Genomic DNA, 72,089 nt, shown 5'->3' with positions numbered 1-72,089 from the left:
CGGTATAACCCAGGTTTTGATAGAATGACAAATAGGTTAAGTTAGTTGTGTTGTTGTCTGACACTTTGATCAAGTGTGCAGGAAAAGTCCAGACAGGTCGACGGGCTGACCGGATGTCTGGCACGAAATCCAGCTAGGTCGACGGGCTGACCGGATAGCTGGCAAGAAGTCCAAGCGGGTCGACGGGCTGACCGGACGCTTGGCGAGAAGTCCAGCTAGGTCGACGGGCTGACCGGATAGCTGGCGAGAAGTCCAAGCGGGTCGACGGGCTGACCGGACGCTTGGCGAGAAGTCCAGCTAGGTCGACGGGCTGACCGGATAGCTGGCGAGAAATCCAGACGGGTCGAAGGGCTGACCGGACGTCTGGCAGGTAAGTAAGGTAAGTCACTGGAGGGGAGTGACTGTGAGGACGCGCTCCCGGGAAGGGGACATTAGGCGTCGATCCGGCTTAGATCCATTTCGGATATCTAAGTCGAGATCGTGACTAGATTCCGGTCTCGGAAAGACGGAATCTAAGTCATACTCTTTCTTATCCATCTATTGAACTTTAACTGTGCTAACAATCTGTTTTACAGGATACATATTTACCTCGGACTAACCCTGTTTTGCAGGAAAAAGGAGCTTTCTGAAACAAGGTGGTCCGGGCGGCCGGAGGGGATCCGGGCTCCCGGAGGTCCGGGCGCCCGGAAGGCATCCGGGCGCCCGGAAGGCAAATTTCATCCAGCCGAGTCGTCGCCACGTGGAGCATCATGGTTCGTGCAGCTACGTCACGTTCCAGGCGCCCGGAAGGGATCCAGGCGCCCGGGACAGCATATAAAAGAAGCCCCAGGTAGGAGCTTCAAAGAAATCAAGTCTGCACTGAAAACTTACTGCTTGCTCTGCTGCTCTACGCTCCTGCGACGCCACGAGGCTATTCCGACAAAGCGCTTTCTTAAAGTCTAACTCTTCTTCTCTTGTCGGTATTTTATTTCTGTCAATTCTTGTACTTATTTGTAATCTTCATTCGAATTGATAGTGATTGCCCAACGAAAGTACTCACGGAGTACGGGCCTTCGAGTAGGAGTCGTCACAGGCTCCGAACGAAGTAAAAAACACCTGTGTCTATTTTAGTTTTCCGCTGCGTTTATACTCATCTTTATCAAATCGATATTCACCCCCCCCTCTATCGAATCCAACGGTCTTACACTTTTCTCAGAGAGTACTCCTCAATTACTACATGGCACCACAGACTTGGACATCTATTTTCAGTAGTAGTTTCTTTTGTTATCTCTACTTTCCAGTTATCTATCTAAGGAAATAAGATAGTTGCTTTTTATTATGCTTTTCAATTTGGGAAAGCTCACAAACAACCACTTCCAAATTCACAATCTCAAACTATAAGTCCTTTAGAATTAATATATTTAGATGTTTGGGCCCATCACCAATTTTCTCCTCTAATGGATGTCGTTATTTTGTGCATTTTGTGGATGATTATAGCCGCTATACTTGGATTTATCCTCTCAAGCAAAAATCCGATGTCTTATCAGCATTTATAAAATTGAAAACATTGTTGAGAACCAATTTTTGACAAGAAAATTAAAGTCATTCAAACTGTCTGGGGTGGCGAATATCACAATCTTCTTACTGTCATCTACTTACACAGAATTCATCATCGTCTCTCATGCCCTTACACGAGTGAACAAAATGGAGTTGTTGAACGCAAGATCATACACATTACAGAGATGGGTCTCAGCTTACTTGCTCAAGCGATGATGCTACTCTACTACTGGGATGAGGCATTTCTCACTGCAGCGTATCTAATCAATAGACTCCCAACTCATAGGTTGCATCGTCGGCCGCCTTTTGAGGTCTTATTCCATCGAGCTCCTAACTATGGCTTTCTTCGCACCTTTGGTTGTGCTAGTTATCCTTTGACTCAGCCTTACAATCATCATAAACTGGATTTCCGATCTATTAAGTGTGCATTCCTTGGATACAGTGATACTCACAAAGGATATCGATGTCTTTATCCACCTACAGGTCGAATTTTTATCTCTCGCTATATTCACTTTGATGAGACCTCGTTTCCATTTGTTGCATCACAATCCTTGATGCCCTCTAACTCTATGCCATTAGCATATGCATTGCTTCCTGCAGAAGTCTCTATTTGGTCTTCTACTACTCTAGAGGACTCTTCACCTCCACTTTCTGATCTTTTGGCTTCTTCACCTCACTCTAGTTCAGATACTACTGACTCTTCATCCCCTACACCTCCATCTGCTACATCTACCAGTGGACCTCTCAAGGCACTAGCTTGCTCCTTGTGTCCTATGGTTACTTGTGCAAAATCAAAAGTTGCTGCACATATTGTCACTATGGAGTATTATGAACTAGCGTACTTTACCATTGCCAACAGAGATCCTGCTTGGCGGATGCTATGACTTTTGAATTCAATGCTCTCATTCAGAATGACACTTGGTCACTTGTTCCCTGTACAGCTACTTAGAATATTGTTGGTTGTAAGTGGATTTTCAAACTCAAGCGTCAATTTGATGGCACCATCGAGCATAACAAAGCTCATCTTGTCGCCAAAGGTTTTCACCAACAGCCTGGTATTGACTATGTTAATACTTTTAGTCCTATCATTAAACCCACCATACTACGTACAGTTCTGGTTCTTGTTGTCACTCAAGGTTGGTCTATCCATCAACTTGATGTTAGTAATGCATTTCTCCATGGGACTCTTCGTGAGGAGGTTTATATGTCTCAACCATGTGGTTTCACACATCTCGACTTTCCTAATCATGTATGTGAACTTCGCAAGGCTATCTATGGTCTCAAACAGGCTCCTCGGGAATGGCATGCCACACTACGAGAATCTCTCCTCTCCTTGGGTTTTAAGGAATCTAGATCTGACTCCTCACTATTCCTCTATCACTCAACTCAGATAACTTCCTATTTGTTGGTTTATGTTGATGATATTATATTCACTAGCAATTCCTCCTCTCATATCTCTGCTATGCTTGCTCAACTGTATGAGAGGTTTCCTCTAAAAAACCTAGGTCAACTTCACTATTTCCTCGGCATTGAAGATACTCGCACCCCTCAACGACTTTTTCTTTGTCAATCCAAGTTTATAGCAGATCTTTTATCTTAGGCTCATATGGACCATGCCAAGCCCTTACATACCCCAATTGCCCCTGGCTCCTCTCTCTCTTGATATGATGGTGATCCTTTGCTTGAGCCTCACATGTATCGGAGCATTGTTGGTGCCCTGCAGTACCTCAGCCTCACTCTCCCTGAGATTGCCTTTGTGGTTAATCGAGCATGTCAGTTTATGCAGTCTCATACTTCTTCTTATTAGGTGGCGGTCAAAGGCATTTCCTGTATCTTTGGCACACTCCATACCATGGCCTTCTCATTTATCCATCTACATCTCTTGGTCTAATAGTGTTCTCCGATGTTGATTGGGTCGGTTGTACTGATGATCGTCGCTCGACTATCGGCTATTGCATCTTTCTTGGTGACAATCTTATTTCATGGAATTCCAAGAAACAACATGTTGTCGCTCAGTCCAGTAGTAAGTCTGAATACAGGGCCTTAGCTCATGCTACTCTGTTGGATACAATCACTTTTAATAGAACTGTGAGTTCCTTTACCGGACCCACCAATCCTTTAGTGTGACAATATTGGAGTGCCTTCACTTTGTTTGGGTTTGCTTTGATCCCCCGCTCGGTCATGATGTAACCAAGGAAGCGTCCGCTCCTTGCTCCGAACAGGCACTGGCTAGGATTGAGCTTGATTCTGTATTCCCTCAGCATTCGACAAGTCTCCTCTATATTTGCACAGAGATTAGCGGTTCAGAGGGATTTTATCAAATGTTGTCGGTGTATACCTCCATGTTTCGACCGATCTACCTCCAAAACACCTTGTTGATCAACCGGTGGTAAGTAACTCTAGCGTTCTTCAGTCCGAACGACATTGCATTGTAGTAGAAGGTCCCGTCGACCATGGTAAAACTAATCTTCTCTTGATCCTCTTTGGCTAGCGACACCTGGTAGTAGCCCTAGTACGTGTTCAACATGTAGATCTGTTGGTCCCTTGGCGACCGGCTAGAGGGGGTGAATGGCTTGCATAATAAAAATACAAAACCTTTCTCAAATTTTACAGCTTAATAAGAAACACTTGCATAAAAAGAGACTTGAGTAAAGAAAGAAAGAGGCAAATTGTTTACTTGGTTACAACCTAAGTGGTTGTTAATCCAAGACAAGTAAGGCTAACTAAAAGTCTCCTTCAGGCGGAGAAGTCTCTTACATTTGTTAAGCACTCAAAATACAAAGCTAAACAGAAAGAGAATTGATTACAAGTGTTGTGTTTAGCTTTTTGGATCAGGGCTGTATTTATAGCCCTAATCGGGGCGCCTAGAAGGGTTCCAAGGGCTTGGACACGGATAAAATTTTATCCGCGTCGCAATGACTTGTGCCACTTAACGTTTCAATAAAGTTTTCGGTCCGGGCGCCTGGACTTGCTTCAGGAGCATGGACCGGGTGCAACATCGCCGAGGTGAGGCGCCCCCGGGCTGTCCTGGGGATCCGAGCGCTCGAATCAAGTCCTGGCGCTTGGACCGATCCGAGCGCCCAGACTTAGGTTCGGGTGCCTAGACCAAAAAAGTCAACCTCCTATTGACTTTTTGGTCTTGATCTTCTGCTCCGGTTCCACTCGTATTGGTCCGGGTCTTCCGCTCTAGTTCCACTCACTTGGGTGATTTCGGCCGTCCAGAATAGGGCTCACCCAAACCTAACTTCTGGCCTTCTCCAGCAATCTTCTGCTCCGGCTTCTCGTCCCTCAAAAACGCCACGCACCTCATTCTCGTCCACCCGCGTACTCTTCCGTAACGCCTCATCCCTCGTATGCACCAAACCCGTCGGCTCTCTCCCGTGTCGTCCTTCTCGCTAGCTGCGTCTTTCACTCGACTTCCTGTGCTCCTGAGTTCCTGTACACTTAGACACAGGGTTAAACACCAACAGAACCTAACCTGACTTGTTTGATCACATAGAAATTACCTTGGGGTATTTACCATCTCTCCCTTTTTGATGTGAGTAACCCAAGTTAAGTTAGGGTAAAAAAAATGATAACAAGGTAATAATTTTGCAAATAATCATGTGCAAAAATAATGTTACGCTCCCACTAGACTTAATCTTCACTTATCTCCCTTTGATCACATAAAAAATGGGATACTAAAATGACTTGTAAATGAATCTAAAACAAAGTCTAAAGGATAATACTATTTTCCAAAAAATAAAAATATAGATTTACAAAAATATGAATTTTGAAAAGATACTTTTAAAAAAATATTTTTAATTATTGAAAAGTGTGAATAGGACACACATAAGACAGATATAAAATTTTTAAAAAAGTTTGAAATTATTTTAAGCAGAAATAAAATCTTTTCTTCATAATGACATAATTTAAAAAAAAATACTTAAAAATAGTTCTTAATCTTAAAAAATATGGAAATATTTTTTGATAATGAATTATAGCAAATAACTTCACAAAAAAAATATATTTTAAAAAATTGAATTTTTAAAATGTTTTAATATTAAAATACTCATTTGGATAAATAATTAATAAAAAATTCACAAATAGTCAAAATTTTTTGAAAAAATTTCATTTAATAGAGAAAGTGATATTCTCTTAGAGAAAAATAAAATTTGAAAACAATAACTCTGAAAAATAATTTTAAATGGATAAATATAATTTTTGTTAAATAATTCATAAAAATAATTTTAATAATTAGAAAATTTTGAAATATTTCCTACTGATAAGTGATGAAATTATATTTTTCAGGAAAATTAACTTTTGATTAATTTCTAACATAATTTATTTGAAAGTATTAGATAATTTTTTATAACAATTAAATGCTTAGCAGTTAATCAAACATTCATTTCAATAATTGACGTCTAGGCTGTAGCGAGGCACTAGGCCTTTTTGGTTATTGAAACAACAACAACTTCTAGACAAAACTTTTTAAAGAAAATAAATATTTAATTTTCTTTCTGAAAGCCCTAGGTCTAACTTTAAAAAAAAAATAATCTAAGTATGATTTTGGAACCCAAAATAGATATCTTCCTATCGAATTAATAAAAAATTTCTTAAAAATATATTTCTATGATATTTTTCTAATTTTACCTTTATGGAATTTAAAATACCAATTTAATCTATTATATCTTCTAACTTGTTGAATATGTGAGCATGTATGATTTTTTAAATCTTCTAATTTTATTTTTAATTTTTCATTTTCTATTTTTATTTTGTCAAAATCTTATAATCGACAAGATGTAGCTAAGGTTGATTTTAACTCTTTATTTTTTTTCCAAATTTACAATAATTTTTTGATAATATTTTTATAAACTGAAATAGTTTATCAGGAGGAAGAGACTGTACCTGACTTACCTTGTCGATCCCATAATCTAAAGCTCCTCCTGATGTGTTACTTTCTTTGGATGTCACTCCCCCTTCATTGATTCTTTTGATACTCATTTCGAACAAGCTTACTTCATCTTCAACTTCTTGGTGACTACTAGTGCAAGTCCGGCAATGACTTTAATCTCCAATTCGGACAACGTTTCATCCCATATCACCTTTAGATTTCTATACTTGTTCTGGGATGACTTCTTGTTCTTTTCCTTGTCCTTGTCCTTGTCTTTGCCCTTCAATTTTGGGTAGTTATCTTTCACATGCCCTTCTTCATTGTGGTGGTAATATTTTACTTTTTTTTTCCTTCTTTTACCCTGCACTTGACTAAATTTATTAATTAGTTTTAAAATACATTTTAATTTTTTTTACCATAAACGTTGTTTCATCGTCATCGAGAGAATATTCAAAATCTAGTTCATCCATTTTTGCCTTTAAGGCAGGGTTGTGCTTTGGCTCCTTCTTTAAATCTGCACATCTCATTTCATGAACTTCAAATGTTGAAAATAATTCTTTTAAAACACTTACTATTGGATCAGGTCGCACGTGAGAGGGGGAGGGGGGAGGGGGGGGGTGAATCACGTGGTTTTTAAAACTCAATCTTTTTCTTTTTAAAATCATGAGTATGAACGCAGTGGAAAACTAAAAAAAACAAGAACACAAGAAAACACGAGCATTTTTACTTGGTTCAAAGCCTTCGACGACTCCTACTCCAAGACCCAGGTCTCATGGATCTATTGATGGGTAATCCACTAAAATACTTCTTTTGGTACCTTCATAAGAGGGAATTGAGTACAAAGAAAGTTAGAACAAGTGCAATACACTGCACTTGTCCATTTGCAGTAATTAAGTACACAAACAAAAAGGTTACCAAACAATATCTGAAGTCGGTCGGCTCGCGCTCAGTGTTTAGTTGGCTTCTCAGTGACAGTCGGGCGTAGAAGAGTCATAGAAAGGCAGTAGCAAGAGCCCGGAGCAGTCGGAAAGTTGTTTGGATGCGTAAAAGTTCATATGAGTGTTGTATTTAGAGCTTTGGATGAGCATCCTTATAAAGAGCTTGGAAGGCGCCTTCCATAGCCATTGAAGGCACCTTCAATGAGCGAAATCTGATCCTAACTTCACTGCACCTTATCTGCGATAGGGTTCAAAGATTATCCCTAGCAAGGTGCCTTCCATAGCCTTGGAAGGTGTCTTCCATGAACAGTATGAAGGCGCCTTCGGAAACTATTCATCCAAAAGCTTTTGTGCTCCTTTTGTCCTGCAAAATGTGTTAGTCCAATAATGTGTAAGACAAGTGTTAGCACAATAATAATAAAGAATATTAATTAATTCCTGTCCTCCCGGGACCATGAACTAGTCAAGGTCTCAGTTTAGGGATCCAAAATGGACCTAAATTGGATCGACACCTAGTGTCCTCTCAATCAGGATGTGTCCTCACTAAGTTACTCTCCTCCAGTGACTAATTACCTTTACTTACCAATTTACTAGTTGTCGGGTCCACATACCCAACTAGACTTCCTGTCAGATATCCGGTCGATCGATTGACCTATTTGGACTTCGTACCAGCTATCCGGTCGGCGCGTTGACCTAGCTGGACTTTCTGCCAGATATTTGGTCATCCCATTGACCTATTTGGACTTCTCACCAGCTATCTGATCGACCCGTTGACCTAGCTGGACTTCCTCAGACATGTCAACTCCCGTACACTTGGTAAAGTGGTTAGATCACAACAACACCTAACTTAACTTAACTCACTTGTTATTTATCAAAATCTGAGTTAGATCGTTAGTGGAAACTGTACCAATAATCTCTCCCTTTTTGATACAATGACAACCTGTGTTAAGTTATAAAAAAAATATGCAAAATAAGCACAAACAATGATTTTTAAGAGAAGCAAAAAATTTTGAGGTTCTTTGAATCTTTTTTAGGGTGAAATTATTTTGATTTTCTTTTGTTTGCTAACTTAAACCCTAACTCTCCCCCTTTAACATTCATAAAAAAAAATGAGTAAATAAGTAAAAAAAATGCTAAGTAAAGCAATGATGGAAAGTAATGAAATTTTGGCAACACAAAAAATTGCAAGATTATCGGGGGAGTTTAAAGAATTTTAAATTTTTTCAAACTATTTGAAAAACTAAGTTTGCAAAACACTTGTATTTTTCAAACAAATAATTATCCGAATTTTTAGGGTTTGTATGTTATGTTTCAAACTAAAAATTATCAAAAAAAATTTTCAAAGAAAAATTTTGAAGGTTTATACAAGGTTTTGAAAGCTGACTTTTACAAAGCTAACAATAAAGTTTAGATAGCTATTAAGATACTTTCAAAATAATTTTCAAGATCTACTAGCTTTTCAAAATACTTTAGACAAGAAATTTGAACATAGAAAATATTTTTAAGATGGTTTAAAATATGAAAAGTTTTAAGGAAATTTTAAAATAAATTTTGCAAGAATGAAACTTTTCAAAACTTTTCCAAGGATGAAACTTTTTCAAGAATGAAACTTTTAAAATACTAGGTTTTACAAGAATAAAACTTTTTCAAAATTTTCAAAAGTTTTCAAAAATTGTAACAGTTTTTAAATTAATTTTTCAAAACATATGATTTTTAAAAATATCCTCCCTTTGAACCTGATATAAAAATAATCTGATCATCTAGAAATTGTCCTTAAGTGTCTAACTGTTAGTTACTAACTAACTATCAGAGGATAGCAGTGTTCACTTAGTTAGTTAGGTTAAGTGATTGTATCCAGTTAGTGTTTGACTACAAATGGATTACTTAACCTGATCACTTTGGTGTTTGGTATTTTACGCCCAGATTTATGTTGATACACTGATATTAGCATCTTAAGTCTAGGCAATCTACCTATGCTTCTCACCCCTTTATAAGTTTATCAATATATAAACAAGGTAGCCCTAATGTGTTGATAAGATGCTCAAGTCGTAGATCTATAGGAACATGATTTCTATGGATTTGATCTAAACTAAGGCTAAAATTAGTTTTGAAATGCTAAAAACAAGGGAATTTTGAGAAAAATATAAGTAAAGAATTTACCCTAGAATTTACAAACAATTTGATAATAATTTTGAAAATAGTGGTCCTAGTCTATCGTACACAATCCTAGTCGCCTTCTTAGATTACTGAATTCAAACTTTGGTACTGGTTTGGTGAAAATGTCAATTAAATTTGACTTGGACTCAACATAGTTGAGTTCAATATCTCCTTTGGCTACATGATCTCTGATAAAGTGATGTTTTATTTCAATATGTTTGGTTCTTGAATGATGCACCAGATTTTTGGTTAAGTTAATTAAATTGATATTATCGATATGGATTTTTACATTTTTATATTCTAAGTTAAAGTCTTTTAATGTGTGCTTCATCCATAATAGTTATGCTACACACTCACCCATTGTTATGTATTCAGCTTCAGTAGTAGACAAAGAAACACAATATTATTTTCTACTAAGCCAACTGACAAGTGATGGTTCAAGTAACTGACATTCATCACTTGTACTTTTATGATCTAGTTTATAGCCAATAGAGTCAGAGTAACCTATTAGTTCAAAATTAGGTGTTTTTGAATACCAAATTTCTACATTTGATGTTCCTTTTAGATATCTAAAAATTCTTTTTATATTAGTTAAGTGGGATTCTTTAGCACAGGCTTGGTATCTAGTACACATACTAACTACAAATAAAATATCAGGTCAACTTGCAGTTAAGTATAAAAGGCTGCCTATGACACTCTTATAGTATTATAGGTCTATGGGTTTTCCATTTGAGTCATTATCTAAGATTGTGTTAGTTGCCATTGGTATTTTTATTTCTTTCCTATTTTTCATTTCAAATTTTTAAAGTAATTCTTTGATATGTTTTTGTTGGTAAACATAATTTCCTTCATTAGTTTGTTTAATCTGTAACCCTAAAAAGTAAGTTAGTTTACCTACTAAGCTCATTTCAAATTCTTGTTCTATTAAGGTTATAAATTCTTGTAAAAATTTTGAATTGGTTGAACCAAAAATTATGTCGTATATATATACTTGGACTATAAAGATATCTTGTTTGATTGATTTTACAAATAAGGTTGGATCAATTTATCCTTGGTTGAATCCTTTGGAAATTAGGTAGGAGGTCAACCTTTCATACTAGGCCCTAGGTGCTTGTTTAAGACCATACAAGGCTTTCTTAAGTTTACAGATATGGTCAAGATAATCTAAACTCTCAAACACAGGTGGTTGACTTACATAAACTTCTTCTTTTATCAGCCCATTTAAGAAGGTGGATTTAACATCCATTTGATAAAGATTAAATCATTTATGGACTGCATAGTTATGTAGCATTCTAATAGACTCAAGTCTGGCTACTGGGGCATATGTTTCATCATAGTCAAGTCTCTCTACTTGACTAAACCCTTTAGCTACTAGTCTAGCCTTGTTTCTAATAATTTTCCTATTTTCACTTAGTTTATTTCTGAATATCAATTTTGTTTCTATTACCTTTTTATTGTCAAGTAGTAGTACTAAGTTCTAGACTTCATTTCTTTCAAATTGGGCTAATTCTTCTTGCATGACTATGATCTAGTTTGGGTCAAGTAGGGATTCTTCTATCATTTTGGGTTCAATTTTAGATATCAAGGATATTTGACTTAAGTTTCTGAAGGATGATCTAGTTTAAACTCTTAGGTTTGGGTCACTAATTATTTGGTCAATTGGATGGTTTGGGTTAGCTCTTATGGTTCTAGTACGTTTATTCTCTTGAGGTTGATATTCTTCTTCATATTCGTGACTTAGATTTTCACTTGCTCCCACTTGACTAGTGTTACCTCCAACAAAGTCAATTGTTTGAATCTGGATTTGTTCTAAGTTTTGGTTGGATTATTCAAATTTTACTTTTGTGGTTTCTTCGATTCTTAGAGTGTTTTTGTTATATACTCTATAACCTCTACTGTTTAAGGAGTAACATACAAAAGTTCCATTTTCTACTTTTGAGGTAAATTTTCCTAAATGTTCTCTTGTATTTAATATATAAACTGGGTATTCGAATACTTTAAAGAATTTGATATTAGGTATTTTATTATAATAGAGTTCAAATGAAGTTTTGTTATGATTTTTATTTATCATGGTTTGATTTTGTATATAGCAGACTGTACTAACAGCTTCTGCCCAAAAATATTTTGAAAGTTGATATTCTTTTAGCATTGTCCTAGAGGCTTTAAGTAAGGTTCCATTTTTTCTTTCCACTATTCCATTTTGTTGGGGTGATTTAAGACATGAAAATTTGTGATGATAACCATTTTCAAGGCAAAATAGATTAAAGTTATTATTCTTAAATTCACCTCCATTATCACTTCTTATTCATTCATTTTTTTTTGATTTTTTTGATTTTTAGTTTATTTACAGAAATTACTAAAGACTTCAAAAGTTTCATCTTTATTTTTAAAGAATTTTACCCAGGTGAATCTAGAATAATCTATTATTACTAAGCAATAGAGACTCATTTATTAATTTGGTTCCATGGGAGTCAAATAGGTCCAAGTGCAACAATTCTAGTATGGAATTTGTTTGAATTTGATTAGTTGATTTTGTTTATTTTCGTTATTGACAGACATTATAGATGTTGAGTCAAAGTTAAGTAATTTTGATAAGTCTGTAACTAACCCATTTAATTTGGTTAGGTTTCTTAAGTTTGTGTGTGACATTCTTCTATGTCATTATCAGGTTTCCTCTTTTTGTGTCGGTGACACTTAAGTGAGAAAATGGTTAGGTTAATTTCATAGATGTTGTCCTTTATAAACCCTTTTAGATTTATGTTAGGGTTATCTGTGTACTTAATTAAGCATTTAGAAGATAGGAACCTAACCTTATATCCAGAATCACATAACTGTATAATGCTAAGTAGATTGTATTTGAAAGTATCAACAAGTAACACCTTTTTAACAATAAAGTCAGTTTTGAGTTCGATATTACTATCTCATTACCTTGAGTTTGTTGTTGTTTCCAAATGCAACTGTTCCTAAACTTTTGTATGTTAATTGAGTGAACTTCGTGTGATCCCCAGTCATGTATCTAGAACAACCACTATCCACTTGGTTTCCTACAACATGTAGGAGTTATTAACAAAACCAATTTATATTAAGGTTGATTTGAAATTTGAGTTGAATTTTAAATTAAGGTTGATACGAGTTATGATAAGTCGGCCTATCAAACAGAGAAGAAGTAAGGATCAAAAAAGATAGGAAAGATATATTGCCAATGTGCCTTCATGCGCTCGATTAGGCAAAGCCCAACCGAGCATGAAGGCACTTAGACTTATAGACAGCTCTGAGCATGTTAGCAGTCGACCGAAGGTCGAGCGAGAGCTAGCATGCGTATATACCCTCAGTCGAACAAAGCCCAACCGAGCATAAGGGCGCTCAACCTTATAGACAACTCTGAGCATGTTACCAGCCGACCGAAGGTCGAGTGAGAGCCAGCGTGCATATATACACTCGGTCGGGCAAAGTCCGACCGAGCATAAGGGCACTTAGCCTTATAGATAGCTCTTAGAATGTTATCGGCCGACTGAAGGCCGAGTGAGTGATAGTATGCGTATATGCGCTCGATCAGGCAAAGCCCGACTGAGCGTAAAGGCATTTAGTCTTATAGAAGCTCCTAATATATTACCGGTCGAATGAAGGTCGAGTGAGCACCAATGTGTGCTTGCACGTGTTCGATTAAGCAAAGCCCGACTGAGTGTAAAGACATTTAGCCTTATGGAAACTCTTAGTATATTACCGGTCAAGTGAAGGCCGAGTGAGCACCGATGTGCCTTCGCACGCTCGGTCAGGTAATGCCTGACCGAACATAAAGACACTCATCCTTTTAAGAAGCTCTTAATATATTATCGGTCGAGTGAAGACCGAGTGAGCACCGATGTGCATTCACACGCTCTATCAAGCAACGCCTGACCAACATAAAGGCACTCAGCCTTATAATAAGCTCTTAATATATTACTAGTTGACTGAAAGCCGAGTGAGCACTTGTCTTCGCACGCTCGGTCAGGCAACGCCCGACCGAACAAAAAGGCACTCAGCCTTATAAGAAGCTCTTAATATATTACCGGCCTAGTGAAGGTCGAGCGGGCACCAATGAGTGCATGCACTGTTCGGTCAGGCAAAGCCCAACTGAGCGTAAAGACATTTAGCCTTATAGAAGCTCTTGGTATATTAATGGTCGAGGGAAGGTCAAGCAGGCACCAATGTGTGCCTGCACACGCTCGGTCAGGCAAAGCCCGACTGAGAGTAAAGGTATTTAACTTTATAGAAACTTACGGTATATTACTAGTCAACAGCTTATAGTTAGTATGCGCTTGTCCGAATAAAGTCTGACCAAGTGTAAGGGCACTCAGCCTTATAAAGTTCATAAACATTCTCGATCGAAACATGCTTATCAGGAGGTATTCTCAATATATATATATATATATATATATATATATATATATATATATATATATATATATATATATATATATATATATACGACCAATTTGAACGATCGGTCGAAACATTCTTAATAGAAGTATATGAGTATGACAGCCTGACAAACTTGGTGGGAAATATCTTCTAGAAACTTCTTCAGTTATAATGGCGTGTTCATATGCATATCTCATCATAAATATGAGTCACAAATGACAAAAGAAGTACATATGGGGTACAAAAAATATTCCTTAAAAAGATTATTACACAAAGTTCAGGAGATGACTTCATCTTCTAACAAACCTTAACGAATTGGGGACTACTCCACGACTACAGAGGTCACATGATGTAGTATAAAAAGGAGATCCTCTCCGTTGGCAAGATACGGAAGTTTTAGCATCTAAACTCTGTTTCAAAGTACTTCTGTTACTGTTCTTCTTCCTCTTCTTCTTCTTCCACCATTGAGAGAGAAACTAACTCGAGTATCGAAGGGCTTAGCCAGGGATCCACATCCCGATCTTAGGTCACTAACGCTTTATTGGTTTGTTTCGCTATGCGCAGGATTGTGGAGAGGTTCTTTTAGGTCTTCAGGAGTCTATCTTCATTAAGGATTGTCATTCATCAGAGCCAACGCACCACTTTGCATATTTCAGACAAGATCAAAGGTGAATTTGAATTATAGGTTTAATTAAGTTTTAAGTTTGAGTGTTAAATTTTAATTTTAAATTAATTTAATTTTAATTTTAAATTTAAATTTAAATTTAAATTTAATTTTAATGTAATGTAATGTAATGTAATTTTAATTTAATTTAATTTTGCCTTAGTCATCTCACCTGATTTATATTTTCAATGATGATCCTATGATTTGTGAAATGAGTTAGATGGAATTTTTAGGGTTGGGTTTAACATTGTGTTAGATTCGAGTTTAACTTTGGATTCAACAAATAGGGGTATTCTTTAGATAAACTTCTGGGTTATGGTGAGTCACTTAAACATCATTAGAGTAATCATGCCTTCGAGGTTTTCCAAATAGTCATATTAACTGAACTTAGTACAAAACTTTGGTCTAACTAGTTAGAATTCGTAAGGGGTAGCTTCAGTTAGTTCCACTAAGCTATAAATAAAGCTGGAACTAGTCCGGGCGCTCGGAACCATTCCGGGCGCCCGGAGTTGGAATTTATCCAGATTGCGGTCAAACCACGATCCGTGCATAGGGGATAAAATAATTTTATCCCCCGGCACCCGGAACCCCTTCAGGGTGTCCCGACCAAGGTTATAAATAAAGCCTTGGTCCAGAAGCTTTTCAACAATCACAAGTAATTCAATTCCAGTACTTGTACGCTTTAGTTTAGAGTTAAGCTTTTATTTCTTGTGCATCAACGTTGTAAGAGGCTTTTCTGCCCAGAGGAGATTTTTTAGTATGCTTTTCATCTGCATTGGATTAACAACCTCCCCGGTTGTAACCAAGTAAATTGTGAGCCTTATTTTTCTGTTCTATTTTGTTTACTCTGTTTATGCAAGTGTTTTAGTTGAAAATCCGAGAAATGGATTATTTTATTTTACAGGGCAATTCACCCCTCCCCTCTTGCTGGACTCCAAAGGGACCAACAAGTGGTATCAGAGTAAGGACGCTTCAGAAGGACTAATCGCCGACTGAAGCAAGCAACCAATGGTCGGACCAAGCATCGTTCCACCAAAATTCGAGGGGGACTTCACACACTGGAAGCGTCGTATGGAGGTATTTCTGAAAACCGATTTAGAAATTCGTTTAATAATAAAGTATGATTTTGTAGCTCCGACGAATCAAAATAGAGAGGAAAAAGAAGAGAGTCTTTGAACGAAGAAGGAGCAGAATGATTCTGTAGCGAATAACCAAGCGGAGTATCACTTGTTGAGTGTGCTGCCGCCTCAAGAAGTCAACCGCATCGGAAGCTACTCGTCAGCCAAAAAACTCTGGGAAAAATTCTTGGAACTCCACAAAGGGACATCCGAAGCTAAACTCGCAAGGAGAGATATACTTCGGAACAAACTGACAAACATCCTTCTAGAAAGAGGTGAGAAAGTAGTCGGATCTACACGCAAAGGTAAAAGAGTTAATTACCGGACTTGAGAATCTTGGTGAAACGGTAACCAACCAGAACACCATACGCTATGCACTCAACGCTTTTCCCAGAACTCCAGAATGGACGTCAATCATCGATGTCTACTACATTTCAAAGGACCTGGAGGTAAGTACCCTAGAGGAGTTATTTTCTACTCTTGAATTACATGAAACCAGATGTGCAAGGACAACAAAGGAATCAAGTCAGATAAAGGGGCTAAACGCAACTAAGAAGGATGAACCCGAGTCAGACTTAGAAGAAGATCAAGAAACGTATATGGTAAGGAATTTTAAAAAATTCTTTCGATTTAATAAATTTAAAGAAATGCAGAATAAGAAGAATCCAAGAAATAGAAGAAGGGTTCGTTGCTATCAGTGTCAAAAATAAAGACACTTAAAAGAGGATTGCCTAGAACTTAAGAAGGACAAAGTGAAGATGGCCAAGAAGCACAAGAATCTAAAAGCTACTTGAGACGATAGTTCATCATCTGAATCCGAGTACAAGAATATGCCGGGTTAGCATTGATGGCAAGCTAAGAAGGGCAAAGTACATCAGAACCCAGCATCGATGAAGGGGGAGCGACCTCAGATGAATGCAGCGAAGCAGGGGGAGAGTCAGGCTTCAAGTCTGATATGGTAAGTGAGGTATGTCTCTTACCTCCTGATCAGCTTTATTTCGGTATTAAGGTTATGACAAAGTCTATGTATAAATTAAAAAATAAAAATACTAAATTAAAAAAATAAAAACTTAGAAATAAAAAGAACTTTAGTAAAATCTTGCCTGATAAAGGATTTTGATAAAATAAAACTTGAAAGTGAAAAATTAAAAGAAGAAATAGAAAAATTGAAAAACTCTAACGGTTCAAATATTCCTATTTTTAAAAATTATAAATGATTAAACTGGTACTATAGGTTTCATAAAAATTATATTAGAAAAATATCAAAAGCTTATGTACCTAGAAAATACCTGATTAACCCTGTAGGATGGAATTTATCCTGGATTCCAAAGTCGTGTTTAGCTTGAACTGTTAATTAAATCTAGCGTTTTTAGCGAGAAAATTAAACAGTGAATTTCTTTATAAGACTTTGTCTAAGAAAGTGATTATTCCTCCAATAACCAAGAAGGCCTAGTGCCTCGCCACTGCCTGAAAGCCAAGTATTGAAATAAACAATTTAATTGACTAATTGAAAAAACATTAAAATTAAAATTACTTAATACTTTAAAGGGTTACTCAATTTGTTTTAGAAAATATTTTTCAAAAATATTCATGTTTACGAAAACTTAGAAATTTTTTTCCTTTCCGTTACAAATTTAAAAATAAAAATATATTTTTACCTTAGAATTTTTTTCCCCATTTAGAAATTTTTACTTCAACACTTATGAAATTTTTTTCTGTTGAAAATTTTAAAATATGTTTCAAACTTTGAAAAATACTTTTAAGTTACTTATTCCATTGCACAAAATTACCTTAGACATGTTAAAGGAATCCCAATTTTTTATGTGATCAAAGGGGGAGAAAAATGTTAAGTCTAGGGGGAGGTGTATTTAAAATTTCTTTCATTAAAAAAATCTTACTTACACTTATTTGAAACATTATTTGTTTTAATATTATGTCTGTTTTACCCTTGCTTAACCTGTGTTGCTCACATCAAAAAGGAGGAGATAAGGTGTTTTGATGTGATCAAAGAAGTTAAGTTAGGTCCTGTATGGTTTAACCCTTGTGTTTAAGTGTGCAGGAACTTAGGAACACAGGAAGTCGAGCGGAAGACGCGGCTAGCGAGAAGGATGACACGGGAGAGAGCCAACGGGATCGGTGCGTCCGAGGGATGAGGTGACCGCGGAAGAGTACACCGGTGGACGAGAAAAATATGCACGACGTTCAAGGGATGAGAAACCGGGAAGGAAGGCTGCTCGAGAAGAAGGTCGGAACTTAGGTTCGGGTGAGCCCTATTCTGGATGGTCGAGATCACCCAAGCAAGCGGAGCCGAAGCGAAAGACCCGGACCGAGGCGAGCAGCACCGGAGCAAAACGACCGGATCCATTCCGGGCGCCCGGAGTTGGAATTTTATCCTCCCAGGACACCTGGAACCCCTTCGGGGTGCCCCGACCAAGGCTATAAATAAAGCCTTGGTCTAGAAACTTTTCCACAATCACAAGTAATTCAATTCTAGCACTTGTACGCTTTAGTTTAAAGTTAAGCTTCTATTTTTTGTGCGTCAACGTTGTAAAAGGCTTCTCTGCCCAGAAGAGATTTTTTAGTACGCTTTTCATCTGCCTTAGTATACAATCTCCCTGATTGTAACCAAGTAAATTGTGAGCCTCGTTTTTTCTGTTCTATTTTGTTTACTCTGTTTATGCAAGTGTTTTAGTTGAAAATCCGATAAAAGAATTATTTTATTTTGTAGGACAATTCATCCCTCCCCTCTTGCCGGACTCCAAAGGGACCAACACATCCTATTACTCCATACCATTCTCATTTAAAAAAAAATCAATGTATTTGTCAGCTCTTCCTCGTCCCGTGCTCCATCAATCGGGTGAATATTTCCTGTGGAAAAGAAGATGAGATACGTGTTGATGACCGGATAAAGAGATAAACTAAATCTTTTTTCTAAGACGGAAAATGAACTAAAGTTTTTTCTATATATATATATATATATATATATATATATATATATATATATATATATATATATATATATAAGATTTTATCACATCCGCCTCCATACACATGTCCGAAATACCCATACCCGAATACCTATTTACTATAATCAAGTATAAAAATTTCTTCCATATCCTCCTCCATTCAAGTCGGATGTCAGATTACTCATCGAATTCAGATGAAATTATCATCCCTACATCGCATTTTGACAAAAACCTTCTCCCAATACAATTAAAGTATCAACAATGAAAACTTCTTGACATAAATGAGGGAGCTTCCCATCGAAAGTATCAACAATGAAACTTCTTGACATAAATGAGGGAGCTCCCCATTTTCGATGGGAAGCTCCCTCTTTTTCAGTAGAAAGTGGTTTCTTCTCCTTTCTTCCGTTTTTTTTATTAAAATAAAAATTTTTATCTTAAATTTTAAAAATCAATAATTTTGTTATTTAGATCTTTGATGTAATGTAATTTATTTTTTAATTATTAATCTTATTCTATATTAGTAATAATGAAAAAGTGTATGATTTATAAAAAAAATTGTTAAGAGTTAAAATATTTATTTTTTTAAACCAAAACAAATGAGTAGAAATTTGACAAAAGGCAACTAATGACGAAATTACACGTGAAATTTAATTAAAGAAAGAAAATGAATGATTCGATGGCAACAACTTTAATTAATTAATTAATACTAAACACCTAGTTGAGCTCGCTAATTGCTGTTGGATTTATCCTTGACTTAAAGTCGTGATAAAAACTCGTTTAGCATCATTAATTATAATATATATATATATCCTAATAATTCGCCGCTTCGCAGGAACTAACTCTGTTTAGTGTGTTTGCGATTTTCTCGCTTTGACTTCCTTTTAAACTCCTCCGATCCTTCCCTACAATTTCCACTCCAACTCGATCGATCGAAATCTAACATCTCCTCGATCTCCAGCTTCGCCTTCCTAGTGAAGATGCTCACATGCGACTGCAAATTACCAAAGACCATTCATGAGTTCTTGCACCTCGTTCACTTCTTTTTCGGCAAAAGGGTGTTCGATGTGAAGCACCTTTGCAAGCATTGTCCTGGGCTTTACGGAGGATTAGATACGAAATTTTATCTATTTATAAATTAAATCTGTTTCAAATATTTTAAATAGAAAAATAATCTGTTCTAATTTATATAATTACAAAATAAATTAATTAGGTAATTACAAATATATTTTATTTTAGTTTATTAATCCCTAAACCCCCATTCTATTATTATTTTTTGTGCTTCTCCCAAATCATAGACGGACACGGCTAAGGCACGCGCGGCTCTGCCTCCTTTGCACACGATCTTTGTCATTGTTATTTCTCTTCCTCTGGTTTTCAGGTGAAGGATCCTCACACGAGGGCTATTCTCCATCAAGGTCTACTTAAAGGCAGTGTTTATTCTTGGTCTGCGTCTATTTCTTCTCCACCACTGGTGCTTTCTTCTTCTATCGTTTCTCTTCCTATTTGGTATAGTCGTCTGGGTCACCCGTCTGCTCGAGTCTTACGTCTGTTAGTCATGTCTAAATCATTGTCTTGCTCTACTTCTTTAGTTCTTCATTTTTATTATAATTCTTGTCAATGCAATAAGAGTCATAAATTACCTTTTCATTACTCATAGCTCTCTTCACAATTTTCGCTTGATCTAATATTTTCTGATGTTTGGACTTCTCCCGTTCTCTCATGTGATGGATATAAATATTATGTTATATTTGTTGATCATTGCAGTAATATATTTGGTTGTATCCCTTAAGATACAAATTAGATGTTCTTTTTGTATTCCGATGTTTTAAGTCTCTTGTTGAGAAACAGTTTAATCATCTTATCCTCACCTTATATACTAATAATGGTGGAGAGTTTCTTGCACTGAAAGAATTTCATAGTTTGCATGGAATCTTTCACCTGATCACTCCTCCACATACTCCTAGACACAATGGTTCCTCTGAATGTCATCATCGCCATATTGTCAAAACCGGTCTTGCACTTCTTCATCATGCATCAGTTCCTACTCAGTTCTAGCCCTTTGCCTTTGCCACTGCCACCTATCTTATTAATCGATTACCTAAATGTAATCTTTCCCACAAATCTTCCTTTGAGCGTCTCTTTACTCCATGCCAAATCTCTCCAAACATTGCATTTTTGGTTGTCTCTATTGCCTGACTTTGTCCCTATGCTTCTCATAAATATGCACATCGTTCTTCACCCTGTGTCTTCCTTGGTTACTCTCTTACGTAGAATGCCTGTTTGTATGATGAGTCCTCTTCTGGAAAAATTTATGTCTGTCGTCATGTGATTGTTGTCGAGTCTAAGTTTCCTTTTGCTAGTGGTAGTTCTCTTGCTAGACTCTTTTCTGAAGTACTGCGCAGTATGCCTCTAGAGGATTCTCGTGCTATTGATTCTTCCGATATTTGCACCTTTAACCCATGTCCCGTACCTCCGGTTGTTCACTAGCCTGTCCCTGCCGAATTCGACCTGCTGAACCTCTCCTTGTTGAACCTTCACCTGTCGTGCTAGCCACAACAATAGCTCCACCCGCACCTGCTCCTCCAGTTCAGCCTGCTCCTAGCACCAACACCCATACTATGGCGACATGTTCTAAAAACAATGTCTTCAAGCCTCATCCTCGCTTTGGTCTCACCGCTATCACTGACGCTACTCTGTCTGAACCTACAACACATACTGTGCTCTCAAGGATCCCTGCTGGCGTGCATGTAACGACCCGATTTTTCCTATTTCGAGTTCTAAGTGTCCATAAAAATATTTGGAAATGCTTTTAAAATATTTTAGAGATTTTTAGAGTATTTTTACGTAATTTTTGGAGGTCATTTAGTATGTTTACAAAAAGAAAGAAAGTTTGACAAAAACTATGAAAGACGAGGTTCGAACCCAGGACCTCGGGTCGGACTGACTCAAGCAAAACCGGCACAACCAGCTGAACTACAAGATTTTGTTAATCTTATGCGGAGGAAATTAGATTTATAGCATAGTTTTGATCAAAACCCGGATATAAGAAACAAAGTTAGGTTTTCATTTTTCTGAAAAAATAAAACCTAAACATTTTCTCTCCTCCTCCCTCACGACGGCGTCTCCTCTCCTCGGGCGAAGACCGCAGCTCAAACCTAGGCGATTCCGGCGGCCGACGAGCTCTCTCCTCCACGGATTCTTCACGAAGCCGAACTTCTCTCGGCAAGGAGAGCGCGCGGGCACAAGAAGAAGTCAAAAGTTTCAAGCTTTGGAACCCTAGACCTTCCTCTCCTTCGGTTGTAAGTCCAAGAACCCTCGGTAAGTACTACTCACCTGTAGTAGGAGTAGTTCCGAGCTTCGATTTGTTTTCTTGGCTTTCGGAATTTAGTTTGTAAGGATTTTGAGGTTTTGCTTGCTGCCGTGAGCTTTTTGAGAAGGGATTGGAGGTTTGGGATTAATTTCGGTGTTGTACTCATTTGCTTAAATAGTTAGCAACCTAAGAATAAATTTGTAGCATACTAATCAGTTCATGTTAGTGTGATTCGGTTTCCTGCCTTGCCACTGAACAGGGGGGGATGCTAGGGTTGTTATGCATTCTTTCCTTTGGTTGTTGCTAGGTATTTTGCCATGCAAAGTTAAGTTTCGGTTTGTCCTTTGCTTCCCTGTTTTTGGATCATACCGTACAGATTGCTATTTCATGGTTGCTGCCGTGAGTTCACTTAAGGATACAAGAAGGGAAGGGAGTGGGGTTGGATATGTAGCTTCTTTGTGCTATTATTTCCATTATACCGGGTAGGCGATAGTGTTTCTTGGTTGTGCTATTAAGTTTCTTATGCAGTTAAGTAAGTGTATGTTCTGCCTATGCTGTTAGCTCTTTATACCAGGTAGATTAGAGCATTTCTTGCATAGAATTTGTGTTTCGAATTATTTGTTAAGCCGGACAGCCCTGATTCCAGCCTATGGTTGTGTTTTAAGCATGCCTGTAGCTCTTAAATGTTGTATTCGCGTATGTCTAATTGCTGCCATAAATTCCAACAAAATGGATTCTTTTGCCCTATTTTTACAGCATGTTAGAAAGCTTAAAGTTTCATTCTTTTGCCCTATTTTTACAGCATGTTAGAAAGCTTAAAGTTTCATTCTTTTGCCCTGTTTTTACAGCATGTTTAGTAAGTCCAAGTTAGCTTTCTTTTGCTCTATCTTACAGCATGTTTAGTAAGTCCAAGTTGGTTTATTTTGCCCTACTTTACATCATGTTTAGAAAGTCCAAATTAGTTTCTATTGCTCCATTTTGTAGCATGATTAGCAAGATCAAATTAGTTTTCTTTTTGCTCTACTTTGTAGCATGATTAGTGAGGTTAGATTAGTTTCCTTTTTGCTTTTATCACAGCTTGTTTTAAAAGTTCAAACTAGCTCTCTTTTGCTCTATTCTAGAGCATGATTAGTAAGTTCAGATGTGCTTTCTTTTCCTTTGTTTTACAGCATGTTTAGAAAGTTTAGATTTGCTTTTCTGTTGCTTTGTTTTATAACATGCTTAGAGAGAGTTTAGATTGGTTTCCCTTGTGTTGTTTTATATAGCATGTTTAGTTAATTGTAATCCCATACTTGTTAGGTATATCTAAAGGATTCCAACAAACTCTAGTAAAAGATTATGAGGAAAATAAAAGAGTAAAGAAAAGACTAGAGACTAGTTAAAAAGAGATAACTAGTAAATTAAAGTAAGAGGCTAGTACCCGACTTCCAAGGTTGTCGTTAAATAAATCCAGGTGACCAATTCCAAGGTCTTGGCCCTGGTAAGACCAAGGTCTTTACCTCATAGGACTAGAGGCTCGCTACCTCAGTCACTATTAGAGAGCGCGCAAAACAAAGATGGTACTAAGCCTGGGCCCAAAGAAGATAAGAAAAGTAAGAAGAACAAGAAGAAGAAAGTGAAAGAGAAATTAAAAGATTAATTTCCAGTATAAGAAAAGAAAAGAAGAACAAGAAGAAGAAAGTGAAAGAGAAATTAAAAGATTAATTTTTGGTATAGAGATATAAGAAAATGAAACAAGTTTATGCTTAGAATCAATAAAAGTTTAGTTCTTTAATTCTAAGCTTACAGTAGTTGTTTCATTACTTTCCTGTCAGTTAGTGAGCATGTTTAGTATTCAGTTTTATTTCTGTATACCATGAGTACATGCAGTTTTGCTTTAGCATTTCAGTTTCAGTATTATTGCATTTCTTTTATGCACTTTGAAGTTTTTGTGAGATAGATTAGTACTTATTAAGCGTTTTCGCTTATAGTTTTGTTTTCTTTCCTCCTATTGCAGATAAAGGAAAAACTAAGATATGAAAGGGAGGCGACAGGATGGTGGTGGTGATGAAGGTGTGTGATGACTGCGACTATGGAGAGATCCAGAGAGTGTTATCAAACCCGCAGGACCTATTTGATTAGAGTTTATGCTTTAGTTCTTTTCTTTAACACTATTATGAAGTTTGTAAGATTGTAGTTGAGTTTATTTCCGCATATGCATTTAGTCACTTTAATTATTCGTGGAGTGATATAGTTGGTTGTTTTTACTATTATTTTTATAACTGCGTGGTTGTGAAAAATGAGTTCCAGCCGCCTGTGGCTGCGTATATATCCTATGTACTATGGATTTGGTCACCGGTACAGGGGAGACTCTGTCGAAATTTTCGGTAGGAATTCCTCTGAACCGTGATAAATCTAAGTACTTACTAATAATAGCGTCAGTGACACTAGTAAGTAGAGTAGTAGTTATGTAACGGTCGCCCTTAGATAATAGTAGTAAGAAGGGTGGTTGTTACAGTTGGTATCAAAGCAGTGTTCCATTCTCCAGCATCACACACACATCAGCATCATCCTCACCGTCTCCAAGTAAGAAAGTATTTAAATCCTTTCTTTATTCTGCTTTCCTTATTATTAACTGCAGTATAGAGTACTTGTTTTTTTGAGTACTAAAGTAAGATAGAAGATTTAGTTTCCCTTTTCTTTATTCGTATTTATGTATGATTAGAAGGGTTAGAGAGAGGATACCAAGTCTTTTTCTTTGCATAATTAGATGTTAAGAAAAAGGATGTCCCCGTACCGTTCGTACTGAGAACCAAGATCAGGAGAACGAAGAGCTTAGATCAACCGAGCCCAATCCCTCTGAAGTTGTTGCCTAACTCCATAGACAAGTAGCAGAACAACAACAAGTGATTGCCAATCTGATGGCAAACCAGCAAGCAGTTCCTCCCCCTCCTCCAGCTGTCACTGCAGAGAATCCAGTGGTAACTGAGACTCCACCAGCTGCCCTGGGAGCCATCACTGCACCTAAGAGACCAGAAGCTTACCTTATACAGTGGATAAAGCTGAAACCAGAGAGCTTCTCAAGCACGACTGAGCCCTGGGATGCCCAGGCTTGGTTTAAAACACTAGAGAGCACTATGGAGCTTCTTGACTGGCCAGAAGTCGAGAAGGTCAAGTGCGCCTCTTTCTGCCTGTCTGGAGATGCTCGTATGTGGTGGGAGAGGATAAAGACCAAGAGAGCAGCCGATCAGATGAGCTAGGTAGATTTTCAGTTAGAATTCTATGAAGAGTTCTATCACCAACAAGCACTATGTGGAGTTTATAGAGTTCAAGCCAGCCAAGATAGAAGGCAAGACAGTAGGGAGCCCGGAGCCCCAGTCAAGTAAGTGTAGAAGAACAGAAAGAAGGTAAGAAAGAGGGGGTTCGGGTGGTCTGTGAATATCCCGAGGTATTCCCAGCAGATCTACCTGGACTACCTCCCAATAAATGAGTGGATTTGAGATTGAATTAGTTCCTGGAACTGGTCCAATTTCAAAAGCTCTGTATCGCATGTCTTCAGCAGAGCTGAAAGAGTTGCAAGAGCAACTTCAGGAGCTACTTGATAAAGGCTTCATTCACCCCAGTCACTCACCTTGGGGAGCTCCTGTGTTGTTTATCAAGAAGAAAGATGGATCAATGCGGATGTGCATAGACTACAGAGCTTTGAATCAAGTGACAATCAAGAACAAGTACTCCCTTCCTAGGATCGATGACTTATTTGATCAGTAAAGAGGGGCAACAGTATTCTCGAAGATAGACCTGCGCTCTGGGTACCATCAGCTGAAGGTGAAAGAAAGAGACATACCCAGAACAGTTTTCAGAACCAGATACGGACACTACAAGTTTGTAGTCATGTATTTTGGTGAGACTAATGCACCAGCGGTCCTCATGGACTTAATGAACAGGGTGCCCAGAGAATATCTTGACAAATTTGTCATCGTATTCATCGATGACATTCTAGTCTATTCAAGGACCCCAGAGGAGCATGACACGCACTTGAGGATAGTACCACGGACCCTTCAGCAAAAGCAGCTTTATGCTAAATTCTCAAAGTGCGAGTTCTGGTTAAATCAGGTGGCATTTTTAGGTCACATTATTTCTGAAAAAGGTATTCAAGTGGATCCAGCCAAAGTGGAACCGGTCAACAACTGGAGTAGACTCAAGAACGCCAGGGAGATCAGAAGCTTCCTTGGTTTAGCTGGGTACTACAGGAAATTCGTGGAGGACTTTTCCAGGATAGCCTCTCCACTAACAGCCCTCACCAGAAAGAACAAGAGATTCGAATGGTCAGATAAATGTGAGCAGAATTTCCAAGAGCTAAAGAAGAGATTGATTAGTGCTCCCATTCTGACTGTTCCACAGAGCGACAAGAGTTTCGACATCTACAGTGATGCTTCCAAGATGGGCTTAGAAGCTGTACTCATGCAAGAAGGAAAAGTCATAGCCTATGCTTCCAAACAACTCAAAGACTACGAGAAGAACTATCTCACTCACGATCTTGAGCTGACAACTGTGGTTTTTGCACTGAAACTCTGGCGACATTATTTGTATGGAGTTCAGTGTAGAATCTTCACAGATCATCAGAGTCTTAAGTACTTCTTCACTCAGAAAGACTTAAACATGAGATAGCGCAGGTGGTTGGAGTTGGTCAAAGATTACGACTGTGAAATCCTCTACCACCCAGGCAAAGTCAACAGAGTGGCCGATGCACTCAGCAGAAAATCCAGTGCATCACTGATGTCTTTGTATTCTTGAAGGTTGTTATTATTTGGTGGATTCTGGATACTGTAATGTGGATGGATTTTTTAGCTCCTTTTCAAGGACAACGGTACCATCTAAATGAGCTTCACGGTCACCAACCACATACAACCGAAGAGTATTTTAATATGAAACATTCTAAGGCAAGAAATATGATTGAGAGATTCTTTGGGTTGCTAAAAGGGCAATTGAAAATATTAACTTCCCCCTCATTTTTCCCAATTGAAACTCAAATGTGCATTATTTTAGCATGTTGGCTTTTACACAATCTGATTCAAAAGTACATGATTTTTGATCCACAAGAGTTGGAACCACTTGAAGAAGATGATGACATGGAAGATGAACACTTTGAAGATGATGAATATGTGACAAGTATCACCCCAACAAAAGAATAGACCAACTTTAGAAATACATTGGCACTTGAAATGTTTAAACATTGGAGAGAATGATCATATCCTTGACCATTTGTGGGAAAGGGGATATGTTATGATGTTTTTATTATATTTTCATGAATGTTTCAACATATTTGTCATGTTTAAGAAGACAATTATTCTGTGAACTTAACTGTTTTTCATTAATTTCAGGACTTGTTTTATTTTTATCTATATATTATTTTTGATCGAATAAGTTTTATTTCCTGATAAATTTGTTATCACATGTTACATTTTTTTGTAACCATGGTCCTTTTTACTCATTACTTTTAATGATTTGATATTATTATATGTTAGGATGGAGCAAGATCAAAGAGTTCGAGGATGTGGGAAACATAAATGCTTCTGGACAAAAAATGAGGTTCAAGTATTAATTGCAACTTTTCAAGACATGGCTTGTAATTCTTCATGAAAGACGGATGGTGGTTTTAAAAGTAATTATATGTCTAAGGTGCATAGGAGAATGGTAAGAAAAATCCCTACTCTTACAAAAGAAGTTACACCTCAACTTGAATCAAAGATCAAGTGGTGAAAGACAAGATTTCATACTATTAATGGCATGTGTAGGCAAAGATAGCATGTGAAAAGTAATGGTTTGATAGCTACTGCCAGGTAAATTTATATATTTGTGTCTGAAATTTTTTACTCTCTCAAATATTTCATTTCATATTTCCTTAATGTTTTTTTTTCAATCATGTATATTTTATATTTTATAGACTCACAAATAGACAAAAAGGAATATGGGATTTCAAATTTCTATATTTGAATCAACTTGAATTAGTCTATGGAAGGGATAAAGCTATTGGCGTTGTTGTTCAAGGGTACATAGTTAAGAGTTACGTTGATCAAAATGATGAAAGTGGAGGTGAAAATCTAGGTGCATTCTACCATTCTTCAAATGAGTATGAAGAAGACAATAATGTGTATTTTGAATTAGAATCAGCCCCAACTACTTTGCACAACACTGATGTAACAAAGTCAGCTAGAAAACGAAAACAACCATTAACAAGTGGAGATAATGTTTCAAAGGAAAAAAAAATAGTAGCGCACTTGGATATTGGGGCACAACTACAGGACATGAATAGTGGATTTCGTATTTTTGTGGATGATTTTAATGCAAATTTTGCAACCATTGCAAATGTCATGGAAAAAGAGAATTTTTGGGAAAAAATGGCTTTAGAAAGAATGAAAGATGTGATTACTGAGTTAATGAACCTTAGCCTTCCTAGTAGTGACGTATTGAAAGCAGCTAATATATTTACTACAGATAAGGACAAAATTGATGTGTTGTTCAATCTTCCTTCAGAGTTGCGAGAGAATTACGTGCTTAGCCTACTCATCCCTCCCCAAATATGTAAAAATTGATACTGGATTTTGTGGAAACTACTTTAGCGATAGCTATTATGCTGAATTTTTTAATTAAAATAAATTCTTTTAATGTAAATTTTAAAAATCAATAATTTTTTAGATCTTTTATTTGATGTAATGAATTTATTTTTTAATTAGTAATGTTATTCTATATTAGTAATTTATGAATTTAAATTTTAATTATATGTAAGTAAAAATATAATGAAAAAGTGTACGATTTATAAAAAAAATTGTTCAGAGTTAAAATATTTATTTTTTAAAAACCAAAACAAATGAGTAGAAATTTCACAAAAGGCAAATAATGACGAAATTACACGTGAAATTTAATTAAGAAAGAAAATGAATGATTCGATGGCAACAACTTTAATTAATTAATTAATTAATACTAAACACCTAGTTGATCTCGCTAATTGCTGTTGGATTTATCCTTGACTTAAAGTCGTGATAAAACTCGTTTAGCATCATTAATTATAATATATATATATATCCTAATAATTCGCCGCTTCGCAGGAACTAACTCTGTTTAGTGTGTTTGCGATTTTCTCGCTTTGACTTCCTTTTAAACTCCTCCGATCCTTCCCTTCAATTTCCACTCCAACTCGATCGATCGAAATCTAACATCTCCTCGATCTCCAGCTTCCACTACTTTCGTATTTCTAATATCATCAAACAGACTCATCATCATGGCTGTCGCAGTCGTCAACAACGTTAACGATATGCTAATTTCCTCTTCCGCCGCCAACGCCAGCGCCAGAGCCAGCAGAGTCGAGGTTCGCTCCGTGTGGGCTCATAACCTCGACGAGGAGTTCGCCCTTATCCGCTCCGCCGTCCCCTTCCACCCCTTCGTCGCATTGGACACCGAGTATCCTGGCGTCGTCGTCGCTTCCAAAAATCCCTACTGCACCCTCACCCTCCCCCAGCGCTACGAATTGATCCGCGCCAACGTCGAGGCCCTCCGCATCGTCCAGGTCGGTCTCACCCTCTCCGACGCCGCCGGCAACCTCCCATGTGCCATCTACAGCGACGGCACTTGTGTGCGTTACGTGTGGGAATTTAATTTCCGCGACTTCGACATCAGCCGCGACCGTTACGCCCCTTCCTCCGTCGAGCTGCTCAAGGCTAATGGCATCGACTTCCAAAAGAATCAAGTATGGGGCATCGACTCTTGCAGATTCGCCCAGCACTTGGCCACCTCCGGCTTGCTTTCCTTCGGCCATTTTTCTCCCGTCTCCTGGGTTACCTTCCAAGGCGCCTATGACTTCGCCTTCCTAGTGAAGATGCTGACATGCGACTGCAAATTACCAAAGACCGTTCGTGAGTTCTTGCACCTCGTTCACTTCTTTTTCGGCAAAAGGGTGTTCGATGTGAAGCACCTTTGCAAGCATTGTCCTGGGCTTTACGGAGGATTGGAGCGGGTGGCCTCTACCGTCCGAGTTGAGCGAGCAGTGGGCTCTCGACATCAGTCCGGCTCCGATAGCTTATTAACATGGCAGGTGTTCTACCAAATCGCCTCTCGTGTGAATCCACAACTCATCCATCGTCCAGAACACATGGGAACACTCTTCGACCTCCAACTGCAATAGTATATATATAGTAATCCAGCTAGCTGTGGCTTTTGGGTTCTGCATTATAGAGTTCATGGTTTATATATCACAGTTGATAGTGGTTCAGCATTAGCTTAGTTTGTCACAGGATTAATTGTCCATTGCTTCATCATATCATTTTGTATTTAAGTACAGATTACATGTTGTCGCATCGTCTGCAGATTTGCAAACAAATTGTCAATATTAATTCTTTGGATCATGAGTAGTACTTGTTGTTTTGCTTTGCCTTAAATATAATCATACTCTGTTCAAATTCTGAACGATACTCAAATACATGCTACACTGCATGCATGATTGATCTTTTGAAAGGCTATTAATATGCATAGAAATGGCGCGCTAGAGATGACGATGTCATCATTTTAAAATTGATGCTGAATTTTATTTGAGTGGTGCTTTGCTCACCTACGGGACAAGGGAAGGATGGCCAATGAGAGGACATGAGAGGGGTGTCACCAGGTAGCTACATTATGAGGAGAGGTTGCGACCGCTCCCTTTGGAATTTAAAAAAAATATATATTAATAGTATATTTTTGAAAAATTCTCACCGCTATTTTGACTGATTGATTCACCATCGTTTGTCACTGGAAGATTGAAATTGGTCACATATTTAGAAACTCTTGGCCTAACCTATCCATAATTGGTACCACTTTTATAAAAAACTATATCGTGACTTGGAATGTTAATATTAAATTAAAATATATAATAGTAAATGGATAAATTAAATGTAGAACACAAAGTGAGAGCGCTAAATTAAAATTGGATCGGATTTGAACTAAATCCAATAGATAGACACACAGATAATGATTGGTTGAATTAGACACAGTACCGTGGTGCATGTTATTTGCAGATGATATTATTTTGGTAGATGAGACACGTGAAGGAGTAAATGCTAAGCTAGAATATTTGAGGGAAACACTAGAAGAGAAAGGCTTCGTCCCTATGCTTCTCATAAATATGCACACCGTTCTTCACCCTGTGTCTTCCTTGGTTACTCTCTTACGTAGAGTGCCTAGTAGTACGATGAGTCCTCTTCTAGAAAAATTGATGTCTCTCGTCATGTGATTCTTGTCAAGTCTAAGTTTCCTTTTGCTAGTGGTAGTTCTATTGCTAGACTCTTTTCTGAAGCACCGTGTAGTATGACTCTAGAGGATTCTCGTGTTGCTTATTCTTCCGATATTTGCACCTTTAACCCACATCCCGTACCACCGGTTGTTCACTAGCCTGTCCCTACCGAATTCGACCTGCTGAACCTCTCCTTGCTGAACCTTCACCAGTCGTACTAGCCACAACAATAGCTCCACCTGCACCTGCTCCTCCAGTTCAGCCTGCTCCTAGCACCAACACCCATCCTATGGCGACACGTTCTAAAAATAATGTATTCAAGCATCATCCTCGCTTTGGTCTCACCGCTATCACTGACGCTACTCTATCTGAACCTACAACACATACTGTGGCTCTCAAGGATCCCCGCTGGCGTGCGGCTATGTATAAGGAGTTCGATGCTCTCCTTCATAATGGAACATGGGATCTTGTCCAGTCTGATACTTCTCAGAATGTCATTGATTGTAAGTGGTTGTTTCGGCTTAAGCGAAAGTCTTATGGCTCTGTTGACTGCTACAAGGCTCGTCTAGTTGCTAAGGGATTTCATCAGCGCCCAAGTCTTGACTATACTGACACTTTCAGTCCTGTGGCAAAGCCCTCTACTATCCACCTTCACTTATCCCGTGTTGTTTCGAAAGGGTGGTCTCGTCGTCAGATAGATGTGAATAATGCATTTCTTCAGGGTCAATTGGATGACTGTGTTTATATGGCCCAGCCGCCTGGGTTTGTTGACTATGTTTTTCCATCTTATGTTTGCAAATTGAACAAAGCAATTTACGGTCTTAAGCAGGTGCCACGCACTTGGTACACTGCACTTCATCATTTTTTAATTAGTGTTAGCTTCATGGCCTCTCTTGCTGATACATCGTTATTTAGTTTCTGCTTTGGAGGTATCACTATGTATCTACTTGTCTATGTCGATGATTTGATTCTTACAGGGAATAATGTTGATGCCCTTTAGGGATTCATTATTTGCTGGGTGCTCAGTTCTCTATCAAAGATCTGGGAACTCTATCTTACTTTCTAAGTGTTGAAGTTGTTTCCTCTCCAGGGGGTCTTTGTCTCTCTCAGAAGAAATATTTGCTTAATATTCTTACCAAAACCAATATGGCGAACTCGAAACTTGTTCAAACGCCTATGGCCACATCCGCATCTCTGCATTGATGGGACCGAAATGTAGCTAGAAGGGGGGGGGGTGAATAGATCTTCGCGATCTCATGCTTGTCGTTGCTTGCTTCTTGTGATGATGTGCAGCGGAAAATACAAGAACCAACACAACAACGCTAACTCAAGGGATTTACTTGGTATCCACCTCAATAAGAGGTGACTAGTCCAAGGATCCACACACTCACGCACCCTCCACTATGAAAACACTCCTTTACGATAACTACCAACGGCGAAGAAGCCTTACAAGCTCACAATACAACAATAAGAAAGAAAGAAACAAAATACAAGTAAATTTTACAAGATTGCAATAAAACTCTAGCTTCTTCTTCTTCTTATTGCAACTCGCCTCTTGACTTGGATGTGCCTCCAAGAACCTTCAAGAACTGGTGGTGAGGAAGAAAGGATCGCTGTGGAGAGCTGCTATGATCGCCCGTGGAGAAGAATCGAAGAAGTACCGAAGACACGCTCACCAACGGCTTTTTCTGCGCCAAGGTCAAATCCCAATCGATTGGATTGCTCCCAATCGATTGGGGAGGCTTTGGATTGATCGGCCGATCGATCCAGAGTGCCTATGTGCTCTCTGGAATCGCCCTGAATCGATTACCCGATCGATTCAAGGCTTCTCGAGCGATTTCCAGTGCTCCAATCGATCGACCGATCGATTGGAGGTTTCAATCGATCAACTGATCGATTCAGAAGCTTACTGTTCACTCAGAAACTCTCCAAATAGATTGGCCAATCGATTGGGGAAGTTTTGATCGATTACCCAATCGATCCAGACGTTTTCTGCATGAAATCGCGTCAACCAATTGATTGAAACCCAGAAAACTGTGTAGAGCTTGAAATTAGCTTCATTTTGCATCTGAGATCACCTCATTCCGATATCCGAGTCAAAAGTTATGGCCTTCGGAAGTTCATTACGTCCGAACTTCCTAGTTCCATGTCAACTCCCTATTGGACTTATAATCGCTAAGTGCTCGATCAACTTTTAACCCATCAGGACATTTTCTCCTCGCGCCAAGTGTTCGGTCAACCTTGACCCACTTGGACTTACCATCTCATGCCAAGTGTCCGGTCCTCCATGACCCACTTGAACTTCCTTCCACCAGATATCCGGTCATCCTTGACCCATCTGGATTTCCTATTGCCAAGTATCCGATCAATCTTTTGACCTACTTGAACTTCCGAACATCAGGTGTCCGGTCAACCTTGACCCACCTAGTTTTCCACAAGCCTGGCTTCACTCACCATGTCTTTCAATCTGCCTAGCTTCACTCACTAGGACTTCCCATCTGCCTGGCTTCACTCACCAGGACTTTCACCTAGCTTCAACCACTAGGATTTTCACCTGGCTTCACTCACCAGGATTTTTTCACTGTCCGGCTTCACTCACCGGGACTTTCACCTGCCTGGCTTCACTCACCAGGACTTTCACCTAGCTTCACTCACTAGGATTTTCCAATTGCCTAGCTTCACTCACTAGGTCTTTCACCTGGCTTCACTCACCAGGATTTTTCTTTCTGCCTAGCTTCACTCACTAGGACTTCCCAGTCAAGTATCCGGTCAATCTTGACCTACTTGACTCTTCTTCAAACTCAGACTGGTCAAACCCTAACCAGAGGGGAATTGCTCTCGCAATCTCCCCAATCGGATGATTACACCTGTAATCTCCACGTATTATTTGTATTGTCAAACATCGAAACTCAAACATAGAGACTCAAGCTTGAGTCAACTCAAGCTTAGTCAACCAGGTCAACCTTGACTTAGGGATATTGCACCAACATGCACCTCTTTGATGACTCCCCTCCTGTGGACATTATTTTATATCTCCAAATAGTTGGTAGTTTGCAATATCTCTCTTTTACTCGACCAGATATTGTCTTTGCTATTAATAAACTGTCTCAGTGTATGCACGCTCTCTCATCTCTTAACTGCGGGGTTGTTAAGCGTCTGTTGTGCTATCTTAATGGTACATGCTCTTATAATCTGATTCTCTGACGACACTCCTCTCTCTCTTTTCATGTCTACTATGATGCAGATTGGGGTGATGATATTGGTGATTGCACGTCCACTGGTGCTTATATTGTGTTCCTCGGTTCCAATCTAATTTCCTGGAGCTCCAAAAAGCAGGGTTCTATTGCTCGGTCGTCTACTGAGGCTGAATATCGTGCCATTGTCTGCACTGCTGCAGAACTACAATGGGTTCGATCTCTTTTTAATGAAATGAGTGTGGACACTGTGGCCTCTACAACCTCTATCTATTGCGATAACATTGGAGCTACGTATCTCTGTGCAAATCCAATGTTTCACTCACGCATGAAGCACATTGCTTTGGATTATCATTTTGTTCGTGAACAGGTTCAAACTGGTAAAGTTCATGTCTCTCATGTCTCGTCGTCTGACCAGTCAGTTGATGCGTTGACGAAATCACTTCCTAGTGGTCGACTTCATCTTCTTTATTCCAAGATTGGTGTCTATACGAGCTCACCATCTTGAGCGGGCCTATTATGGATATCTTGAAATATATGGTACATAAATATTAGGATATCTTTTGTATATGTTTCCTTATATTTATCTCTTTATGATGTATATAAATACACCTTATATCATTATTCTTAATTAGTGAAAACATATTCTTTCAATACCTCTCTTCAGTTCACAATACACGAACTAATGATGCATGGGATATTTAAATGGATTGGTAGGTGGCTTGAATTTACTTGAGTTTTCAAAGAATCCTTCTGAATTTGCTACATCTGCAAAATGACTTCTAGAGTTTGTCCGGTTGTCATTTAATCTCTACATACTAACATTGTTGAGAAATTTGAAGAGTAGGTAAACTTTTTAGGTTGAAATGAACTTTTATCATGAACATTGTAGAGATTCTTTTGTTTTTTTCTTGGGTGCTACTACGACTAACCAATGTTGATTCAATTTAGCCCTCATAACAATTGTCTTTTTTTATTTCCAACACATGCTTATTGTGGTCACTATTACTAGAAAGAATTTTGGTAAGTAATCTGAATTACTAAAAGATTATCTTGATGGGGTTTAATATGAATCTCATCCCATGCATGTATTAGTTGCACAATGAGAGTCACTGTAAATAAAAAAAGATTTGCGACGAGCAATTGATGAATTTAAGGTTTTTGAACGAATGCATAAAAGAAAACAAGGTATTGGAGGATTTGTAAACAACAAATCGACTCAAGTTAATGTAAGTCAATATATTTAATTATTTATTAATTTTTTATTATCTTGTATTAATTCTTACTTGTTTGTTTTTATATTTGTTAAACAAATTCTAATATAAGTTATTGTAATACAAACAAGAACAATATAAAGAGAGACAAAATGTTGATAATCAATCTACTCAGCCTTCATTTAATCTCAAATCATGGTGTGATGTGGTAGGCAACCCATGTAAGGGGAGGGTGTATGGATTTGGACACAATCAACACTTTATAAAAAAAAATGATTAACCAAGCAGGGTAACGTCGAGTCTGGGGTGACCGGCCCGGTCCCACGGAAGTTTCCCACCGGCCACTAGGGTAAATCGGGAAGCACACATGGCGGCTAGCTCAGAAGCCCAGCATCCTTTGATTACGCCCCCCCCCCCCCCCCCATTTAGAGACAATCAACGCTTTAGAAGATCATACAATGGAAGTTCCAATAAAATGTGCTCCAATGAGAAGAACAAAAAATTATCTCAAGAAATTGAAAACATGTGTACTACTAGCAAAAGGATGGAGGAAGAATTGTCTCAGGAACAACTTATCGAGGAAGGTAGCCAAAGAGAAGAAAATCTAAAGGAGCTTATTCGTAAGATGATCCAAGAGGCGGGATATACAAATCATTTATATCCAGGAGAATCTGGTCCCCGTGAGCATTGTGATAAGCGAAATAAAGATTAATTTCTTTATCTTTGATTAATGGTTAAATATATTTAGATGATGTGAATACTTATTTATTTCAATATTAATTGTATGTGATACTCTTTGCATTAGAAATGAATTGTTTTGCATATTTTTAATTTGTTTGAAATGTGTGATTGTTGAAAGGATTATGTAGATGAGAAATATAAAATAATATAAATTTAGTGATAAATTTAAAAATAAAATTATATACATATCTATAAATAAATGAATTTGAAACAAAATTTATAAACAGAATTATAAATGTCTTTATAAACATATTAAAATTAATATTTGTTATGTAATTTGAGATAGACTAATGACGGATTTAAAACAAAATTAGAAATAAAATTTGTATTTGAAATTAATTTCATTTGGTCAAATGAAAATAGATTCATAAACAATTTTTCAATCCATTTTTAAAATTAGGTGGCGTTTGGTTGGTGGGTTTAGGAATAAGGGAATGGAATGATAGTAATATAGAATGTTTGGTTAATGGGTTTAGGAAAAAAAATTTTGATATCATTCCTAAATAATTTGGAATGACCAAAACCCAATTAAGCACATCGGTTTAGAATTGATTCCCGATTCTTAACCCTTCGGCGGTCTTTTTTTCCCCAACAAAAGTTTTGCTTTTTTTCCCTAAGCCCGACTTCTCTACGACAACGGCATCGGCGCAAGTCATCGCCTCCTCTTCGACGATAGCTTAGGCTCTTCGACTGCATCTGTCGTCACCTCCTCTTCGACTTCATCTTCCTCCCCTGCCACCCCACTCCACAGCAAGCTAGGAAGCTCAAGGTAACCCTTAACCCTAAACCTTTATTTCCCATTCCACAAAAAAAAGGGGGTGATGGTCTCACTGCTGATGAGCCAACAAGGAAGCCTCCTGAGTGGTTGCTACCCCACCAAGCAGCAACGTAGCCATTGCCATGTTCACTTATTCAACAATGGCAAGGATCAACAATTTTTTTATTCATTTTTTGGGATTGGAATTGAGATTGGATTAAGTGAGGTCTCATGGTGTTTAAGGATGTTATGGTTTCAAGATTTTTTTTAATGGTTTCAAAATCTATATATGTTGTCAATGATGTTAGACTATATAATTAGAATTATTTTGATAGCCTTAAGGAAATTTAGGCTTTTACCTTTTTAATTTAGGGTTTAGGTTTTCTGATAATTCACTATATAAGACTTTGTACTCTTTATTTTCTTACAACCCTTGTTTTTTGAATTCATCAATAAAGTCGGCTACTTTTCTTTGGCATCAATTTTTACATGGTATCAGAGCCTTCATCTCTATGTTTCTGATAATTAGATTGAAGAACTGTTAATTCGATCCATAGTTTTTTTGATGCAATCGTATAGTTTTGATTGAGTTTCTTTTGTTTTCGCAATACTTGGTTTTGTTTGGTGTTCGGTTATTCGTGAACACAATTTGTTCTATTATCATGAGTGGTCAAACAGAAGATTTGCTTCAATCGATTAGTGTCCGATTGGATGGAAAAAATTATTCGTATTGGGGGATATGTTATGAAAAAAATTTTACGAGGAAAATCTATATAGGAATTTATTTCAGGTGTGTGAGTTCAACTTACGGACATTAATGCTGATGATTATGAAAAGTCATTGATGTTTGGGAGACCAATAATGCGAAGATTATTACATGAATCAATAATTCTGTTTCACACTCCATTGGTGCTCAGTTGGCCAAGTACGAGACAGCCAAAGAGGTTTGGGATCATCTAGCAAGATTATATACGTAGTCTAACTTTGCCAAACAATATCAATTAGAAGCAGATATACGTGCACTTCGACTGCAAGATATGGGGATCCAAGATTTTTATTCTGCCATATCGGAACTATGGAACCAATTAGCACTCACAGAATCCTCAGAATTGCAAGCATTCCCAGCTTATGTCACTCGTAGAGAAGAGCAACGTCTGGTCCAATTCTTGATGGCTCTTCGTGATGACTTTGAAGGATTGCATGGAACAATTTTGCATCGTAGTCCTCTCCCTTCCATTGATTCAGTAGTACATGAATTGCTAGCTGAGGAGATTCATCTTAAGTCTCAGGTTGATAAGAAAACTGTTGCACCATCTACGCCATCTATTTTTGCAGCACCACAGCGGTCTATGCCACATAATCAAAGTAGATCGACTTCGAAGGTTTCTAGTGATGAGTGTGCTTATTGCAAAGAAAAAGGACATTGGAAGTCTTAGTGCCCATTATTGTTGAACAAAAGTAAAAGACTAAATTATCCTCAAGGCTATAAATAAATAATTCTAATTATGTAATCCAAAATGACCACTGTTCGTATGTTAATTGTTGTTGCCTTTGTTCGTCAATGGAAGATATCTCAGATGGATGTTAAAAATGCTTTCTTGAATGGTGATCTTCAAGAAGAAGTGTATATGGTGCCTCCTCCTGGAGTTGCTCACCGATTTGGTGAAGTTTGCAGGCTTCGCAAAGCTCTCTATGGACTCAAACAAGCATTACGTGCTTGGTTTGCCAAGTTCTCCACGGTGGTTACCTCACTTGGTTTTCATCCTAGTAATCATGATTCAGCTTTATTTGTCAAGTGCACGCGTGCAGGTCGTATACTTTTATCTTTATATATGAATGATATGATAATTACTGGTGATTATTGTTGGTTAGTCCTAGGAAGATCGTACCGGTTTCACTGTACAAAAATTTTGTACAATTGTCGAACCTTTCCTAAATAACCTATTGTGTTCTTTAGAAGTTAAATTAGGAATCGCAGATGGACTTAACATCATTAATTCCAAATTTAACTTTTCTGTTCTTAATGGTTTAGATTTGAATCACAAGCGGAACTTAACACTATTGATTCAAATCCACCTACGTTATAAATTTCATTAGATATTAATTTCCAAAATTGGCTTCTAGGTTAAACATGGCAAGATACAAGGCCTTCTTGGATATGTGAACAACCACCACTTCCTAGACAAAGCCTTTTTAAGGAAAGCTAATATTTAATTTCCTTATATAACTCTAGGTTTAACCAAAAAGAACAATCAAATCACAAATTCGAAAAACAAAAAAAACACAAATTCGAATAGCAAATCCGAAAAACTAGAATCTAATGCTTCTTGTGTTTGGAATTCTAACAAAGAAAAATAACTAGCATGATACGGAAGGAAATTACTAGTTATACCTTTTCTTTGCAAGCTAATGACCTCAAGATCTCAGCTGTATTCCTCACCTCGCCTTGGACGTCGTGTGGGCGACGATCCTCCAAGATGAACACCACCCAAAAGAGCTTCTCCTCCTTCTAGTATTCGACCACCACCACTAAAGAGAAAAACAGAGCAAAGGGAGAAGATAGGGAGAGAGAGGGCCAGCCATTTGAGGATCACCAAGCAAGAGAATAAGAGTTATAATCTCATGAGGCCTCCTCACCCCTTCTTTTATATTACTTGTCCAAGGCAAATAAGCGAAGAATTAAAATCTTCCCCTTGCTTTTCCTTTTCCCTTTTTATTTTCCCTTTTCTTTCCTCTTGATTGAATCAATCACCAAATCATTGATTGGTTTGATTTTATTTGGTCGGCCCCTTAAAGAGGAAGAAAAATATTTTTTATAAAATTTTATAAAAGAAGAAAACCTCTTATAAAATTTTACAAGCTCTCTTTCTAAAAGTGGATGTTAAAAAAGGAAAGTTTTAAAAAATTAAAACCATATTTTAAAATTTAAAACTTTTCTTCAAAAATTTCCTTTTTTAACATGCTTTCAAAAATAGAAAATTTTAATTTTAAAACTTCTCTACCTTTTTTCTAAAACCATGAAGATGGTTAAAAAATGAAAGTTTTAAAACTTTTAAAACTCTCTATTAAATCATGTGGCCTAATTCAAATAAGGAAACTTTTTAAAATTAAAATCTCTCTTTTAAAACTTGTAATTTTCTACAAAGAGAAGATTTTAAAAATTCAAAACACTCCTCTTATTTAAATTAATTATGGTTGGCCCCTACTTGCTTGATCACCAAGCAAGAGGGTCGGCCCTCTTAAGGAGATGGTGGCCAGCCCTTGGCTTGGTCACCAAGCCTTGGGTCGGCCCTCTCTTGGACACCAAGATGGGCTTTTATTTGGATGGGCTTGAGGCTTTAATGAGGCTACAACAGAGACCTAGAGGAGAAATTGGTTTTGGCCTTCTGATGAGCTTGAGTATCCCGCGTTCGCCCCGAAGACACAACTCAAGTTCATCAACAATAACTCATTCCACTAGAGAGTTATTGTTGCACTACCGCATCAATCCCAAATTACATTATGGGCTCCTGCTTATCATGAGTGCGTTAGTCTCCCTGTGTTTAAGATAACGAATGTCCACTAATTAAGTAAGTTACTGACAACTCACTTAATTAATATCTAAGTCCAAGAGTAGTACCACTCAACCTCATTGTCATGTCGGATTAAGTCCACCTGCAGGGTTTAACATGACAATCCTTATGAGCTCCTCTTGGGGACATTCTCAACCTAGATTACTAGGGCACAATTTCCTTCTATAATCAATAACACACATTATAAGTAATATCATTTCCCAACTTATCGAGCCTATTGATTTATCAAACTAAATCTCGCCCTTTGATAAGTTAAAGAAATAGATACTAAATATATATGCTTGTTATTATATTAGGATTAAGAGTACACACTTCTATAATAACTAAGGTCTAGTTCTTTTATTAAGTCAGTATAAAAAGAACTTACCTAAAATGGTCCTACTCAATACACTTAGAGTGTACTAGTGTAATTTATTAATCAAGATAAACTAATACTTAATTACACTACGACTTTACCAATGGTTTGTTCCTTTCCATTTTAGTCGTGAGCAACTGTTTATAATTTATAAAGAGATGATAACATGATGTTCTGTGTGTGACACCACAAACCATGTTATCTATTTTATAAATTAATTGAACAACTATATTTAACAAATAATTATAGACATTTGACCAATGTGATTCTTTTATTTCAAAAATAAATGTTTACAAAAGCTAGGCTTTTAGTATACGCTCTAACAATTATTTTGATGGAATTGAGTCTTTGAGGTTTGAATTAGCTCGTTGTTTCTCTATGAAAGACTTGGGTTTACTGCGCTATTTTCTGGGGATTGAGATCGCCTCTTCACCTAAAGGTTGTCTCTTGTCTCAATCAAAGTACATACCTGATCTATTTGAGCATGCACGCGTCACTGACAACAGGGTAGTTGATACTCCCCTTGAGACTAATGTTAGGTACTCTCCATCAGATGGTTCTCCTTTGCCAGATCCTAACCTCTACCGTACAGTTGTGGGAAGCTTGGTTTTTCTCACTATGACTCGTCCTGATATTGCATATGATGTGCATGTGGTTAGTCAGTTTGTCACTGCACCCACCATAGTTCATTGGGCTGCTGTTCTTCGCATTCTTCGGTATCTTCGGGGAACTCAGTTTCAGAGCCTCTTATTCCCTTCTACTTCCTCATTAGAGCTCTGTGCATACTCTGATGCTGATTAGGCGGGTGATCTTATGGATCGTAAGTCAACCACTAGCTTCTGTATTTCTCTTGAAGATTCTCTTATCTTTTGGAAAAGTAAGAAGCAAGATGTTATTTCGAGATCCTCCATAGAAGCTGAGTATCGTGCCATGGCTACCGCTACTTGTGAAATTGTTTGGCTACGTTGGTTGCTTGCAGATATGGGAATTTTTCTTCAGAAACCTACTGCTCTTCATTGTGATAATTAGAGTGTCATTCAGATTACGCGTAATACAGTTTTCCATGAGAGAACGAAGCATATTGAGATAGATTGTCATTTCACTCGTCATCATCTACATATTGACACTAAAACATTGTCTTTTGTTCGTTCCTCACTGCAGATAGCCGATATGTTTACCAAGGCTTATTCCGCTTCGCGCTTCCGATTTTTATCTGACAAACTCTTAATGCTTCTGGCTATAGCATCGTGAGTTTGAGGGGGATAATAGATTATATAATTAGAATTATTTGTTTATAGCCTTGAGGACAATTTAGTCTTTTACATTTTAAATTTAGGGTTTAGGTTTTCTGATAATTCACTATATAAGATTTTGTATTCTTTATTTTCTTACAACCCTTTTTTTGGATTCATCAATAAAGACGGCCACTTTTCTTTGGCATCAATTTCTATAGATGATACTCAAGTATAGTAGCCATTAGTGTAGTTTTGTTTCTGGATACTCCAGTATAGTAGCCATTAGTTTTGTTTTAAAACATAACAATCTTTTGTTTTACATTCTGGATACTCACCATTCCTTTTATTCATTACAAATCCAAGCAGTGAGTGATTAGTAAAACCAGAACTAATAATGAAACATTTTAAATTCTGAGATTGCGACAACCTATAAACCAAGAGATCAACTTGAATTAAATTGATAATGACAGTATCTTTTGAAAATGGATTGTCTTTTTATTATGATATTGTCATTATAGATTGCATTTTAATCTAATTTTATCAAATAAATAATGGATAGATTCAAAATGAGTGAGATAGGGGTTGAATTAAGTGAGTTTTCTTATTCTATATGTAACCCCTTATGTTAATTTCTCTTTGTTGCTATGTAGAAGATAATGGCACGTATTTGTACTGCTATTAGAAGACGCAAAGTCATTCAAAATATTCAGATTATAGCTTCAATGGTGAACGTGTTCAGTGTTGTATATGCTATGTGGTACCGATTGTTGTTGTTACATTTGCATATTATGAGGCCTCCACTTAAAACCAAAGAAGAGAAAAAACTTGAGAAAATGAATTGGGTGTTTAGACTCACTCAAGAATCTGATATTGCTTGTATTAGTGAGCTTTGAATGGATAGACGCACTTTTGAAATATTATGTGTGATGGTAAGAGATATTGGATATTTAAAAGACACCAAAAGTATATATATACAAGTATTTGCTATGTTTGTGTATGTTTGGCTCACCACAAAAAAAAAAAAATAGGACTATGAGTCTATTATTTTACAAAGTGAAAAAACTATCAGTTGTCATTTTAATAGTTGCCTTCTAACAATCTTGAAATTGCATTCCATTTTGCTTAAAAACTCAATTCCTGTTACTGAAGATTGTCAAGACGATCGTTGGCGGTGTTTCAAGGTACTTTGCATTTGTATTTCTTAAAATTATAACTTATTGGGAAAAAACCACCTTATTTATTATTTTCTTAAAATATTTAAAAGATAGGGTTGTTTAGGTGCTTTGGATGGTACATTAATCAAGTCACACCTCCTTCTGATCAAAAGTCTCGATATCACACTAGAAAAGCAAATATAGCTTCAAATGTATTGGGTGTTTGTTGTCTAAACCTATAGTTTATATACGTTTTACTTGGATGGGAGGGTTCTGTACATGACAATCGTGTGCTTAGAGATGCTATAATTAGGCATGATGGTCTTAAAAGTTCCTCAAGGTACAATTGGTCTTGGACTTGCTAGTTAGATTTTCAATATAAAACTTCATTCAAACTCATAATTAATACAAAACATTTTTTTGTATTCTTCAAGGTTGTTATTATTTGGTGGATTCTGGATACTGTAATGGCGATGGATTTTTAGCTCCTTTTCGAGGGCAACAGTACCATCTAAATGAACTTCACGGTCACCAACCACATACAACCGAAGAGTATTTTAATATGAAACATTCTAAGGCAAGAAATATGATTGAGAGATTCTTTGGGTTGCTAAAAGGGCAATTGAAAATATTAGCTTCCCCCTCATTTTTCCCAATTGAAACTCAAATGTGCCCTTCGTCGTTAGTCTTGACCAATTTCAATGATGGTTTGTTTGATGGTTGCATGGGTATTACCCATGCCTGATAGTTGAGTTGTAGTATGACAAATGAGTAGTCCATGACAAGAATGATGTCAAATTCCATTATTTTTCCAAAACTTGTAGCTCAATAGTGAGGGTACGACAACTAAGGTCTAAGGGACAACTCTTAACTTCTTAGCTAGAAGTCAATACTTCCTTTAATTGTATTGTTACACCTAATCCACATGATCGCGGTGTTGGGACTCCCCTAATCTTACTAATAAATATTTGGTCTACTGCCTCTTTGACAAGTACTGACCAAAGGTCTGAATATTCTGATTCAAATGTAGGAATTAAATCCTGGGGGGGGGAGTAGAACCATGTGGTCCCAGTCTTGAACTACTAGGTGGGGGCAACTTTTTCGTGAGTTGACTAAACTCCGTCTTATGGTCCATTTTGCTATAATCACCTCACTTAGGGTTCAAAAACTCCTGAAAGTAGAGAAATATTGTCTCTGCATCTCAAAGGTCATCTTCTGCAATTTTTACTAAGTAATGTCATGATCTCACAAGTGATAAGCAACTAGTTCTATCTTCCCCACATCACTGTGGGTCGTATATCAAAATGTATCTTCTATGTTATCAAATCGGGTACGAGCGATCTATGATCAAAATCTTCATGGTATAGGATATATCGATCTTTAATTGACTATGATAGTATGAGTATACATTCCTTGTCCATTATCCAAATTGTAGTGGCAAGAATGGTATGATTGTTGGTATTTCCTGAGACTATGCTCCTTAATCTCCAATAGGTTGTTGACGGGTTGGAATCCCTATTTTCCAACTCAGTATCAGTTGGTGTCGCAAAAGAATCTATATTCTTTGCATCATGTTCGGGTCCCTAGCTAGTGTCAACTGGTCACATCCAAAGTTGACACCGACCACGATTGCAAATAAGGCTGATTCACTAAGTGTTCTCATGCTAAACCAGATAGTGAGCACTTAATAGACAAATATAGAAATAGTTACACAATCTAACTAAATTGGAGAGCGTCTAACTAACCATACCTTAGTTTCTACAACATTCAATTTGATTAACCATAACATAGACAAGGTAGTGAACACAAAAGGCAAGATAATCACTAGAGGTATACCTTACTCTCCTATAACTCAAAGATATCGTTCATCTTGTCTTGTGTCCCAAACTCGAAGAACCATAAATCGAAACAAGACAGAAATCTCAAAAACACATAACCCAACATTTGAAATTGAACCATACTATGATACTAATAAAATTGTCATGCCCCGAAGGTATACTTGTCTGTCAAAATAGATGGTACCCCTAGTGACAATATAGAAAATAATCGATATCAAACCAATTCAAGCCAACACACACACACTAATACAATATAATATCACCAAGTTACAAATGGCAATACATGTATGTATGCTTGTACATGAGATCATACTACAACTACACAAGATAAAAGCCATATTATTCTAACAAGACTCAAAATGGATAGAGAAAAAAATTGTAAATACCAGCAGCAGAAAATAAACCAAGCAACTTAAAAAAATCCAAATGAGTGGGGCTGGTAGCCAGGACCTCTGAGTGATACAACATATCCTCTATCTACTAAACTGAAAGTTAAAAGAAAAGCAAAGGGTGGTGAGTACAATAACTCAATGGGCATAAGAAGATAGTACATGATACTATATGTAATGAAATCAAAAGAAGTAGTCTCAGGTAAAATACTTACTACAAAAGTTAGAGTACTAATATAATCATCTACTAATCCAAAAACATAACTAATAATATAACACCAACTAACTTGCTTAACTCGGTATAACTAATAAAATGGAAGTACATATAGTATATTCAAAGACCTTCATGAACAAATACACAACCAACATATAGCAATTTATAATAAATCTTGACGTACACAAAATAACATGCTATCATGAATGAGTCTCGTGGACAGTCGTGTTGGTTGCTACTCGGAAAACCTAGAGGTTCCACTGTACAAAAATTTTGTACAAAGGTCTGAACCTTTTCCTAGCTACCATGTGTTCTTTTAAATTAAATTTTGGATCGCCTGCGGAACTTAACACGTTTGATCCAAAACTTAATCTATTTGTTCTTTTAGGTTTTTACTTGGATCTCCTGCGGAACTTAACACGTTCGACCCAAATCACCTTAAGTTATTAATTCCATTAAATATTAATTTCCATAATTGGTTCCCAGTACTGCGTGGCGAGGCACACGGCCTTCTTGGATATGGGAGCAACCACCACCGACTAGGCAAACCCTTTTATAGAAAGCTAATATTTAATTTCCTAAAATAACTTTAGGTTAACCGAAAAGAACAATCAAATCACAAGGAAAAGAAAAAACAAAAAAACACATCATCGAAAAACATATTCGAAATTCTAGAATCGTAAGCCTTTTGTATTTGGTATTATTTCCATAAATAACTAGTATGATGCGGAAAGAAAAATTACTAGTTATACCTTGTAGAAAAACCTCTTGATCTTCTACCGTATTCCTCTTCTAACCTCGGACGTTGTGTGGGCAACGATCTTCCGAGATGAGAAACCACCAATCACCTTCTTCTTCTCCTAGCTAGGTTCGGCCAACACAAAGAAGCTTCACCAAGGACGAAGAACAAAACACCAACCAAGCTCCAAGGGATACAAGCTTTCTCTCCTTCTTCTTCTTCTTCTCCAAGTAGTATCCGGCCACCACAAGAACTCCAAGCAAGAGATAAGTTTCGGCCACCACAAAAGAGGAAGAAAGGAAGAGGATGGCCGGCCACAATAATTTTCTTCAAGGATGAATAATTTCGGCCACCACCAATGCTCTAAGGGATGCTAGAGATGAGACTTGCTTTCTCTCCTTCTTCTCCTTCCTTGATCCGGCCACAAATAAAAGCTCCACCAAGAAGATAGGTTTCGGCCAACAAGAGGAGAAGAGAGAAAGGGAAGGGTCGGCCACCACACCAAAGAAAAGAGGGAGAAAATAATAGAGGTTGTTCATCATGAAGGCACCCTACCCTTCTTTTATATTCCTTGGCTTTGGCAAATAAGGAAATTTATTTATAATAAAATTTCCTTAACTTTCTTGACAACAATTAATTAAGAAAAATTAAATAAATTTTCCTAATTAATTGTATGTGCCACCTCATGTAGAGCAAATAGGATAATTTTAATCAACAATTAAAACTTCCTTTTTGTCTTTGGAAATTTTAAAAAATAAAATTTCCTTTTAAAATCCTTCATGGTTGATAAAAGAAATTTCTATAATTTTAATTTTCAACATGTGAATAATTTTTAGAGAGAAAAATAAAATATCTTTCCAATATACAAATAAGGAAAGAGATCTAATCTCTTTCTTTTAATCTTTTTGTAGATCTTTTAAAGAGAGATATTTTAATTTTAATTCTCTGTAATAAATTATATCTTCCACATAATAAAAATTAAAATTAAAATTCTTTTTTAATTTAATGGGGCCGGCCACCTAAGCTTGGGTTCAAGCTAGGGCCGGCCACCGCTTGGCCGGCCCTAGCTTGAACCACAAGCTAGCTTGGCCGGCCCCTTTCTCATGGGTATGAAGGTGGGTATAGGTGGGTATAGTACTCTATAAATAAGAGGCTACGATAGGGACCGAGAGGAGAAATTGGTTTTGGTCTCCCGATAAAATTAAGCATCCCGTGTTCGCCCCGAACACAAAACTTAATTTTATCAATAATAATTCATTCCACTAGAGAACTATTATTGAACTACCGCACCAATCCCAAATTACATTTTTGGGCTCCTTCTTATTATGAGTGTGTTAGTCTCCCTGTGTTTAAGATATCGAATGTCCACTAATTAAGTGAGTTACTGACAACTCATTTAATTAATATCTTAGTCCAAGAGTAGTACCACTCAACCTTATTATCATGTCGGACTAAGTCCACCTGCAGGGTTTAACATGACAATCCTTATGAGCTCCTCTTGAGGACATTATCAACCTAGTATCTCTAGGACACAGTTTCCTTTTATAATCAACAACACACACTATAAGTGATACCATTTCCCAACTTATCGGGCTTATTGATTTATCGAACTAAATCTCACCCATTGATAAATTAAAGAAATAAATATCAAATATATGTGCTTGTTATTATATTAGGATTAAGAGCACACACTTCCATAATAACCGAGGTCTTTGTTTCTTTATAAAGTCAGTATAAAAGAAACGACCTCAAATGGTCCTACTCAATACACTCTGAGTGTACTAGTGTAATTATACAGTCAAGATAAACTGATACCTAATTACACTACGACCTTCCAATGGTTTGTTCCTTTCCATTATGGTCGTGAGCTACTGTTTATAATTTATAAGATACTGATAACATGATCCTCTGTGTGTGACACCACACACCATGTTATCTACAATATAAATTAATTGAACAACTACATTTATCATAAATGTAGACATCTGACCAATGTGATTCTTATTTCTAGATAAATGTTTATACCAAAAGCTAGGCTTTTAGTATACACTCTAACAAGTGGAAGTATATAAATAGTCACTGTCGGCAGAAAAATGGTCTACCACGCATTTTGCCAAGTTATTGACACCAAATTGGTTGGTGATTTATGATTGTTTGATCAATTCTTCAATGCATCAAGGTTGATTGGAGTGTAGTAAAATCAATTATGATTGAGTTATGGCTGGACACAATTTCATCTAACTCTATATGATTACTGAGTTTGGGTGCTGCTTTTGGCATCATGGAGAAGTTTGATGTGATTTAAGGTAGTAAGCTGAAAAATGATGGAGCAACTGATCGACCAAGTGCTATGAATCCAAGCATTTTGGAAACAGTGCAAAACATTTTGGGCATGAACTTATCAAGTGTGTCTTTCAATCGAATCCTATGTCCAGTTCCATTCCAATTGCAACAGCCAAAGGAAGAACACATACACATCTAATCCCAACCCACAAGACTTCCAAAAACTTTGCACGAGTAGCTATCAGGAACTACTCCGTTACAGTAATAGGAAAACTTTTTGAAGTTTATGCTTATGCAATTGCTGAATAGGTAGAGCAGTAGCAAGATCTATGCTAGAAATTTGTCTGATAAACGAGAGGCCCAACGATGGAGAACAGAAATCCAGCAACCCATCCTTATGCTAGAAAGAGATGCTTGAAGATCCTAAACCATCAAAAGAAATGCCATTTGCACAAATGTCTCTACATTTCCATGTACCTGACCAATAACGATCAGGCAACTCACAAAAAACTTTCCTCCGAAAAAACAGTGTTCTTGACTTGTGAGCATCCACCGCCATTTATTGAGCAAGCTAGATTATATGCTCTTTAATTCTTCCCTCTTGAGGTACAGATTTTGTAGTTATCCCCGTATAATTTCTCTCCTTTATTAAGTTCAGCTATGATATTCTTAGTTGTCATAATCTACGTAAATAAATACATTATTTATTATTTCAATATAATTCATATGCATGTAATTTATGATTGACTCAACATTAATTTGACTTGGTTTACAAAATTAAGTGATAATTATGTTTTCACTCATCATTTGTATAATCTAATCAAATCAACACTGATCAATACTATTGCATACATCCCAACAAATGAACTAATTATCGAATGAACAAATCATTAAAATAAACATGAACTAATCATTGAATTGAACATGAACTAATCATGAAATGAACTAATCATTTTCAAGTTTGTTAACACATAACATAACTTTTTATAAAATAACTCTGTTTATACATAACGACAGAAATTATTACATTACGCAAAAACTAAATGGGTTAATACTGTTCGTACATAACGACAGTAATAATAAAAGAACTCTAATAAACTAGATAGATCAACACCACTCCCACTAAAATAAATACTAGTACAGTGGTCAACATAATCCCTATCAATCTAGACTCATTTAGGGCAATCTTAGGTGAGACAACTTCAAGATTAACCATCAGATCCATAATCAGATCCATTTCTGGATCTTTCTCAAACACTTCCGGGTCCTCTTCGGACTCTTCAGGATTCTCTTCAGCCATATAGTGTAGTTCCTCACATAGTTTTGAATATGTGACGCGCCCTTCATGACACCCTCATACATAGTCTGCTATCACCTTAGGATACTCTGTCAGTGAATGCATCAAAGCACATATCCTATAACTGTCCAGGACTAGAAACTCTTTTTGCTCAAGTTTCCAAAATAATCTATCAAACCATCCAACATATCCGTCGACTCCATAAGCAGAGTTATACTCTATCTCCTGAATTTCCTCCTTGAGCAAGTTTCGCTGCAGTTCGTGACGAGTCAATGTGGTAATCGTCTGTGCCATCTGAAAAATTGAAATTAAATAAGTCAGTATAAAATCGACTAATTAGTACAAAACTGGCTTAATTCAATTTATACAGGCATAGCTATCATTATAAATTAAGAAAAATAAATCTTCTCGATTTTCAGGAGTCTAAGTTGACTGACCCATTGGACCGTTCGATCGGAAATCCGGATTCTAAACTTAGTCCATTGTCCTCGTTAGAACTAATATAATTGGACAGAAATTTCTTACTCATGTTCTGTTATTATTTAATCTAAGTCCAAGCTAATCTCATACTTATTGATCAAACTAAGATCCGTTGGATCAAACCAATGCCCATTGAATTATGTCTGACTTATTAGAATAAATCTAAGCTTGTTTGATCAAATCTAACTCAATAAAATAAATATGATCATTTGATCATATTTGGACTAAGCGCAATAATCAACCCAAATTAATTCTGATTTGAATTAAACTAGTTCGTTTAAATCAATTAATGATTTGAACCAAATTGAAATGGATTGGATCAGTAGTCATGCAAATTCAAGTAAATTAATTAAAAATTTTAATTTTTTCAATTAATTTTATTGCAAAAAAAAAATTAAAATTTTTCTCTTTACACGCCGGGAGAGGAAAAACAAAGCACTGACATTATATATCTTCTTTTTTTTTCACGCTTTGTTTTTTATTTTGTCTGTTCTCTTCGCACGAGAAAATGACTTGAATCACATGAAAGCTTCGTCACTTTAATCGATTAGAACTGTCTACATAGCATCCTGAATCCATTAAATCTATTTTAATCGATTAAAACTTTTTTTTAATTCAATCGATTGATGAATCGATTAAGCACATGAATCATTGTGCCATGAATTTCATCGATTAAATTTTTTATTTAAATGAATGAATCGATTAAAATATAAAAAATTACTTTGCCATCAAAAAAGATTGTTCATCTTCCCCGTTTTCCCTTTTTATTTTTTTCACTCGTGCTCCTTTTCCTGTAACAAATACGGTGGTCGGCCAATTACCGACCTTTCAAATACAGTCATCTGTGTTTGCCGGCTACGGAAGTCGGTCGCCTGTCAACATTAATCGCAGATTGTGATTGTGTTCAACGACAGTAGATCAGGTTTCCAAGGGTTTTTTTTCATGCTTTTACAACTAGGTCGCTCTGATACCATTGTTGCAAGTTTGTAAAGCACTAAACAAATTCTATAAAGAAACTGTAAACAGTTACAATGATCTCCCGAGACAATCTTGAAGACGACGAGTCAAATCTATACAAGTTCTTCTTACTTGTTATCAGAAGAGTGATGGCAGATCGAAAAGCTCTTCACAAGATCATAAACCAAATCCCGAAAGGATGTTCTCCTTTGCTCCTTTGCCCACCGTCGCGCCTCTTCGCATGATTGTTCTTGGACGCATAAATATATATAAAAAAAAAAGGCATTGGTTTATAATTGATGCTTTAATGACCCTTTATTGAAATAAATGTTGAGGGAGATGAACCGATCATCTCCTCAACATCAGGGTCGGCCCTGGAGGAGGGCTATACTGGGCGATGGCCCTGGGCCAGAATTTGGGAGGGCCTAAAATTTTTTTTTTTTTAGTATTATGTATTATAGGCATGTAGTTGGGGCCTTGGGTAGTTGAATTCATATTTGAACCTTTTGATATTGTCTTTGCCTTTTATCATTTTAGGTTGCAATTTGCAAAGTGGTAAACAAATGAAAAATTAGGGATTTGAGGCTGCCATGAAACAATTGGAAGGTATGATCTTATTTTTTGAAAAGTATAGAAATGATGATTTTATTGTAAGTTTGACTATTACTAAAAGTCTTGCATCATATATGAACATAGAGCCAATATTTACAACAAAGCGTCATACTTTTAGGAAAAAAATAATTTAATGAAAGAGAGGACGATGAAGTTTTTCTATCATGGTGCGTTTGGTTCAAGTTATCATGTATAACCTTGGTTATGTGATTACTTGGTAATCACATAACCAAGGTTATGGGGAATAAAACACAACCAAATATTGTTTGATTCAACTTAGGTAATGCAACAAAAATTTGTTTGTTTGGAAGTTTTAATGAATAACCTACTTTAATATTTTACTATATTACCCTTAGTGACAAAACCAACCATATATTATTATTATTATTATTATTATTATTATTATTATTATTATTATTATCTTTTAAACTCTAAGTTTTTTTATTTATTATTTTTCACATTTTTCTTTATTTTTATGTTTTTTTATGTTTTTTTTGTTTTTTTTTTGTTTTTTTTAGTTTTTATTTTTTTTCTTTATATTTTTCTTTTTTATCCCATTTTTCTCTTATTCGAAGGTATTTTGGGTAAAAAAATTTCGTTAACCTCGGTGATACGGATAAGGGTTGAGGGGTATAGGAGAAGTTAAGAGGAAGAAGAGGGGCAATTTGGTAAAAGGACTCTTAGGGTGCGTTTGGTTCAAGTCATCATGTATAACCTTGGTTACATGATTACCAAGTAATCACATAACCAAGGTGATCAGAAATAAAACATAACCTATTACGTGTTTGGTTCAACTTAGGTTATGCAACTACTTAATTTTACATTTACTAATTTATCCATTGACCTTTTTAATTAATTTAATTAAATAAAAACCTTATTCTCTCTTCTCTCCCGTGACTTCCTTCTCCCCCTCTTCGCTGTCGTCGCTAAACAGAAAAAGGGGAAAAGGGGCTTCCTCTTTTTCTTCTTGTCGCCGCCGACCAGCCACACCAGCAATGGCCACGCAACACCAAGAAAAGGAAGGGGTTGTCCTCTTCTAGCCGCCGACCAAAGAAGAGCTTTCTAAAGAAGCTGCCCTCTTCTAGCCGCCGGCCAAAGAAAAGCTTTCTAAGCTGCTGCTCCTCCTCTAAAGAAGCTGTCCTCTTCCAGCCTGGCTTGTCGTCCAAGCCTCCTGCTCCCATCAAAGAAGAAGGCTAGCAGCAGAGTCAAAGACGAAGGAAAACAGAATTAATTCTGATATCTTTATGGCTTCGGGCAAAGAGGAGAGAGGGGAGAGAATTGTAGAGGGTAATTTTGGGAAAAAAAATGATAACCCCGGAATCGTCCAAAACCTTATATTTCGGAGGTAATGCAATTCCGGGTTGCATGCCGACTTTGCTGATGTGGCGGGAATCGCTTATTACCAGGAATTCCTGATTACCCAAACTAAACAATGTTTTTATTGATAACCTACCAAGGTTATCAACGATAACCCCCAACCAAACACCCCCTTAGGGTTTTGGTTTAAAGGATGGCACTGTTCACCAGCGTGGAGGGGGACTTTTTGGCTTCGTGTTGTATTTTGGGGTGGCCGCTACCATGAATAGAGAAAGGGACTTTTTCTTGGCCCCTCGCTACCATCGACGAATGGACGCCTCTCTCTCTCTCTCACTCATGATGCTACCCTTCCGCCCGCGGCCCTCCCTCGATGATGTCGCCTCCTCCTCCTTCAGGAGATCCAAATGCCCTAGCTGCGAGCCTTCATCCTCCTCCTCCACCGTCGCCAGCGCCGCCACGCCCCCCCCCCCCCTTCGACCTCGACGACGACCGCGTAGCCAAGAAGCTCCTCCGGCAACCGGAGGTCAAACCTCCAGCCGCCTCCGCTTCCCCTTCCGCCGAGGAGTCAACCTCGGACGGCGGCTCCCTTGGCCAGGAATCTCGCGGACTTCGCCTCCTCGGCCTCCTTCTCTGCTGCGTTTAGACTCTCGTCGCTGACCAGCTCTCCGAGGGCCATGACCTCCTGCTCGAGACCTCCGAGTTCACCTCCCCTTTCAGTTCCTCCCCCCTAGCGGATAGCTACCTACTTCTCTCGACGCCCTCCATGCTCGTATCATCAGCTCCGTCCTTAACGCTTACTCCCCGCTCGCTGCATAGCCACCGAGCCCAACGGCCACTGCCGTTGCAGCCAGTGGTCGTCGCTGCCAGTGGCCGTCGCTACCCTCCGATGCCACATCCACCGTCGACCGACCCACGGCCTCCATGACTGGTATTGTGCTTTATGTGTTGTGTTCCGGCCATCGAGCCGCTGAGTTATTGGTATTATCCGGCTTGTATGCCGTATGTCGGCCTGCGAACCTTTGTGGTATTCCGGCCTGGGTGTCGTTGTCATGTCTCGGCCTGCATGCCGCCTTTTGGATCCATGTTGCACCAGATTCCATGTCGTCGCCCCCAAAGTCGGCTCCTTAGCTGGTTCATATTCATCTACTCATTCGGGGCCACGACGGCTCGATCAGCAGCGCGACCAGCTCACCGATCCATCCGAGGGCGCCCCTCCGGGGCCAGGGTACGTCACCGTACTTGTATTTATTTAGTTCTATCATTAGTCATCTACTCATATATTCGTGGGACCCGCCTCGAGTATCGGGGTACCAAAGACCGGGGTGACCCGGTCGCTGGCTGCAGGTAGTATTGACCAGAGGACATCGGATGATTTGGTCAACGTAGGAGACAACCCACCATCCAGGTCATTGTGATGCGGTCAACATTCCAGACACGTCACACCGGCAGGTTCGTCTTCTCAGCTTCCCGACAGGAACACCCGGAATCAAGAAAAATCTCAGTTTTCCGAGGTTTTCCGATTCCGGATTGCATGCCCTTTTGCTGACGTGTCGGGCATGGAACATTACTCGGGAATCATCGATTATCTAAACCAAATAGAGTTTTCGTTGATAACCTTGGATAGATAACCAAGGCTATCAAGGATAACCTTGGATAGATAACCAAGGCTATCAAGGATAATCCGAACCAAACACACCCTCAGAGTCCTTTAGAATTGATTATTTTGTTGTTGTGGACATGACGATTACTTCTTTAAAATGTAGATTTGAATAAATGAAAACTTTTGAAAATATATTCGGTTTTTTATTTGATTCAAAAATGTTAAGAACTTTGAACGATGATGAATTGCGAAAATGTTGTGTCAATTTAAAATTTGCTCTAACTCATAACAACTCATCAGATATTAAGTTAGATAATTTATTTACCGAATTAAAAAATATTGCAAATAACTTTACCAAATGTAGTAATGTCACAATTGATATTCTTGGATTTATTCAAAATATAAATTATTATCTAAATGTTGTAATTACTTATAGAATCTTGTTGACTATGTCTATTATGGTAGCATCGGCTAAAAGAAGTTTTTTAAAATTAAAACTATTGAAAACATATATGAGATCGTCAATGTCACAAGAAAAATTAAATGGATTGATAATTTTATGTATTGAAAAAGATATTTTGAAAAATCTTGAAACTAATAATATTATAGACGATTTTACAAATAGAAATATTAGAAGAAATATTGTAAATGAATTATATATTATTAAAAATTTATTTTGAACTTCATTTTATTTTTTCATCCCGAGCCTTCTAAGTCGAAGGACCGGGGCTGCTCCACGTTTAACGTTGTAAATCTTTTGCAATGTCCAACAAAATGTTGGCTATTTGAACCGTTTGTGATTACTTTGACGGTACGTACAGCACTCACTTCCTCCTAGGAGAGATTAAGAAGATGACTAGGAGTTCTGATTTTGATCATGCTACCTTCTTTGAAACTAAAGGTATGTATGGCTATGGTAGTACAAGAGATTCAGGGACGGTGAAATTTCCCAGTTGAGAGAACTGACGCATACTTGGAAATCCCTTACTCGGAATATGGGTATTCCATGTGGCAAAGGCGAAATCGTTCGCCCCCAGCGCCCTCGCCGTACCCGACCCAAGGTCATCATGAGAAAAATAAATCATAGCATCCTGAGCAAGTATGTGACAGGTGGGATGGGAATATGGGCATTCCAGCTACAATGTACCGGTAATATATCATTTTCTTATGTTTTTTGTTATTTTATAATCTGTGTATTAGTTCTTTTTTATAAGAAAATATTTATTAGAGTTCTCTTTTTTGTATAGCCGCATTATCTTCTTCTATATAGTTGCTCTGGGATTTTATTTTGCTTGGAAAATCATGCACAAAAACGAGGATGCAAGTTGGTTACAGGGTATATTGGTTGTCAGTGAACTTTGGTTTGCGTTCTCTTGGCTATTGACTCAATTACCAAAATTATTCCCCATAAATCGTGTAGTCAATCTCACCGTTCTAAAAGAAAATTTTGAAAGTATTTCAAGTGACAATCCCACTGGAAAACATGATCTCCCGGGCATAGATATATTATTTGTTTCCGTAGCCAATTCAAAGAAAGAACCTCCGGTACTTAAAATTGCAAATACTATACTTTCTGTTCTTGCCAATGACTATCCTATTGGAAAGCTATGTAATTACGTAAATTGATCCTGACCTTGTTGAAGATGATTGTCAGTATTGAGTTGACTACAAATTGATCGTGACCTTATTTTCAGTAAATTTTGCTGCTACTTACAATAGCAAATGGACCCCTCTGATGATACCACCCATCGCCATAGTGATAAAAATCTAATTGCGATTGTGGTCGGATTTGGCCGGGCCATATACAACACCATATTCATACTATAATGGACCAACTCGTTGGCGCCTGACATTGGAGCAACAGTAGTTTCTTTTTCCGACTCATTGTATCTCAATTTAAAAATTAGTAGCACTAAGCAAATTAAAGTGTGATGATTATGATCTTGAGAGTTTTAGAGCATTTCTCTCATTTTTATTTTTTTTATTTTGACCAGATAAATACTTGTGGTACATGTTTGACTGTTTTGAAAATTAAATTATCATTAAAAAAGAACCAAAATATAAAGTCTGAATATGGTAGTGAAACTCCTTTCTCTAGCATGTTTCCTCTCTTTGCTTTATCCTTCTCAAGCCTATTACTTGTTACACCAGTCAATTCAGTTGTCAATTTACTTGTTATACATGTTTCCTAGCTTTGCTTTATGCTTCTCCTCGCCTCTGCAGAATTGGAATTTTGCAAGGCAAATAGCCGAGAGGTCATCAAAAACACTCTGCCCCTCTTTTCTTCCCTTCTTCAGGAGGGTCAGCGCGAAGTAAGGTGACATTTTTGTTAATAATATATGCTTTGCAAGTGTATGAATCCGTGAAGAAAACTAAAACCAGCTTATGAGGTTTCACAAGTTGATGAACAAACAAATGACACACTGGTTCGACCAGAACATTTGGTGCATTTTAGTTACATCCCATCTTCGAGACCTATACCAATGAATCAAAAGCGAATATGATTACCAAAGAACCACCATCATCACTCTATCTTTAACACTACCTTAAGATGAAAATAATGAGAAGAACTAGATACAACATGCGCATAGAGTTTTATAAAAAAAAAACATATTGAAGACTAGATCAAAGATTAGCTGGCAACTTCATAAAACAACCCACAAACATATAGTTTCACTATCCAGGTCATTCTAATCATAAAACATCTGCAACATACCTTAAATGATTTTCAGTAGCAAAGGTGGTACAAAACAAAGAGCTATATAAGGACATTTACAATGCAAATGATACACAAAAGCTCATCTTCTCGCCTTCTGCAGCCTCAAAGATGAGAAGAGGTAATTACTACCTATGACTATGCTGATTATGCCCATAAAATGTGAAAATTATGAACTTGCTCCTCTTATGGAATCATCGGATGTCGATATCTGTCGTTAGTTTTACCAAAGAGGGTGTTTTCTTCAGGTTCTTATTGGTGGCGTCTTTGTTGGCGGTGATCTTTCCAACCTTCTTTGTTGGTTTTTTCTGTGACGAGACAAAACTATGCATAGTTTGATGGCCACGCTTTTGCTTCACAGACACAATCTCATTTACAGCCTTCTGAAGAGCATCCTTTGCAACAGTATAAAATTCAGCAGATGTCGCACCCTCTCTCGCACATCTCATGGCATCACGGGATAAATCGTTATACCGTGTTATAGAAGGGTCCTCCGTGTTTGCTCTAAGTTCAACACCGTGATCATCCAAGAAAGAACTGCTCTTGGCATGCTTCGTCCACCTCTTTAAGATGTAATGGTTAGCCAATGCACGAACACCATTGACTATAAAAACTCTTAGAGCATGTCTACACAATATACCAGAAGATTCAAACATGGAACAGCTGCAATGTGCTTTGTTTCTAGAGGCATCAAAATCAACAGTGTATAATTTGTCACCTTCCTCATTTCTTGTTACTCTATAACTGCTTATTAGCCCATCATCTATCTTGTCCACGTGATAACCCAAAGATTCAACAAATTCTTCCTGGAACCTGTCAAAAATAGTTCTTGTGTAGATACCAGCAGCCTGCTTTTCCATTGGTGAGGCAGTTCTCAGAAATGGCTTCTCAAACAATGTAATAAACTCTGCTTGTGCTTCTTTTTCATATTGAGTCGCGAGGGTCTGAGCAAGTTGCCTAACTGCCACCCGTAATGGAGTTTTCATTGTAAAATATTTTTCAATAACTTTGTCTAAAATTTCATATCTTCTAGACCCTTGGATTTCTGCTAAAAATGTTTGTTTCGTGAATACAGGGGCCCATTGATGGCGGATACTGTACAATGATTGCATATAAGTATTATTCTTCAGGCCATACCTATTTACAATGGCATCCCAGCATGACTCAAATGATTCAACTGTTTCACACTCGTCGATGCATACTCTAAGTTCACTTTCAAAAGGGACATGCCCTGAAAATAAATCAGACAATTCTTCCTGGATCGAGCTTAAGACATGCACCTTGCAAAAACAATGGCAAGTTTGTGGTAATACCTTAGCAACTGCCGATGAAAGTGTCCTGTTTAGTTCAGTAACCAATGAGACAGGAGGCATTGCTGGCATCGCTGCAAGCCACTGCTCCAAGAGCCAAGTAAGTGATGCCTCAGTTTCATCTACAAGCAGAGCACATCCAAATATGATCGGCTGAAGATGATGATTCACGCCTGTGAACATGACAATGGGAATCAACTCCTTGTCATTTCTGTACATAGTCTCAAATCTGACAGCATCACCGAAGTAGTAGTAAGCCATTCGAGCTTTGGAGTCAGCCCAAAAGATGTTGGTCATGCAGTTATTATTCTCGATCTGTACTGCATAATAAAAGGCAGGGTTCTCTAATTGTGTTTTCTTGAAATATTCAAGCAGATTTTGCACATCTTCTGGACCCAAATCATTGTAATGAATCTCTCTAGGGTATTGCGAGTCTTGACCATTCAATAGAAGATTGCGAGTATCAGAAAAGTTTTTAGCAATGACAAGTATCTCTCCTTGTGAACGAACACATCGAACCTTGCTTGGTGGAGAAGGCTTCAGCTCATGATTATGCTCCAGTACAAGTTTCGAAACCATCCAAATGTCGCCATCCTTCCGTATTATTTCAAATAATGCATCACAACCTTCTTTTGATAGATCTTGAATCTGTACCCTCTTGTTGTCATCATTACCGTTATCCCTTCCAGAATGGTAGCGATGCTTTGAACAAACAAGTTTCAACATTTTGAGGGATTCATCATGCAATGAACGGCGCGATTGTCGAACACGAGCCTCAAATCCCAAGCGGCTTGCATATGCATAATAAAACGTCTTGGCAATCTCAAGAGATTCAAACTCCATACCGATATAGGGATCCATCAGCGTATCTCCTTCTGTAGCAATGTAATGCACTCTGCTTGGCATTCCAACTTCATGATTGTGCTCTTTCACTAGCTTTGTCACCACCCACCTTTCATCTCCTCTTCTAATCACCTCGAGCATAGCCTTACATCCTTCTCGAATTGATGCAGCTCGTTTCCTAGTCTTCTTGCCAACAATAATACGTTTCTCTCTGCTGAACCCTTCTCTTGAGCACACAAAACGCAGCATTATGACAGATTCATTGCATTTTGAACGCCTTGACCTAGCAACGCGTACAGAGAAGCCTATACGTCCAGCATAAGCTATATAGAAAGTCTTTGCAGCCTCACCAGACTCGAACTCCATCCCAACAAAAGGTTCTAGTCTCGGATCAGCTTCCACCGCAAAAAGCTCCCTTCGAACAGACTGCTCCAACAACTCCAAAGGCTGTTGCTGCTGTTGATGCTGCGGAGGCGGCTGCGGCTGCTCTATATGGTGGTGGTGATGCTGACTAACAAGGTGATGCTCAGTCTCTACAACATGGACATGAGGACTTACGCCCAATGTTGTCCAGAAGTTAATGCTATCATCCTCGATGTTCACTTGGTGTTCTATCAATCCATTGTCACTGTGGGGATTACCATCCATCATCCTGGATCAAGCTCGAGAATTTCAAGAAAAGAAACACGATTCTTTTAATAGTGAAGAAACAAAAACACATAGATCGATGAAAAGGTTGCAACTTTAGCTCAAATCAAACAAATGATGAAGAAAGAAAAACGATCTTTCCCAAACTCAATCCACTGGTACCTGGAGACAACACCAAATCCAACAAAAACCACGACAAGAACAACCTTTCCCACACTCAATTCACTGATACCTGAAGGAAACATCAAATCGAACTAAGACACAACAAGAAACAAACTTTCCCACATCCGGACCACTGATACCTGGAGAAAAACATCAAATCGAACAAACGACAGGACAAAAGCCAATCTTCCCAGCATTCAATCAACCGAAGACTGAAGAACATTACAAAAAATCTCATAATAAGTAAACGCGAGAGCAAGAAAAGACAGCTAAATATTGACAAACTTCTATGGAACCCTAAAGATGGCAGAAGTGCCCGGGGAAATCGAACCTATTGGAAGAGACAGATCGAGTGACAAGGAGGGGGCGCTTACTTGCTGCTACGGCGGTGACTGGGTAGCTCCAGTTATATCGCCGATCTCCTCTCGGAATCTCCCGCCGTCCCGCAGGTGGTGCGAGGATACCCTAATCTCACCGCATCGGAGCGCAACGATAAGAGGGAAAAATAAAAATTAATCAATTAATTAAAAATACAAATAAAAGACTCGCCCTTATCCATGTACGTGTTTAGATGGGTTTTGATCCCTTGATGGGTCCAATGGTTAATCATGCGGTATTATCATCATAAGATCTGGAATTCGAATCTCGACAAAACTGAGATAAATACCTACTTTATGTGCTAGTCACTATTCCAAAGATTAGTAGTCACCCGTAATTTACCTCCTCCGTATTGATCCTCGGACGGATTGATGAAGGCACTGGGGATAAATGTATTCATCTTTTACCATCGTATTTAGACCGATTTTGTGGTCCAAGTCGAAACAAAACTAGGTTTGCTTCGGGTTATATATTTTTTCAATGAACTACGTATATAAATTTATCAAATATCTATTTCACATAGAAAAATTTTAACATGACTAAATCATGTATTTATTTTTAATTTTATCTTTATTAGTCGATTGGTATTATAGCGTAGTCGAATCGATTCAGTTTAATATCGATTTTGGATTAAATCAATTGATAAATCAAACGACCTCGGATTGATATGAAACTAGTTCATATATATTCGTCTATCTCTCTTGATTATATTAATACCCTTAAATGTCAATTTGACGTTTGGTCCATCAGACGATTTTGGACAAAATATAACCTTGGATTAATATGAAACGCGTTCTTATATGTTTGTCTACCTTTCATGATTATATCCATGCCCTCAAACTTTAATTTGACCCAATATACTGAGAGTAATTACGAATATGTTTGAAAATTCTAATTCATGTTTTAAAAAAAAATATTATTTTCAATATATTGGATCAAACTAAAGTTTGAGGATATAGATATAAAATCGACTAATGGACCAAATGACCTCAGATTTACATAAAATAAGTTTTTTTATGTTCGTCTACCTCTCCTGATTATATCCATACCCTCGAACATCAATTTGACCTGATATATTGAGAGCAATAATTTTTTGAACACGAATTAAAATTTTTAAGAATATTCATGTTCAACAAATCATTGTTCTCAATATATTGGGTCAAATTGAAATTTGAGGGCATGGATATAATCAGGAGAACTAGTTGAATATATAGAATCTAGTTTCATGTCAATCTGAGGTCTTTTGATCCATCAGTCGATTTTGAATACTAATTAAATTTTTTAAAATATTTTTTTTCAAAAACTTATTGCTCTCAATATATTGGGTTAAATTAATATTTGAGGGTATGTATATAATCAGGAGAACTAGTCGAACTCATAGAATCTAGTTTCATGCTAATCCGAGGTTATTTGATCAATCAATAGGGGTGTAAATGAATCAAGCAGCTCATGAACTATTCGAAACTCGATTCGATAAAAGATCGTTTAAACTCGTTTAATGAGGCTCGTTAAAATAAACAAACCAAGCTCAAGTTTCACAATATTCGGCTCGTTAGCTCGTGAACATATTCGTTAAGCTCATGAATAAACTTTTAAATAAATAAATAATAATTTTGATATTGAATTTATAGATTTTACACTAAACATATATAGATAAATATATTAAATTTATTTATTATAATAAAATTATAAATTTTAATAATAATATTTTTCTAAATATATAATTAAATTTTTAATGAATATTTAAATTTATAATTTATATTTATTAAACTCGTTTAGGTTCTATAAAATTTTGAATAAACTCGTGAGCCATGAATATATTCGTTAAATAAAACTCGAGCTCAATTATAAATGAGTCAAACTCAAACATTCAAGAGTTCGGCTCGGCTCGACTCGATTACACCCCTATCCATCAGCCAGTTTTGCCCAAAACTGGCTGATGAACCAAATGACCTCGAATTGACATAAACACATTCTTATATGTTCGTCTATCTCTCTTGATTATATCCATGCCCTCAAACTTTAATTTGATCCAATATATTGAAAATAATTTTTTTTTGAACACAAATTGAATTTTTCAAATATATTCGTGTTTAAAAATTATTGCTCTCAATATATTGGGGCAAATTAAAGTTTGAGTGCATGAATATAATCAGGAGAGGTAGATGAACATATAAGAACGTATATCATGTCAATCCTAGGTCATTTGGTTCATCAGTCGATTTTGGGCAAAACCGGCTGATAGACCAAATGACCTCGGATTAACATGAAACTAGATTCTATGTGTTTGACTAGTTAATTCTCTTGATTATATGCATATCCTCAAATATCAATTTAACCCAATATATTGAGAGCAATACTTTTTTGAAATAAAAAATATTTTAAAAAATTAATTCATGTTCAAAATCGACTGATGGATCAAACGACCTCGGATTGGTATGAAACTAGATCCTATATATTCGGCTAGTTCTCCTGATTATATCCATGCCCTAAAATTTCAATTTGACCTAATATATTGAGAACAATACTTTTTTTAATACAAATTAAAATTTTCAAATATATTTGTGTTCAACAAATGATTGCTCTCAATATATTAGGTCAAATTAAAGTTTGAGGACATGGATATAATTAGAAGAGATAAGCGAATATATAAAAACTTGTTTCATGCCAATCAGGGGTCATTTTGTCCATCAGCGGATTTTATCCCAAATTAGCTAATAGACCAAATGACCTCAGATTTATATGAAATAAGTTTTTATATGTTCATCTACTTCTCTTGATTATATTCATGCCCTCAAAGATCAATTTAACATAATATATTAAGAGTAATAATTTTTTGAATATAAATTAAACTTTTCAAATATATTCATGTTCAACAAATTATTACTCTCAATATATTGAGTCAAATTGACGTTTAAAGGCATGAATATAGTCAGGAGAGGTAGAAGAACACATAAGAACTAGTTTCATGTCAATCTGATATTATTTAGTACATCAGCCGATTTTAGGTAAAACTGGCTGATGTACCAAACGTTAAATTGGCATTTGAGAGTATGAATATAATCAAGAGAGAAAGACAAACACATAAAAACTAGTTTTATATAAATCTATGATTGTTTGATCTATCAAGTAATTTAATCTAAAATTAATTTTGATTTAAAAAACACAAAAAAATAAGAAAATAAATCAGCTTGAGTGATTTCAAAAATCATTCCACTTATTTAATTTAAAATTTAGTGTTTCGATAAAAATCAAATTGATTCGGTTGTTCTATAATATCAATCGACTGATAAGGATAAAATCAAAAATAAATATGTGATTTAGTTATTTTAAAACTCCCTTATGTGAAATGGGTATTTTATAAACTTTTATACATAGTGGTAAAAAGCGAATACGCTCGCTCCCAGCGCCCCCCCGTCAACCCGTCCCAGGGCCAACACGGAGGAGGGACAAACTGTTGGATCGAGACCGCGCTAGAGGAGGGGTGAATAGCTCTCGTGGCTTTCACGCATTTTGTAATCGAAAAACATACGAGTAAATGCACAGCGGGAATAATAAAAGAAACAATCACACAGAAGACAAGGACACCAAGATTTACTTGGTTTGGAACCTTGGACGACTTCTACTCCAAGGCCTGCGATCGTTGATCGCTTTCGATGGACAACAACTATAATATCGTTAAAGTGTTACAATTCAAAGTACAAGTAAATACAGTAATTAAATATACCAACGACAAGAGAAATGGCAAATTTTGAGCTCCGGGTCATCAACGTCAAGTTGTAGCTTCATCGGAACTTCTCGTTAGCAGCTGGTTGCAGAAAGATTGCTTGGAAGAAGATTCTTTGAGCTGTTGGTCGAGATGCCCTTAAATAGACTGTTGGAGCCGCCTCAAAGCTCCTTGAGGGCGCCTCCACAGTGTCGAGTCAATCGCGCGGATGAGCGCTGAATCCTTCGCAGCTTATCCGGATGAAGGCGCTTCCATACACCTTGAGGGCGCCTCCAATCTTGTCTGAGGCGCCTCCAGCTCCGTCCGAGGTGCCTCCAGCCCTGCTACGTGCGCTGCATCTGCCTTACACCTGAGGTGCCTCAAGCTCTATGAGGGTGCCTCGGGTACTGTTCATCCGAGGTAGAAAAGTATCTTTTGTTCCTGCAAAATAGGTTAGTCCACAACACAACCACATATCCTGTAAAACAAAGTTAGCACACATAATAAACACAGTAAATAATATATTTGACAGTCTCTGGACTATCCGGTTCTGACTTCGAATTTCCGACTGAAAACCCTAGGTCGAACCGACGCCTACTGTTCTCTCCGCGGGGAACGCGCCCTCACCTACTCCACTCAGGAGAGTGTACCTGATGTCAGTCCGGTCCTCCAGACTGACTGGACTTTTCACCTAGAGTTACCACCCCCTAGGACCTAGGGTTACTACCCCCTAGGATTTCCTCCACCTAGGGTTACCACCCCCTAGGATTTTCTCCACCTAGGGTTACCACCCCTAGGACCTAAGGTTACCGCCCCTTAGGGTTTTCCTTCACCTAGGGTTACCACCCCCTAGGACTTAAGGTTACCACCTCTTAGGGTTTTCCACCACTTAGGATTACCACCCCCTAGGACCTAAGATTACCGCCCCTTAGGATTTTTCACCTGTCAAACCGCAATTAGGACTTTCCTGCAAACTCATTCAAGCACATTAGATAACAACACAACTTAACTTGAACCCTTTGACATAATCAAAACATAGGTCCAATCGTCGGATACTTCCTGCACCAACAATCTCCCCTTTTTAGTAAAAAAATATGACAATAAATAAGAAATTTAAACATGAGCATTAAAAATTTGTAAAACTTATGCTTCTCCTTATGTTTAAATTCTTAATTCTTAATTTTCTTTAATTTTGACTTTTCTCTCCCCCTTTGACATAACTCAAAAAGAATAAGTAGAGAGAGAAAATAAAAAAAAAAACTCTATGTAATTCTAAGCTCCCCCTGAAGAGTAGCACTTTATTGAGAAAAATAAAGACTTTTCTCGATAGAAGTTTAGTTTAAGTACTTAACTTAAAACAGATTTTGATAAAAAACTTTAGCTTAAGAAAATATTTAATACAATCTTAGATTTAAAGTTACAAACTTACTAAAAACTATTTTCTTGAAAAACTACTTAATTAAGTAAGTGATTTGAAAAATACTTAGTTTTTTAGATAATTTTTCATTTTTAAAAATAAATTGATTTTTTGGAAGTATTTTGAAAAAAATTTAAAAAAACTTAGCTCGACTCCCTTCATTCCCCCTTGATTAATACCTTAATAAATTTTTAGGGTCCTAGAGTTCAAGCATGTATTTAAACAAGAATAGAAGTTATTATTTTCCTAATTTTCCATCTCATCCATTCTAGATTACCAAGTATGTTCAGCTTATAAGTGAGTGTGAGACGGAGTTGTCTTTATTTTAATTTTATTAATATTGAAATGATATTTAAGATAAGTGTGAGTTTAAATTTCAAATGAGTAAACATTTAAAATTTTGAAGATTTTGAAGATATATTAAAAATTAATTGAGTTTGTAATCATAATTTGAAAATTAATTAAGATTTTAAAAATTAATTGTCATTAAGATTCTGAATGTAATTTGGAAAACTAATTATTATATGATTTGAACATTAATTGAGATTTTTAAATTATATGATTTGGAATTTTTTAATTAATAATTTGAAATTTAATTATGATTTGAAAATTATAATTTTGTGGATAATGATTTTAAATTTTAATTATGATTTCAAAATTTAAATTTTGTAGATAACGATTTTGCATTTTAATTATGATTTGAAAATTTAAATTTTGTAGATAATGATTTTGAATTATAATTATGATTTGAACCTTAATAATTATCAGTTAGATTTTGAAGATTGAGTATGATTTGAAAATTGATTATTATTTGAAACTTAAGATTAAGATTTTGAAAAAAATAATAATTAATGATTATAAAATTAATTTTGGTTTTTAAAATAATTATTTAAAATATTTTTAAAGGAATTTTAAAAGAGTTTTTTTAAAAAAGGGGTTTTAAAATAATTTTTAAAAGTATTTTTAAAAGGTTTTTTAAAATAATTTTTAAAGGATTTGTAAAAGTTTTTAAAATAATTTTTAAAAGGATTTTTAAAAGTTTTTAAAATAATTTTTAAAAAGTTTTTAAAATAAGTTTTAAAAATTTTAACTAAGTTATCCTAAATTCATCTCACCTGATTCTAAATTATCAATCAGGGAACCTTATGTAGTTTTGTGAGATGGTTATCTTTACTTAAGATTATTTCTAAGGATTAATTTACATTTGAGTTACACTTAGGTTTTCCAATTAGTCAATTAAATACACATTTCAAAGATTGGCTCTCAGGCTGTGGCGAGATTGGCTCTCAGGCTGTAGCGAGGCATTAGGCCTTCTTGGGTATGAGATCATCCACCACTTCTAGACATAGCCTTTCAAAGAAATTATATATTTAATTTCCCTTTTGAAACCCCTAGGTTTAACTAAACAAGTGTAAATTACGCCTAGGTCCTTAATCTATCCTAATATAAACATGCATAATACAAGGAAAATAAATAAACAATCATCAATCAATTTTATCTATTTATTAAGATAGTTTTTCTATTGGCTCCTCCTGGATCATAGCCTTGATATGGTCTATCAAGGTAATATACTTGATCCTTGGGGACCCAATATTGACCAAGTCCAACTTGATTGACTAAGTTGGACTTAGGTACCCATGCTTGGACTATCTTACTATTTGGTATGTTCACTAAAGTTAGATAGGATCGATATTTCTTTTTAGTTTTAAATCCTAATCTGGATCTGTTGTAAATGACTCTTTGTTTTCCAAGAATTAGGTCAAGGTTCTTGGAGCCCAAAGAAAACCGTTCCAACATGTTCTTCAAATCCTTGACCTGAGTTTTCAGGCTGGAATTTTCTTCCTCAAACTTTTAGACTTGAGTTGAGTTTCCAGTCTGAACTGGGTCAGGTAAGGATTCGAAGTTAGTCATTTCCTTAAGGGATATTACCTCCTTTTGGAGTGACTTGATCCGGATGTTGGATTTAGCTAATTTTTTTAACAAATAAGAAATTAAATCTTCTGAATTGTCTACTTTAGAAATTAACGAGCTTACAGTGAATTTGGACCCTTCGGAAGCGGATACGAATCCGTGGCTTCGCTCGGACTCGGTTTCGGATTCGCTCTCGGTTTCAGTCTCCACCTCGGACTCGATTTCGGCAACATGTGCTAGTACCGGTAAAGCGAGTAGGCTTGATTGTTCTTCATCGTTGGATTCGGATTCGTCTGACGACTCGGACCATGTAGCCTTTAGTGCTTTCTTCGTCTTGCTTGTTCCTGCAAATAACGCAACACCTTTCTCGGTCGGAGTAGTATTAGTCTGCTCAAATAATTCATCTATTCAATTACACTTACTTTCATGTCTGATGTGTTCTCTTGTAGCTCGATCAGCTTCTCCCATAACTCCTTTGCACTTGAGAAGGGGCCGACGTGGTTCAGCTCTTCATTGGTTAAGCTGCACTGGAGTGTATACGTTGCTTTGGCATTTGCCTCGACCTTCTTGATTTGATTTGCATCCCAGTTCTCGTATGGAATTAGCTTGTCGACATTGTCAGTTGGTAGTTCCAACCCGGTTTTGATGATTATCCAGACTTCGAAATTGGTTTGAAGGTACGCCTCCATCCATCCCTTCCCGTAGCCGAAATCTTCTCCGGTGAAGAGCGGAGGTCGAGCTATTGATAACCATGATTTTACTATATTATTTTGATTCATACATGCATGGTTTGATGTTATGTTCATGGATAAAACCTATATTTGCATCACATTTCATATATTGTCTTTATTCTTAGACTTAATTGCAAATTATCTTATTTTTGTGTTATTTGATGCTAATATTTGATTCTTATTTTGTAGGCATCAAAGGATCTTGGATTTGGATCTATTCGAACCGAAGTTGTGCTCAAATCGGAGTTTAAATGAGAAGATCAAGCTACGGAGTATTATGGACCGTTCATCAAAGATCAGAGGGATCTGAGCCATCCATAGAAGATCTGGTCCATCCGACCTAAGGGAGAGTAGATCCAGACCCTAGATTAAGATCAGCACCTTCGGATCAGAGTTTAGGTAACTTTTCACTGTTGATCAAGATCCGAATTGTTCTCAGCCGTCCGTTCAGATATGGATATGATTTAAAACAGAAGCTACAGTGCTTCATGGTTTTGTCAATCTCCTCTGCGCAGTCTCGCGTCGTACGAGCGCCACCGTCAATTCCTACCCCGTTTCCACCTCCGATCATTCTCTCAAGCTTCGACATCAGTGATAGAGCTTCAATGCAGCTGAGTTCCGATCATCTGAGCCGCTGGCAAGCGTTCCTTCTGGCGCGATTCCATCCTCTGTGAGTCTCTGTTTCCGCCACGGATAGGTGGCGTTCCTCCGATCTAGGTTTCCATTTCTCAACAGAATCATCGACGACGTTCCTCTGATGGTCCTAAGCCAAATCCGACGACAATCCAGTATCCGCAACCACATTCCAGATTCAGAGATTCATGTTTGCAGATTTCCAGATTTTCGGCACTCGATTGGACTAGGGCTGTTTCCAGCTTGTCGGGGGCGTTCCGCCGGCGTTGCTAAGCATTCCTAGATTCATTTGCAGTTGAGATTCTTCACTGATGACTGGAGTTGGGCGTTCTCTTCTCCGACCTCTTGTGTGACGGCAAGAGTGTGAAGATTGTTAGATTGGTTGTGAGATTGGAACGGTTTACCATTTTGTTTTGCTTTGTTACTGTTTTGTAGCTAGAACAGATTTATTTTGGTTTTTGTTATGTTCTTATCATTATAATCTAGCATTTCCTAGTCTTATTTAAGTTTAATTCATGTTTAGTAGTGTAATTTCATTGATGTAATTTAGTTTAATTCTTGTTTGATGCTTAGTTAATTATTAAGTGATTAATTTCTAAGTTAGAGTTTGAATTGCGCTTTAGATCATATTTATCTTATGTTTTGTATTTCATTCTTAGTTTAAGTGTGTGTTGATGGTTTAATTATAACGTAGGGTGACAATGCGTTATGGTTTGATTATTGGCACATAGTTAGGTTTCATTTATGCATTGGATTAAGTTCTTATTTGTTGTGCTTTTCATTTGTTAAATTCAGATTCAAAGCTTAAAACCCCCATTTATATACTAAACCCCCAAAAATAGGAATAAAATACGATTCTAAGATTACATCCTACCGTTGATTCCTCGAGAGATTCGATCCTGGGCTCGTTATTACAACATCATCGTGTAGTCAAGGGGTTCAGTGGATAACAGCTGTGATGTAGCCTTCTTGATAGGCCATAAATTCTTGCACAAGGAAAACAAAAAATCTTGTCCCAGGACTTGATCTTGGATTAGCAGTGCGGCATAAAAGTAAAAATAAATTAAGATCTCGAGTGGTGTTGCACTAACTTCAAGACAAATCCGATTACGAAAGAAATAAGATCGGAAGACGGCAAGAATACCGATTCCGATAGACTTCAAAAAAAATGAAATCACCACGACAAGAATGCTTGATTAGTGGTTGCACCAAATCGAAGCTACCCCGCTATGATATCAATTGTTGGATCGAGACCGCGCTATAGGGGGGTGAATAGCGCTCGTGGCTTTCACGTGTTTTGTAATTGAAAAACGCATGAGTAAATGCACAACGGGAATAATAAAAGAAACAATCACACAGAAGACAAGGACGCCAAGATTTACTTGGTTCGGAACCTTGGACGACTCTTACTCCAAGGCCTGCGATCGTTGATCGCTTTCGATGGACAACAACTATAATATCGTTAAAGTGTTACAATTCAAAGTACAAGTAAATACAGTAATTAAATATACCAACGACAAGAGAAATGACAAATTCTGAGCTCCGGGTCATCAGCGTCAAGTTGTAGCTTCGTCGGAACTTCTCGTTAGCAGCTGGTTGCAGAAAGATCGCTTGGAAGAAGATTCTTTGAGCTATTGGTCAAGATGCCCTTAAATAGACTGTTGGAGGCGCCTCAAAGCTCCTTGAGGGCGCCTCCACAGTGTCGAGTCAATCGCGCAGATGAGCGCTAAATCCTTCGTAGCTTATCCGGTTGAAGGCGCTTCCATACACCTTGAGGGCGCCTCCAATCTTGTCTGAGGCGCCTCCAGCTCCGTCCGAGGTGCCTCCAGCCCTATTACGTGCGCTGCATCTGCCTTACACCCGAGGCGCCTCAAGCTCCATGAGGGCGCCTCGGGTACTGTTCATCCGAGGCAAAAAAGTGTCTTTTGTCTCTGCAAAATAGGTTAGTCCATAACACAACCACATATCCTGCAAAACAAAGTTAGCACACATAATAGACACAGTAAATAATATATTTGTCAGTCTCCGGACTGTTCGGTTCTGACTTCGGATTTTCGACCGAAAACCCTAGGTCGAACCGACGCCTAATGTTCCCTCCGCGGGGAACGTGTCCTCACCTACTCCACTCAGGAGAGCGTACCTGATGTCAGTCCGGCCCTCCAGACCGACTGGACTTTTCGCCTAGGGTTACCACCCCCTAGAATTTCCTCCACCTAGGGTTACCACCCCCTTGGATTTTCTCCACCTAGGGTTACCACCTCCTAGGACTTAAGGTTATCACCCCTTAGGGTTTTTCTTTACCTAGGGTTACCACCCCCTAAGACCTAAGGTTACCAACCCTTAAGGTTTTTCACCACCTAGGGTTACCACCCCCTAGGACCTAAGATTATCGTATCTTAGGATTTTCTACCTGCTTAACCGCAGTTAGGACTTTCCTGCAAACTCATTCAAGCATATTAGATAACAACATAACTTAATTTGA

At 37.2% G+C, this 72,089-nt stretch overlaps 3 protein-coding genes across 4 annotated transcripts; 2 read left to right on the top strand and 1 right to left on the bottom strand.

Moving 5' to 3' along the window:
* The first annotated feature begins 29,221 nt into the window (after window positions 1-29,221).
* LOC122010915 (probable CCR4-associated factor 1 homolog 11) lies at window positions 29,222-30,121 on the top strand. Its single transcript, XM_042567382.1, has one exon. It carries the CDS (start codon window positions 29,222-29,224, stop codon window positions 30,119-30,121), a length of 900 nt encoding a protein of 299 aa, XP_042423316.1.
* An 8,591-nt stretch (window positions 30,122-38,712) lies between these two features.
* LOC122010914 (uncharacterized mitochondrial protein AtMg00810-like) lies at window positions 38,713-41,838 on the top strand. Its single transcript, XM_042567381.1, has 2 exons — window positions 38,713-38,830; window positions 41,423-41,838. Exons 1-2 carry the CDS (start codon window positions 38,713-38,715, stop codon window positions 41,836-41,838), a joined length of 534 nt encoding a protein of 177 aa, XP_042423315.1.
* Window positions 41,839-57,773: 15,935 nt separating this feature from the next.
* LOC122009315 (protein FAR1-RELATED SEQUENCE 5-like) lies at window positions 57,774-61,357 on the bottom strand. Of its 2 annotated transcripts, none has more exons than XM_042565429.1 (2): window positions 61,206-61,357; window positions 57,774-60,673 (listed from the first exon to the last, which is right to left on the bottom strand). In XM_042565429.1, exon 2 carries the CDS (start codon window positions 60,670-60,672, stop codon window positions 58,063-58,065), a length of 2,610 nt encoding a protein of 869 aa, XP_042421363.1. In that variant the 5' UTR covers window position 60,673; window positions 61,206-61,357; the 3' UTR covers window positions 57,774-58,062. The 2 variants fall into 2 exon arrangements, with proteins under 2 accessions (XP_042421363.1, XP_042421362.1); XM_042565428.1 differs by having other exon boundaries at window positions 57,774-60,683; window positions 61,206-61,335.
* Between the last annotated feature and the right edge of the window lie 10,732 nt (window positions 61,358-72,089).

The sequence above is a fragment of the Zingiber officinale genome, chromosome 8A, assembly GCF_018446385.1.
Source record: "Zingiber officinale cultivar Zhangliang chromosome 8A, Zo_v1.1, whole genome shotgun sequence".
NCBI classification, from domain to species: domain Eukaryota; kingdom Viridiplantae; phylum Streptophyta; class Magnoliopsida; order Zingiberales; family Zingiberaceae; genus Zingiber; species Zingiber officinale.
This window is presented reverse-complemented; position numbering and strand designations above follow the sequence as displayed.

Bases quoted from the DNA above. Each gene is read 5' to 3' on its own strand.
- LOC122009315 (XM_042565429.1), bottom strand. From the start codon at position 60,672: ATGATGGATGGTAATCCCCACAGTGACAATGGATTGATAGAACACCAA.
- LOC122010914 (XM_042567381.1), top strand. From the start codon at position 38,713: ATGGTGATCTTCAAGAAGAAGTGTATATGGTGCCTCCTCCTGGAGTTG. The intron at 38,831-41,422 runs GTTTGCCAAGTT...TCTCTATGAAAG, and splicing joins AAACAAGCATTACGTGCTTG to ACTTGGGTTTACTGCGCTAT.
- LOC122010915 (XM_042567382.1), top strand. From the start codon at position 29,222: ATGGCTGTCGCAGTCGTCAACAACGTTAACGATATGCTAATTTCCTCT.